Consider the following 60,948-nt stretch of genomic DNA (forward strand, 5'->3'; position numbering starts at 1 on the left):
TTACAGTCTTGTTCCATCGCTGCAACTCCTGTATGGACTCAGGAGAGGCGAAGGTCGAGAGCCATGTGTCCTCAAACACGACCCTGCCAAGTCACACTGCTTGTTTAACCCGGAAGCCAGCCGTACCAATGTGTGAGGAAACACCGTCCAGCTGGCGACCGAAGTCAGCTTGCAGGCGCCCGGCCCACCACAAGAATTCGCTAGAGCGCGATGGGACATGGAAATCCCGGTCGACCAAACCCTCCCCGAACCCGGACGACGGTCCAATTGTGCGCTGCCTCTTGTGGTCCCCCCGGTCACGGCCGGCTGTGACACAGCCTGGGATCAAACCTGGGGCTGTAGTGACACCTCAAGCACAGTGCTTTAGACCGCTGCGCCACTCGAGAGGCCCCTTTCAACCAACTTTTAACCTAAATCCATGGTGAATTTTTGTTGATTAAACGTCTAATTGCTGTTAGTTGACAACTCAACCAAATGTAAATCAAAAATAGACGTTGGACTGACGTCTGTGTCCAGTGGGCTGAGTGTGTACAGTCACTCAGTGAGTGCAGTGTCAGTCAGTCAGTGGGAAGGAAGCAGGGAGATTGCTCCGCTTATTTTCTTCCTCGTTAGCCATCCCTCCAACCATCACCCTCCATCAGGCTCACCCGCCCGCTCCATTACTCCATGAGGACACTTCCTCTCAGCCCTGCTGCTGGAACGAGTCCTCTGAGAGGTGCAGAGGGGACACAGGCCTCATCACTCTTCATAGAACACACACACACACACACACACACACACCACCCCCCGGGTGCGCCTGCACACAACCATTGGTCACACCAATGGTGACAGAGCTCATCAGAGTAAATGAAGAAATAGATAAATGACATTCATTTACCTTACCAGCCCCCGCTCTGCCCTTTCCATGCTCTAAGTGTGCACACAGGCGCACACACACACACAACCTGCAGTAACGTGACAGGGCAATATCTTTTCATTAAGTCCAACACCATTACTGTATTATCAAGCCCCGTCGAACTGCAACCCCTAAATACATTCTTCACTTGGCTCAGCAGGAAGAGGGAAACAATAAAAGGCTTGATTTGTCATTATTTATGGCTAGTCTTGAGTCCTTTCTGTAATAGTAATTAAAGTTGACGAGACAGGGGGAGGGTACAGAAAGCGAGAGCAAAGTAAAGAGAAAAAATAAAGAGAGAAACAAAGGGAAAGATAAAGAGACAGGGTACAGAGAGCGAGTGAGAGAAAGAGTGAGTGACAGAGAGATAAAAAGAGAGATGGAGCCCCCTCCTGTAAAAATCCTAACGTCCTCCAGTCTCACAGGACTACAGGGAATTAAATAAACACTTTCCAATTCAGTGTTTGTAAAGATAAAAGTGGAATTGAGAAAAGGGTAGAGGAGTCAGTCAACAAACCTCAGGTTTTTTGCATAAAAAACATACGCTAATACTATACAGAAGAGGCCAGACTGTATGGTCCATGGGAGATCCTATTGATGCTATCCATCATGGAACTTATTAACGTGCTTCTTTGATTTGAGCCATGTCTAGATATACTAGTGTTTGTCCTCTGCCATTCATCACAGCATGAAGGGGACTCTAACTCTGACAGAAAAGCGGGTATAGCACCAGGTCACCTTGGGCTCCCAACAACAAAACCAACCAAATTTCAACCGCATCCAGGCCTCACAGCGCCAGTAACCACCAGTCTATATATAAAACACTACACCCTCACCCACCTCTGTTCAAGGGGACTTTAAGAGACAACACAAGACAAAAATTGGCAAAGTGGCATTTCCATTTACACTTAGGATTCCTCTCAGGTCATGGCCCTGGTCTCTCACGGACGCTGTACTTAATGACGCAGGCCGCCATTCAAAACACTGCTGTAATTGAGATCAAGTTAAGCAGATAAACATACAGCTGTTCCATCTTGAAGTGCCTGTTAAGCCCTGCCATCACCTTCTAGTCAGCCTGCCACTTTAATGAGAAGAGTACCAAACTCTTTTTTTGCAGTGTGTATGTTGAGGTGGTGGTGCCGGGGCATAAACAAAACAAAAAAACATTGTAGCGACTAAAAACTAAAGCGAGATGAATTGTATATTCATACATTCTCCAGGCATGTCAATTTACATATATAAAAATGTACTTTTCTCCCTTTCGCCACTCATACGTTTGAAGTATAGGCCATTCAGACCTGATGAAACTGTGTCCTTTGGAGATTAGGAATTGTCCATGGCTTCCCTGAAACACATTTATCACCGTGATGCATGACAGGCAGAGGGAGGACAAATCTGCTCTAGACAGGAGCACAAAGGCTCAGCGTTTCCTTTTACAAAGCCCACTCTTATCCCACTGACGCATCATGCAGAATATTTGAAGCACTGACGTGATCAGTCAGTTCAAATTCCTATTAGTGTTTGAATCAGTTATGAGACAAATGTATTAGAACGTGAACATATGCCCTGCTGGGCTGGTGTTGTGCTAGACAAAGGCTCACCTGGTAAGAGAGGAAAGCTGCACACTTCAACCTAGGATCCTCCTCTAGTTTAGAACGGCTGCTTCCACTCCAGGATGTTAGTGTAATTTTCCTGATTGTCTGAGCCGTCAGTGTGTGTGTCGCACCGCAGGGAGGCTGTGGGCTTCTATAAAAGAGCCCATGCTGCTGATGAGTAATATCAGTCTTCAGTGTCCCTCAATACTGACAGAGAAAACAGCCTCCTCTCAGAGGGTGGGATGTAGGCAGTACCCATTTAGAAATCTCTCATTGGTACAAACACATAGCCTACAGTACACACACACACACACACACTTTCGTGGGGTCCTTTCTCTCACTTCATTCTCAGTTTATATTTATCTACATTTCCCGGTGAAAAAGCAGAACAGGACTGTCTCAAAGAACAACAACACCAAGAAAAGACCATCAATGCAACCCTGTGTCCCTACGAGACTGCCAAGGTGAAGGGCAGCCTTAGAACAGCCACTCCCCCCACCAGTCACAGAGAATATCACTCAGTCTGGTCAAACCCACCTGAAAACACATCTTTAATTTACATCCCAAATCACACCATGAAATATTCAGCGAGACGAGGGCCATCCGAAGTGGCAGTGAGTGAGGCAGCGTCCGACAGGGCTCGCTCTGGCGGGGCCCCCAGCCACTCATCCCAGACCCCCCACTGTCAGCCGAACTGCCAAACGTGTGTAAGGAACTGAGACCCCACTGAGAAAGAGGTGGACGGAGGCAGGGAGAGATAGGAAGAGCGGAATGCTAATCCCTGTGATTCATGTCTGTATTCATGGAGAAACGCGCACGATAGTCAGCCAGGCAGACGAACATCAATCAGAGGGATCTGGGAGGGAGCGGGTGGCAGGAATATGGAGATGTCAGCAGTCCCAAAGTCAGAGGACAGCACTTTCCTCTGTTCTGAGTATTCTGACTGTCCCCACAGCGGACCATCGGGGCCCGTGCCAGATCACGGAACATCAACGCATTACATTACACGCTCCAAAGAGCACCAAGGCAAAGAGTCAGCAAAGTCAAAACTTGACTGAAAATGTACAAAAGGTCAGAAAGGTTAGAGAAACTTTTTAGGATACAATACATTTCAGTCTGTGAAGACATACTGACAGATTGGGACCGGATAGTCCACGCCCTCTTTTCTGATCTCTGGCCACAATGTTAAGTCTGTCTTTTAGATTAAATGAAAGGGCAGTTGAGAACTAAAAACACAGATTCTCCAGTCAAGCTGATAGCTGGGCTCCACATATACAGGATATGCTGACTGTCCAGATCCCATTCACATTCGAAGGTATAAATTGAGCCCTGAAGAATGGATTAAGCAATAAAGAGTTTGTCCCCACAAAGACATGGATGCATGACGTTGGTAAAGTCAGAGTCAGTAAAACTGATCGCTGGGCTAGGGGGAAATCCTCAAGCCTCAGAATCATATCTATCAAAGAAAAGCAGACCTAACACATTTAGAGAAGAAAGGGAGAGCTTAACAGAAGAACCCTTAACAGTCAGCAGATTCTAGTCCAAGTAGGCAGTTGGCCACCACACAAAGACAGGTTTAATACTGGAGGTCTGGCTCGGTGTGGGAGGCTAAAGGGCTATCTTTAATAGTGCTCCACACTCTCAGATGAAGAGAGTAGATCATAAAACCCGGCCCAGTGTCAATTATCAAATGGCTCCAGAATATAGGGACGATGAATATTTGAAGAGAGATCTTCGGCAGGAAATCAAACCGAGGAGGATGGTAATACAATGCAACACAATTCAGAGGAGGCCCTTAGGTCTCTCACAAACAGCACAGATTTCCTAAGCTCAAATCGCTCTGACTCCAGGTGTCGAGGAGGCAATAGATGTCCGTTCTGTATGCACAGCGGTGATAGCCCATTGCTCTTCCCTGTGTGTGTGTGTGTGTGGCTGTCAGCCCTGCTGTAACATCGACTGGGCTGTAGTGGAGCGGGTCAAAAGTTTGAAGTTCTTTGGTGTCCACATCACCCACAAACTATCATGGTCCAAACATAACAAGACTGTCGTGAAGAGGGCACAACAAAACCTTTTCCCCCCTCAGGAGACTGAAAAGATTTGGCATGGGTCCTCAGATCCTCAAAAAGGTACTACAGCTGCACCATCGAGAGCATCCTGACCGGATGCATCACCTCCTGGTATGGCAACTGCTTGGCATCTGACAGTAATGACTCTACAGAGGGAAGTGCGTACGGCCCAGTACATCACTGGGGCCAAGCTTCCTGCCATCCAGGACCTATATAATAGGCGGTGTCAGAGGAAAGCCCATAAAATTGTCAGAGACTCCAGTCACCAAAGTTATAGACTGTTCCCTGCTACCGTACGGCAAGCGGTACCGGAGCACCTAGTCTAGGTCCAAAAGGCTCCTCACAGCTTCTACCTCCAAGCCATAAGACTGCCGAACAATTAATCAAATCGCCACTGGACTATTTACATTGACCCCCCCTCCTCCTGTACACTGCTGCTACTCAGTGTTTATTATCTATGCATAGTCACTTCACCCATACCTACAAGGAACAAACTACTTCAACTAACCTGTACCCCCGCACACTGACTCGGTACCGGTACCCCCTGTATATAGCCTCGTTATTGTGCTACTGTTTATTATTATTTTTTACTTTAGTCTATTTGGTAAATATTTTCTTAACTCTTCTTGAACTGCACTGTTGGTTAAGGGCCTGTAAGTAAGCATTTCACGCTAAGTTCTACACTTGTTGTAGTCGGCACATGTGACAAATAAAGTTTGATTTGAACCAATAACACACAAAAAAATCTAAATCAAATCAAATGTATTTGTCACATACACATGGTTAGCAGATGTTAATGCGAGTGTAGCGAAATGCTTGTGCTTCTAGTTCCGACAATGCAGTAATAACCAACAAGTAATCTAACTAACAATTCCAAAACTACTACCTTATAGACACAAGTGTAAGGGGATAAAGAATATGTACATAAAGATATATGAATGAGTGATGGTACAGAGCAGCATAGGCAAGATACAGTAGATGGTATCGAGTACAGTATATACATATGAGATGAGTATGTAAACAGAGTGGCATAGTTAAAGTGGCTAGTGATACATGTATTACATAAGGATACAGTCGATGATATAGAGTACAGTATATACGTATGCATATGAGATGAATAATGTAGGGTAAGTAACATTATATAAGGTAGCATTGTTTAAAGTGGCTAGTGATATATTTACATCATTTCTCATCAATTCCCATTATTAAAGTGGCTGGAGTTGAGTCAGTGTCAGTGTGTTGGCAGCAGCCACTCAATGTTGTGGTGGCTGTTTAACAGTCTGATGGCCTTGAGATAGAAGCTGTTTTTCAGTCTCTCGGTCCCAGCTTTGATGCACCTGTACTGACCTCGCCTTCTGGATGATAGCGGGGTGAACAGGCAGTGGCTCGGGTGGTTGATGTCCTTGATGATCTTTATGGCCTTCCTGTAACATCGGGTGGTGTAGGTGTCCTGGAGGGCAGGTAGTTTGCCCCCGGTGATGCGTTGTGCAGACCTCACTACCCTCTGGAGAGCCTTACGGTTGAGGGCGGAGCAGTTGCCGTACCAGGCGGTGATACAGCCCGCCAGGATGCTCTCGATTGTGCATCTGTAGAAGTTTGTGAGTGCTTTTGGTGACAAGCCGAATTTCTTCAGCCTCCTGAGGTTGAAGAGGCGCTGCTGTCTGTGATGTGTATGCCGAAGAACTTAAAACTTGCTACCCTCTCCACTACTGTTCCATCGATGTGGATAGGGGGGTGTTCCCTCTGCTGTTTCCTGAAGTCCACAATCATCTCCTTAGTTTTGTTGATGTCGAGTGTGAGGTTATTTTCCTGACACCACACTCCGAGGGCCCTCACCTCCTCCCTGTAGGCCGTCTCGTCGTTATTGGTAATCAAGCCTACCACTGTTGTGTCGTCCGCAAACTTGATGATTGAGTTGGAGGCGTGCGTGGCCACGCAGTCGTGGGTGAACAGGGAGTACAGGAGAGGGCTCAGAACGCACCCTTGTGGGGCCCGTGTTGAGGATCAGCGGGGAGGAGATGTTGTTGCCTACCCTCACCACCTGGGGGCGGCCCGTCAGGAAGTCCAGTACCCAGTTGCACAGGGCGGGGTCGAGACCCAGGGTCTCGAGCTTGATGACGAGCTTGGAGGGTACTATGGTGTTGAATGCCGAGCTGTAGTCGATGAACAGCATTCTCACATAGGTATTCCTCTTGTCCAGATGGGTTAGGGCAGTGTGCAGTGTGGTTGAGATTGCATCGTCTGTGGACCTATTTGGGCGGTAAGCAAATTGGAGTGGGTCTAGGGTGTCAGGTAGGGTGGAGGTGATATGGTCCTTGACTAGTCTCTCAAAGCACTTCATGATGACGGAAGTGAGTGCTACGGGGCGGTAGTCGTTTAGCTCAGTTACCTTAGCTTTCTTGGGAACAGGAACAATGGTGGCCCTCTTGAAGCATGTGGGAACAGCAGACTGGTATAGGGATTGATTGAATATGTCCGTAAACACACCGGCCAGCTGTACTGCGCATGCTCTGAGGGCGCGGCTGGGGATGCCGTCTGGGCCTGCAGCCTTGCGAGGGTTAACACGTTTAAATGTCTTACTCACCTCGGCTGCAGTGAAGGAGAGACCGCATGTTTTCGTTGCAGGCCGTGTCAGTGGCACTGTATTGTCCTCAAAGCGGGCAAAAAAGTTAGTTAGTCTGCCTGGGAGCAAGACATCCTGGTCCGTGACTGGGCTGGATTTCTTCCTGTAGTCCGTGATTGACTGTAGACCCTGCCACATGCCTCTTGTGTCTGAGCCGTTGAATTGAGATTCTACTTTGTCTCTGTACTGATGCTTAGCTTGTTTGATAGCCTTGCGGAGGGAATAGCTGCACTGTTTGTATTCGGTCATGTTACCAGACACCTTGCCCTGATTAAAAGCAGTGGTTCGCGCTTTCAGTTTCACACGAATGCTGCCATCAATCCACGGTTTCTGGTTAGGGAATGTTTTAATCGTTGCTATGGGAATGACATCTTCAACGCACGTTCTAATGAACTCGCACACCGAATCAGCGTATTCGTCAATATTGTTATCTGACGCAATACGAAACATATCCCAGTCCACGTGATGGAAGCAGTCTTGGAGTGTGGAGTCAGCTTGGTCGGACCAGCGTTGGACAGACCTCAGCGTGGGAGCCTCTTGTTTTAGTTTCTGTCTGTAGGCAGGGATCAACAAAATGGGGTCGTGGTCAGCTTTTCCGAAAGGGGGGCGGGGCAGGGCCTTATATGCGTCGCGGAAGTTAGAGTAACAATGATCCAAGGTCTTAGATGGAGGACAATATAAAAGATAAGCAGCTGCTCCTGGTGTTTCCTATTAACATCCGTTATGAACCAGGCAAAGAGCAGGACATAATGAGGATCAAATGAAACATGTAGTCCACACCGGTGGTCCGCAGACTGCAGGGGGTCCACGGAAATATACACACACACACTACCAGTCAAAAGTTTGGACACCCCTACTCATTCAAGGGTTTGTCTTTCTTTTTTACTATTTTCTACATTGTAGAATAGAGAAGACATCAAAACAATGAAATAACATAAGGGATCATGTAGTAACCCCCCAAAAGTTCAACAAATCAAAATATAAATGTTAGATTCTTTAAAGTAGCCATCCTTTGCCTTGATGATAGCTTTGCACACTCATGGCATTCTCTCAACCAGCTTTGCCTGGAATGCTTTTCCTTCGCGCTGCGGTCCAACTCATCCCAAACCACCTCAATTGGGTTGTGGTCGGGTAATTGTAGAGGCCAGGTCATATTTTGAGTGTATTTTTAATTTAACCGGCTAAACAAGTACTCTTAGTGAAAATGTGTTTAGACTTAGCCTAGAAATGTATTTCAGAGTTTACAAAATAATGAAAAACTATTGACCAAATCTATTCATTTTAAAATGTTGATTATGTCTCCTTGCCATTATCATTCACCTGATAAGACAAAACATGTAAAAAAAAGAGGAGGGGGTCCCTGGGTAAGAAAAGGTTGAAGATCACTGATTTATTCTGATTGGCAGTTTTACATTTTGGCGTTGACTGCGTCTAACCAAGCACACACACCTAATAGTTAAGGAGGTGGGTTATTTTTAATGCACCATTGGGGGTTAGAATAGAAATATCAAAAACAAATATGCAATTTTAAAAAAATTTTTTTATCCTGCTAATGTAGCCCTCGCTTGTTTGACTTCTTTACACTAATTGTATGGGTTGGGAGCAAGGCCCCAGGGTTCAAGAAGCACACTTTCCACTGTGCTCAGGACACTTTCGGTATTGCAGTTTAGCTGAAGTCGAGCCAGGCTAAAAAGACAATTTCATTTTCACCCTCGTGCCAAAAAAAATATCCATAGCATTATTCAAGTAATTGTCTTGAAGGCAATTTATTTTCCATCACAGCCAAAGATATTAACTCGCACTGCTCCAGAGCACTACTGCACAGGCATTATCGTCTCTGTAAAGCAGATGGCAACCACCACGAAACGGCGTACGATTACGTTGGATACGGTCTACAATTCATGTACTACCAAAGATAAGAACCAGAAGGGAAGTGGGACATATTTTACCTTTGACGTTTGTGAACAGAGAATCTTGACCGGTTTTGTACCCCCGGCAAGGCACCAGTGCCAACTGCCATCTTCTACAAACTACTTTGTGATCTACCGCTTTTACAATAATCATCGTCCTCTATAGAGGGACATTTGACTGGGAAATCGCGGTTGGAACTGAACTGAAGACAATTGAGTGCACTCACACCATTTGCATGTCTCAAAATCGGTTTACACGTTGTCAAGGAAGGCAGTCACATGTGTTGCAAAGCAGAGGATCACTGGAGGAAGCTAAGCTGTTAGCATCACACAGACACCTGTTACACTTCCAGTATTCTTCCTTCAGTAAATATTACAAATGTTTTCCCCTTGCTTATTCGATGACATTGCTTAGATACCAGTCTCCTTTCAAACCAAAATAGACTGTATGCACATCATACATAGGAACTGTTACACAAACACACTCACTGTCATACAATTTCATGGCACTTTGGTATTTGGTCCACCTCATATAGGAGGCTGCAGGTTATTCCATGGTTCACCTTGATTTGTTTGAAAAATGTATTTTCTGTGAGTGCACTCACTGTTCCCGATCAGTCAAGCTTCATTATATTCTTGTTAGATGATGTATGGCAGAAATATGGCCTCTGAGAGTAGCATGGCTGGACATTGGAATTCAGATGAAGTGTTTTCACTGTAGCTTCTGATGGGATTATACCCTGTGTTTAAAATCAAAAATAGATCCCTCTAACTACTATTATCTCATCAGGCTCATGACATGAGTGATATTAAATCATGTTTGATCACCTTGACACAAAACAATGATATATCGTTTTGTTATGGTCCAAGAAAGCATACAAATGCCTTTTCACATAATGAAAAAAAAAACTAAATAATCTTAAAAGCAATGTAAACAATTGCACAGTAGTATCATAAATCATAACTGACAGTAACATTTTTTTGCTGAATAATATTGTGCCAAAACAGTATTCCCAATATTCTGCTTCAGTCAGAGCATTCAACGGAAACATTTTATTGCTGCACTTTGGCAAAGGTACTATAATTAGCTAATTCCCAGCTAGCACATATCGTTCTGAGAACCATATGTTTCTTAGAGATTGGTGAGAATGTGGTCGTTCTATGATTATTTTAGCATACAACACCCTGTTAATTCAGGTCTATTAACCGCTGATCACGTCTCAGTCCGAGGCATGTAACACTTAGCATGCCATGTTTGTTTACATGTAACCGAAGTGAAATGGCTAGCGAGTTAGCGGTGGTGCGCGCTAATAGCGTTTCAATCGGTGACGTCACTCACTTTGAGACCTTGAAGTAGTGGTTCCACTTGCTCTGCAAGGGCCGCAGCTTTTGTGGAGCGATGTAACAATGCTTCGTGGGCGACTGTTGTCTGTGTGCAGAGGGTCCCTGGTTCGAGCCCGGGTATGGGCGATGGGACGTACTAAAGTTATATTGTTAAATTGATGCCGTTGACCCGGCCGCGCCCACTAATTGACCACTCCTGATATTAATGAGTGCTTGTTTCCTTTGAAATGGGGTCTGTTTGAATAGACTAAAATGAACAGCTTTGTATGTGTAAACAAACATGGCATGCCTCGGACTGAGGCGTGGTCAGCAGTTAATAGACCTGAGGCTGAATTAACAGCGTGGAATGATGAGACTGAGAAAAGTTAGTGTTCAGTATCAGTTCTCTTTTGTTTATTTTTTTGTCTAAATCAATCATCAAGTATACATTACAACTGCATTGTAGTGTTAAATTTTTTTCACATTCCATATTGGGTATCAAAATAAAGGTCTCAAATTCAAAAAGCCAACTCCATACATCTACACATTCACATTTTACCTTTCACTAATAGTCAAATGAATATAACCTGAGGCTATTCAATCAGTGTAGCATTCAGCATATACCAACAAAAGCTATTTGGAATGTCAAACCATGAAGTTGTACCAGAAAAGGCTACATCACATTATATAGAGCTCACTGTACTAGCAGTGTCAATTCCCATAATGCTACAAATCACTGGAGCCCTGTGCTAAACAATGTTAAAAACATTACATTCTAAACTATCAATATTCAAGCTCACAATTGCTGAAACCCAATAGCATAGAGCTAGCTAGTGCTTAGCAAAGCTACATTTGGTTAGAATAAAGTTAGCGAACTGTTAAATGCTATTTTGAATGCTAATACAAACACATTCTATCGACACACTGCATATGTACAAATATTACCTGAAGTAAACAGAGCCTTTGTTCATAGAAAAGAAAACAAATAGGAGCAAAAAACATTGTTGAAAAAGTCAAACATTTCAGACACCATCTTGTTGCCTTTGCTTGCATGTAAACCATTAGCAACCATTGCTTAACGAGGAAAATACAAACCAGTTAACCCAATTAAAACTCCCTTCAAACATCTCCAAAATCTTGGACTATGTAGTTAACCATGATGTCTCAATATTTCAGGACTCATATTGTACTTTACACATTTACATTCCTGAATGATGAGAGAAAGTTAGTGTTCAGTATCAGGCATTTTCCAAGACTGAAGAAACATCCAAGACCTCACGATCCCACTAACACTCCCCATTGACATCACAGCTCCCACTAGTGGTGGTAACCATATACATTACCTTCAATGCAAATACCTGGGAGACCTAGAAAATTAAAGGGATGGTGCCATAAAATAAATAAATAAAACGTCAAAACTGTGTGCGTAACACACTCCCTGACAAAAAGAAAATTGCTCCTGACATTTAACCCTTACTTACATGTCATTGGTATGTATAAGTGCTTCACTTTAAATTATTTCCTATTAATACGGTAAGGCACTAGTGTGGGGTAGGGTAGTGTTTGGTAAGACTGTGGAATGTCATACGTTGGAATTCCCCAGACTGTCATAGGTGGCACCCCAAAAACCTCTCGTGTTTGATTGCGGTGTGTGGCTGGAAGGATGGCTGACCTAGCGTGTGCTAAGAAGCATCTGTGCAGGCCTTCTCTCACGTGTGGGCCTCCTAGCCTGTCCAGCCTGCATCAACCTGGGGGGGTTTACTAGGAGTCTTTCCTCTTGCACAGGTATTCTTCGTCCATATCCATCTCTGTGTCTGACCGTGCTGGTTCAGTGGGTAAGTATTCCTCTTCTTGTTCTCCTCCTTCCGACTCTTCTGGTCTTTGGATTTCTCTTGCAGGTGCAATAACTCTGGTAGGTACAGCGTCGTGTGGGTCCTACACGTGCTGGGTTCCTCGGAGTATCATAGATTGTCTGTTCTTTGCCATTTTCTTACAGGTATTATCAGCCAGGCATGTGCTCCTGTGCTTTTGTCATCCGAGTCTTGTATCATTGTTTTGGGTCAGCTCTTCCTTTTCTCTCTAGGTGGGTTTGTCTGTGCAGGCGTCGGCGGTAAGTCTGCAGGTAAGTCGTTGACTAGGTGCAGGAGATTGCGGTGGAAGATACAGGTCTTGTTCCCACCCATCTTTGGACAGAGTTTGTACACTGGATTGTAACTCAATTGCTCTTTAACTACATATATTGTCTTTTCCCAGTATGACCTCAACTTTCCAGGTCCACCTCTCTCACTTAGGTTTCGTACAAGGACTGTAGCCGGTGTGCGTTCTCAGTATCTGAAGTAGGGCCCTATCGAATATTTCAGCCGAGTTGCCCTGAGGGTGATAGGGAGATGTCCTTGAGTGAACCACTCCAGTCATTTGCTGCAGTGTTTTGAAGAACTTGTTTTCAAACTCTCAACTTTGATCGTGGTGTAACTGGGAGTGGTATCCGAACCTTGGGATCAAGTCATTGAATATCATTTCAGCTACTGTTCTTCCGGATTTGTTCTTGGTCGGATACGCTTGTGCGAATCTTGTGAAATGATTGATGACTACCTGGATGTAATCAAATCCACCTTTGCTGGCCTTCAGATGCACGTAGTCGATAGAGACTAGCTCTAGTGGTGAAATGGTGGTTGATATTGCCAGTTGGTGCTCGTACATGTGTGACTGGCTTCTTTTGTCTGATACAGCGCCAATGTCTTCCAACATGAACCATGTCATCATTAACACGTGGTTTCAAGACCATTTGCTTGTACAGGCCTGGTAAGACTAGCTCATGACTTTGACTGGTTCTCCGGGACAGGAGACCATTGTCAATGCGTAGTTTTCCCCATTCATGCATCAGTTTCTTGGTAGCAAGCAAGCCCCTTGTCAGAGGCATCAGCGTGGTGCATGAAGGCAAGTCAAAGTTGAGGCAGGCTAAGACAGGCGGACTGGCTAACGTGTCGATCAGTCTCCCAAGGGTGCTTTAGTCCATTCCACTGGAGAACTTTGACTTCACCCACTTCAAGCTGGGCACTGTGGGTGGGTCGTCTTGTGACGAAAGGTTTGGCCCAACCTACCGTCTCTCACTTTCATTGCTTGTTATTTTGATTACATGCCTCAGTAATGCTTTATCTGATAGGGTAATAAGAGAGGAGGGGTCTTAATTCTGCCACGACCCCATTTTGATATCAGGCGGCTTCACCTAGTTTGGGAACGGCTGCTCTAGTGTCATGAGACTAACCAGGAACAGCACCTGTATTGACAGGTCTGGATCACCGTTGCCCGGCGGTCCATCCTTACATCGACGTGCTGCTCTTTTCTCCTAAGTGAGACCGAAACAAATGTTTCAGCTCAGCAACAATCCTTTCATTCTTATTTATTAGCATGTCTTTAAAGTTCTGGTTTGATGATGCAGAAGACGCCTGTGATGATTTCAGCTTTACTGTGTTTTAATGTTAACCCCTCTTATTTGTTTACATATGCTGTTGTAACTAATGTCAGAAGTGTTGTCACCTATTTGACCCCCCACCACCACATCTTGTGCTGCAGATATGGTAGGTCTCTGATGGCGACCATGCCATCAGCAGTGAGGTGTGCTGCATGGTCTGTGCTCAGGATTTTAGACAAGCTGCTAAGTTCCTTTACAGTAGGTGGTCTGTCTGGTGTGGGTGTGGCAGGTGTTACTTAACTCCTTCAGTGTATTCTGCCTAGCTCCTTATAACTGGTCAAAATCCACTGATACTCAGACTCTTGTATTTCAGTATCAGCAGTAGCTACATTAGCGGATATATCTGGTCACTGGACTACCTTCACATCATGGACTACCTTCACAACCTCATCAATAGCATCCTTTATAAAACAGTAACTGAGCCATACCCCTATCCTGTAGCTCAAGCAGGGTCTTGCAACACATGAATTCACACACTGTCAAAACAACCTTCCTCATTAGACTTGTTTAGCTTAGCTGGGTCTAGCTCTGCTACCACATCAAGACTTTCAACTGGAAAACTTAAATGAGATGCCAGTGTAGGCAACCTTTTCTTAATGGCCCAGACCCTTTTTGTCATTGGACATGATGCACGCTTCCAAACACTTAAGGTACATAGTGCTGCACTCCTCTCGGTCAGGATCCCCTTTCATGAGTCGCCCACTTGTAGCCCTCTCGCTCTGGTCAAGCGTCATGCTGTCTCTGGTTCATAAATCTATGGATCAGCTACCTCCAGCAGGTGGCGCCAATCCCAGACGAGCCTGAAAATCTGTTACACGACTCGGACAGACGTGGTCAGCAGAGACTTGAATCAACAGGGTGGAAAGATGAGAGGTTAGTAGTTTTCAGTAGCAGGCATTCTCCAAGATTTTTTAAATGTCGTTTTGTTTGTATCTTTCGGTTCGGTTTGTCAAGTACACATTACAACTGCATTGTAGTATTAAGTATTTTCACATTCCATATTGGGTATCAAAATAAGTCTCAAATTCAAAAAGCCAACTCCATACATCTACACATTCACATTTTACCTTTCACTTATAGTCAAATGAATCGTGCAGATAACCTGAGGCTAATAAATCAGTATAGTATTCAGCTATTTCATGTAAAACAATCCAATTGTACCATAAAAGGCTACATTACATTATATAGAGAGCACAGTACTAGCAGTGTCAAATCCCATAAAGCTACAAATGACTGGAGGCCTGTGCTAAACAATGCTAGAAACATTACATTCTAAATCATCAACACGTGAGCTAACAATAGCTGAAACCCAATAGCCTAGAGCTAGCTAGTGCTTAGCAAATCTAAATTCAGGTAACATAAAGTTAGCAAACTGTTAAATGCTATTTTCTTAACAATAAACACTTTCAACACATTCTATCGTCACATTGCATATGTACATATTACCTGAAGTAAACTGTGACTTTGTTCATAGAAAATAAATCAAATAGCAAGATTGTTTGCAAAAGTACAAACAGTTTGGATGCCATCTTGTTCCCTTTGCTTACATGTAAAACCATTACCAACCTAGCATACCTCCATTACCTATAATGGGGAAAATACCATTTTTTTCACTCGGTTGAAACTCCTTTCAATTACCTTCAAACATCAAACTCATGGACTATGTAGTTAAGCATGCCATCTTAATATTTTGTGAGTCATATTGTACTTATGCACATTACATACCTGAATTAACAGGGTTGAATGATGAGTCGGAAAAAAGTTAGCAGTGTTCACTATCAGGCATTCTCCAAGATAGAAGAAACATCCAAGACCTCACGATCCCACTAACGCTCCCCATTGTCACAGCTCCCCCTAGTGGTGGTAACCATATACATTACCTTCAACGCAAATGCCTGGGAGACCGAGAAAATTAAACAAGGGGTGGCTCCATAAAAATGAAATAAAGACAAAAATATGACCATAAATATTTGTGTGTGTCACACTAGCTTCATCCTGGTGGCACAGTGGACAGAAGATAATAGGTTTGAATCTCACTGATGCCATGTCACAATACAAAATAAGAGTTTGCATGATTAATGTCTAAGGAAATTAATTTCCATGTGTCCTATCTGTGCTTGGAGTTTTAAAAAATTTAACCAAAAATAAGCTAGCAGGATTATTAAAAGTCTCATTGAAACAATAAGTAAATTCCCTTTTCAGAGCGTTAATAAGATCTCCCAGGAAAACTTTCAAGGAACCAGAGTAAAACGTTCTCAGAACCTCCCTGCAACCTAAAAATACATGTTCCCAGAAAAGGACACATTTTCAAATCTGTTATCTGAAGTTTTTACCATTCAGGAAAAGTATGGCTTTGTTCCCACAACCAATGTGAAACCAAAAACATACATTCCCACAACTTCCAAGGAACCAAATGTACTAGCTGGGTTATGTCTTAGCATTTGTTGAATTTATATATTCTGTAGTCAACTATATACACTATTGAGAAAGACATTGAGGCAACTCAGCAGAACATACTTTATGTTTGCATTAGTTTGGTAGAGCTAAACAGCTGACTATATGGCTGCGAACTCTACACACCTGTAAAATACTGATCAAATATAGATTTTTTATCTGTAAAATGTTTTGTACTCTTTTACAATACAGGGACACTTATTGACAGGGGCCTCAATTGGGTATGGCAAGGTGTGGCGGTCGCCATAACCTAGCTCAACACCAACAATTTAAAATAGGCTACTAAAATGATTCAAATCCAGTTTAAAGGCAAATGCAGTTTAGCGGTATTGCTACTGACTTTAGGACCATGCGGACTCCTGAGAGCAGGAGGTTAGGCTCGTTCAATGGATGCAGCCGCAAGGAACAGCACTTTTTTTTTTCTCAAAACAGTGCAAAGGTAAAATTGGCTGTAATACAGATGTAGGATTAGTTTGCTACAGCAGGAAAATAATCATGCAGAAACAGGAAATGTGAATTATAATTAAACAATTTCGTTAGGGAAAATCAAGTTTGAAATTACAAACTTTACAAGCCTTTCTAAAACTCAATTACATTACAAGTTTGCATTTCCTGCTTTGCAGGAATATTCTCCAAAACAAAATTAAGATCCTACATCTGTAGATGGCTTTGGCTAGGTAACTACCGTTTGGTTTACAATGACATAAAACTAAACTCGAGTTTTAATCATGGTGCTGTGCTAGTGCGTAGCAGCTAATTCTTGTATGACATGTTTGTAGAATGGTAAATCCCCTATTTGACTGAGGCGAACGAAGCTACAGTAACAAGGTGATAATGGCTGGAGTCAATTTTGCTTGTTTTTTGCAGTTCTCCAAATTGCATTTTAATTTTTAAATTGTGAAAAAATGCAATAAATGAGCTTCAATTTGACAACACCAGACCGCAGGTTTAGCTGAAATGACGCCCATGCTTATTGACATGCAATGTATTTAAAAGCCCCTGTGCCTTACATATATTTTCCACATTACTACAGTATTTCCAAAGTCACTTCGAAAACGCAGATTGACATAACTACTTTCACATGCGCCTCAAAACCTATGACAGCCTATCAAAAACAGTCACGTCTAATGTTTTTCAAAACTGTAGGCTAATAGTGTTAACAAACCTGAGTTCTTGAGAGGTGACAAGTCTTTATCCTTTACAAGAGTCCGGTTTGGTCCAACTTCGTGCGCTGTGATGTTCGCTCGTCCCAAAAGCATGTGTGCTCTTGCGCTTTGCTGCCTGGGGACGACTATATGATATGAGGGCTGTTTTTGCGCGAGACTCTTAAAGCACCCCACCCACTTCCCTTTCTGGAGACAGTCATCCAATCAGGAAAAAATACAACATCACATAACACAGTAACACAAATGATAGTAGCCTACTGTAATATTATTTGTGTCATACCTTTTGTACATTATTAATGTATACAAGTGTGAGGACAATGCATGTTTTTCATTCCCATGGGGCACACAAATGCCATCATCCTCATTCCTTTGACACCTCATAAGGCTTCAAGATAGTGTGGTGAAATTCAGGGACTTAACCCTTACCCCTTTTAGGGTCTAAAATATGAATGTTAATCCAGCCCTCTATTTTTAGGGCTCCCCCATCAGTCATTGTGTAATTTCAACACTGCATGCATCATACTGCCCTATAAAACTGATGGGACTCCATACCTCCCACCTGTCTACTGTCTACTCACCTTTGACTCTGTTCATCTGCCCTCTGCCACATGGCAGCCCAAAGCTCATTCTGATATTAACCCCTAGTCCTCCAGACTATTCATTTTATTTTTGTCTAGCCCTTATCCCCAAATGTTCCTTATAAATCTCTAAATCTGATAATACTGAATGAGTAGCCTGCTAGTGTGCTGAGTTGAGTTTCTACTATGTTTGTTGGGCTCTGACTGGACCATAAGATGAGCGAGAGTATCAGTTATAGTGAAGTCAATACTCATCTACAGTCTCTGCTGTGTCTCTGCCAGATCTCACCACCACCCCTGTTCCTCTTTCACCTCCAAACATGCCTCCTCCAGCCTGACCATCCATCCTTTCCCCTCTCTGCTTCTCCATCCATCCATCCTCCCTCCATCCCCAGTCCCAGGACCTTTCTCCCAGGCTTCGGTCCATGGGAGGTGGCAGCTGGCCCAACTGTGCCACCTGCTGCCATCCTCTGGTCACTGCCAGGCTTCAGCAGTGCAAGCCAAAGTGCTTAGCCAATGCCCCCTCTGATGGATCAGATGAGCGAGGTGAGGGCAGAGCCACAGAGTCGTTACAGACGGGTCCTGTATTCCGGACGCCCACGATTAGATTTACTACAGCACTACTCCTGCTTGCAACCTTCCACCATTTGGCTGGCAAAAGGACCCAATCTGTTTTTTTTTGGTTTCGTTTCCATGATCAACTTTGTTCCCTAAATTACAAGCACAGTCAGTTTAACTTCAATGGATGCCAAATAATTTCAGAACAATGTCAAGTATTCCCTGTTTGTTCATTTCTGAGGAGAGCTATGTTAGCCAACACGCTATTCTGTTCAAACCTTTGACAAACCTAACTGGATACACACAAATGACCAGGTTGTTAATTCTGATCAAACCAATTTTCTTTTGGAGCCAAAGGTGGCTTCCCTACTGTGCTAAAAATGTCCCTGACAAACACACCTCATTAAACTTTAGAGCCGGCCAAAGACTTTGCGCCATTTGCTGAAGATGCGGTGCTTTGTTGTTTTTCCTCACAAGCAACATCACTTCTTTCTTTGTTTAAATGTAGAATGAAACATTGAAAAAACCAGATCAATTAAAGCCCAGTACTTATGAAAACTAGTGTGTGTTCACGTATTCTGAGGTTTAGGGCAAGTTTTCACTTATAAGCCACATATAAACTGCGTAATGGGGACATGCAGAGTCCAGGTATTTCAACTAACAGACAAAAGAAATGACTTCTTCTAAGTATCCTGTAAAAGCAAGGCGGTTTGCCCTGACAACTCAAACAAGGAGCTCATACAATTTACCCCTGTTCATATAGACTGGTTTAGGTGTCGTATTATGTACACATTTACAGGACGTGACAGAAGAGAGATACATTTAAAGGCTTTTTTCGTTGAGCTTGATAACTCTCCACTCCCCCAAATCCAACATCACATACAGCCTAATCTCTTCCTAGCCAAACACTTGGCTGTATGTGGATTACCACAACAATAAGCACCAACTGAACGGACGCCGTCTTCAAAGTGTTAAAACCACGTGTCAATGTCAGCATGACCATAAGGAATCATACAGTAATGCATCCACAGTCCTTCAGTGGACTACTGTAATGTGTCTTTCCTTGTGTATGTTCCTCAGTGCACCGTGTGTTTTTCAGTGTGTGTGTGTGTGGTTTGCCCAGCCGAGGTGACAGTGACCTCCCTCACTGACTGGATCGAGGCGCAGCTGCGCTTTACTCAGGATACCATTCAACCATCACTCGGTGGCAGTGGGACTCAACACAAAAGGACAAGAAAGGTTTGCGGGGAAAAATGGTCATACTTCTAGCAACATCATGAATCTAAAGAGATTGACATTACTCTGAACAATAGTGCAAACCCCAGACCCCCACCCAGTACTAGTAATGATGATAATGTACAGTCGTGGCCAAAAGTTGAGTATGACACATATTAATATCCACAAAGTTTGCTGCTTCAGTGTCTTTAGATATTTTTGTCAGATGTTACTATGGAATACTAAAGTATAATTACAAGCATTTCATAAATGTCAAAGGCTTTTATTGACTTACATGAAGTTGATGCAAAAAGTCAACATCTGTAGTGTTGACCCTTCTTTTTCAAGACCTCTGCAATCTGCCCTGGCATGCTGTCAATTAACTTCTGGGCCACTTCCTGACTGATGGCAGCCCATTCTTGCATAATCAATGCTTGGAGTTTGTCAGAATTTGTGGGGTTTTGTTTGTCCACCAGGGGAGTGACAGATATAGGGAAGATAATCAAGGAGGTGATGGAGTCCAGGTGAGTGTCATGAGGCGCTGGTGTGCAAGAGGATGGTGACAGGTGTGCGGGATAATCAGCAGCTTGATGACCTTGACATGATTGACCAGGCTTGATATGATTGACATTTCCCCTCTTCCTGGGGTCATGAAGCTAGAAGCTGTGAGAGAGGTGGCCCTAGTAAAGATTCAACATCTGCTTACAAATGTGCATATCCCACAGAAGGTTCTGGGGGAAATGAATTAACACAAGTGTTCAAGTGGTGAGAAAGTAGCTCTGCGTCAACACACACACCACACGTGACATTGTCTTCCTGAGCCAAAGAGAGGGGGGTTTAGGTGTCCTGAACATTGAGTGGATTTACACTGTTACCAGACTGAACATGCTCAACAGTGACGATGTGACAGTTTGGGAGTTAGCCAGATCATCCCTCCTCCTGGACCTACGGAGGAGGAAGGTTCCACTGGCCAGGGACACTGGACTTCAACTTCCTGGACTTCAGGAAGAAGGTCAATGGAAAATGTGACACTTGTGCTGCGGAAGTAGAGCTCAAGTGGACACAGACTGATATGCAAACTGAGCCAGAGACTGCCACTGATGCAGTTGCAGCAGATCACTGTGTTGTTGTGGAGGCTTCTGTCACCCATGATGGAACATCTCATCCAGGACAACACTCCTTGGTATCAGATGGATGTAGCTACTGCAACACTGGACTGGCCTGAGGCTGCAGGGGAAACTGCTGCTCTAGACTGTGCTGACCACTCTGTCTCTCATTCCATGTACCAGAAACCTTGAAGTAGGATGTGTACAAAGCCAGGGCAGTTTGTACAGCACAGCATGTAGGAGAATGATGACTCCCATTCACTATCCATTTCTAAAGAGCCAACAGGTACAGATCAATACAGTGAAGGCATTCTTCAGTCCTGATATTCCAATGGGACAGCTCTTATGATGCAAGAATGAGAGTGGGGTCTGTGATAGGTACATTACAGTCCCCCAGCCTGAGAGTACGCAAGGCATGTTTACCGATAGAATTAGGGCATAAATGGATTGTAGGCCACAGTGAGAATACTTTAACATGACATATAGGTCCATAACATGATAGGGTAGGTCCATAACATGACATATAGGTCCATAACATGACATATAGGTTCATGACATGACATATAGGTCCATAACATGAAAGGTTAGGTCCATAACATGATACGGTAGGTCCATAACATGATAGGTTAGGTCCATAACATGATATGTTAGGTCCATAACATGATAGGTTAGATCCATAACATGATAGGTTAGGTCCATAACATGATAGGGTAGGTCCATAACATGACATGTAGGTCCATAACATGATAGGGTAGATCCATAACATGATAGTTTAGGCCCATAACATGCTGCATGGTGAAGTCATTTGTACTACATAACGTAACTGACATAACTACATCTAAACATTTATCTTTCTGTGTGCATACTGCTCTGGCTATCCCTTAGTCAATGAGGAGGGCTGGAGAGATGCAGATGCTGTATCTTAACTGGGTTATCCTATTGTTGCAGGAATTGTCCTGCACAGCCGCAAATGCAAATTTGTAGTGTATTCGAGGTTTAACAAGGCTTTTAACGTATGTAATTTCCACTTTAAAAAGGTCTGACTTCATTTACACTAACAAAAAATGTATCAACCCCTACCAAAAATGTCCATGAATTATTATCCACTAATCCATTATATTTTTCCTGCTGTAGCAAACTGGCTCAAATTAAGAAACTCAATTTTAAAATCCTCCCTGGTTAGCATCACCAGAGAATGAATTCTGGCTCCATTTAAAATGATTGATATTTTTCATGAATTAATGACAAAAAAATATAAATAGATTAATAAGGAATAAGGGCTGAGTCGCGCCAGAGATGCAGCCAGCCGCGCCGATGCCTTGGATCACGTTCACATTGGTTTCTTCCCCCTCACATCTTTTACTGAGAGTTGCCAGTGAAGAGAAACTCGCCCAGACCCTCATGCACCTGCACGTGCACATGCGAGCACACACACATACACACACACACACACGCAGGGCCTGGCTAGTGGTAAGAGAAAGCACCTCTAACCAGGGTATGTCTCCAGTGGTTTAACTGGATGTACTCTGGATTTAACCCTTGAGATCACCCCCCCATCTCTAGTTTAATGGCTCAATCTTTTCTAGTACACTAAACATTAGGAACACCTTCCTGATATTGAGTTGCAAATCAAATCAAATCAAATTTATTTATATAGCCCTTCGTACATCAGCTGATATCTCAAAGTGCTGTACAGAAACCCAGCCTAAAACCCCAAACAGCAAGCAATGCAGGTGTAGAAGCACGGTGGCTAGGAAAAACTCCCTAGAAAGGCCAAAACCTAGGAAGAAACCTAGAGAGGAACCAGGCTATGTGGGGTGGCCAGTCCTCTTCTGGCTGTGCCGGGTGGAGATTATAACAGAACATGGCCAAGATGTTCAAATGTTCATAAATGACCAGTATGGTTGAATAATAATAAGGTAGAACAGTTGAAACTGGAGCAGCAGCACGGTCAGGTGGACTGGGGACAGCAAGGAGTCATCATGTCAGGTAGTCCTGGGGCATGGTCCTAGGGCTCAGGTCCTCCGAGAGAGAGAAAGAAAGAGAGAATTAGAGAGAGCATATGTGGGGTGGCCAGTCCTCTTCTGGCTGTGCCGGGTGGAGATTATAACAGAACATGGCCAAGAGTTGCACCCCCTGTTGCCCTCAGAACAGCCTCAATTTGTTGAGCATGGACTCTACAAGGTGTCGAAAGCATTCCACAGGGATGCTGGCCCATGTTGACTCCAATGCTTCACACAGTTGTGTCAAATTGCCTGGATGTCATTTGGGTGGTGGACCATTTTTGATACACACGGAAAACGGTTGAGCGTGAAAAACCCAGCAGCGTTGCAGTTCTTGTCTCACTCAAACCGGTGCGCCTGGCACCTACTATCATACCCCGTTCAAAGGCACGTAAATATTTTGTCCTGCCAATTCACCCTCTGAATGGCATAGATACACAATCCATGTCTCAATTGCCTCAAGGTTTAAAAATCCTTCTTTTCTTTAATCCTCCCCTTCATCTACACTGATTGAAGTGGATTTAACAAGTGACATCAATAAGGGATCACAGCTCTGACCTGGATTCACCTGGTCAGTCTGTGTCTTAGAAAGATGTTTTCTACACAGGGTAGTTGTCTATGTAACATGATTTACAGCAGACTGGGTTCAATTTTGTTTAATCACAGGCTTATCTGGAGTCATCAGAAAGGACTGACAGGGAGTGTCCCTCAGATATCAGCAGAGTGATTGAGGTCTCCAGTCCAATCAGTCTGGATCTCCAGTGGCCCAGGGAGGAAGGAGTTCAGGCTTCCCTAGCCGAGGAGTGACCAACCAGGCAGGAAATTGTATGTTCAGGCCCCTGAACCAACTGCCACCAGGTCCATCCAACCACGGATTAAACAAATCCTCATCTAAAATTGAAGCCCATCAAAAAGCAATTATTTGACAGAGTTTAAGATGACAGTTGACTAGAAAAATTGCATTTTTTGTGTATTTACTGCAACTTTAAAATAAAGCATTAGGGGTGTCATGAGGTCATCAGCAATGGAAAGCATTACTTATGAGTGAAGGAGTTCTGGAGGTAATTATGTTGGGCCAAATGGATTTCTGCAGCAAACTAAAGTATGATTTGTATTGATAGGGACTCTCCTGATTGCATGGGGGAAATCACTGAATCAAGCAGTCCATAGACTAGTGATGTGTCTCTCAAAATTCACAGTTTTTAGGATAAAGTCTGAGGAAAGCCCATAAAAGTTATTCAAGGGGAAGTTCAGATTTTGAATGACCATTTGATCACACTTGACCTGACCATGAACACCTGCCTGTGAACACCTGACTGAATACAATGAATTAAGTTTAGTCGCGCTGAGGTTGGCAGGTCAACGGAAAATTGCTTGTTAATCTGGGAACCGACCTGACCTACGTGGTGTTAGCTGAAGCAAATGCACAAGAAGCTTCAACGGAGCCTTGAAGGCATTCACTAGACTAGACAGAGGGAGAGAGAGAGAGAGAGAGAGAGAGAGAGAGAGAGAGAGAGAGAGAGAGAGAGAGAGAGAGAGAGAGAGAGAGAGAGAGAGAGAGAGAGAGAGAGAGAGGAGTGGGGACATTAACATTTCTAATTGGCTCTGCTGTCTTCATCAGTCAACCAGCACAGGGAGGTGGTGTGGACATCGGGTTGATTTTGATATTTTTATCTGGGATTTAATTTCCTCCCTTTTCATATTTTATCAAAAGCTTTCCCTGCTTCCTAAATCTCCTCCCTCCTCCTCCCCTCCTATCTCCCTGCTCCCCTGCGCCTGCTATCCATCATGCGATCTGACTTTAATATGCTTTAGCGAGGAATATAAGCCATTCATCACGCTGGCGAGGCCCAGGCACTGCCATGCAGCACATTTCATAGGCCAGTAAGAGGCGGCGGAGGCCAGCTGTAGCGCCGCTAATACTGCCATTTATTCCGTCAGGCAGAGCCGGATACATCCGTCACTCCCAGCTGTCTCACCAGACACCCCCGGCCACGCCTTTTATGGAGCCATGAGCCGCTCCTTAGTAAACATCATTTTGTCTCTTGATTGGCCTTTTGTATGGAAGAAAGGGGAGAGGATAGGGCGAGGGGTAGAGGGAGAGAGTAGAGAGAGAGAGAGAGAGAAAAAAACACAGACAGACGGACCGACACAGACAGAGAGTATGTCTGTAAGTCAAGGTGCACTTTGTGAATAGATACAGAGATACAGTAGTTACTTACAAAGTACAGGAAGTACTACAGATTTAAAAATGAAACCCCTCAAGGTTTTACCATCTTTACTCCTTAAGGGAAATCAGGGCTGGACTCACCTATAGGGTTTTTTAGCAGTATGACACTAAGGGACCTCAATATTCCAGGAATAATAAGTCACTATTACCTAAAAGTGCTAAATCATAGATTTCAACATCTGGAATTAGCATGCATAGTTATGTAAGTCACAGTGCTAATTAGCCATTTTTAATAAATGAAAGACACTATTATGACTGATAAATACTATACCATATGATTACAGTACACTGAATACAATAAATACAACCATGGGTTCAGTTCATTAAACTCATTCTATACTTCCCTATAATGAATGAATTGTGTGTAGTTCACTATAACCCCAACACTCTCTCAATCTCTCAACGGATCCTTAATGAAATACAAGTAAATCGTGCTGAGCAAAGCCAGCTGTAGCTAACTGTGGTGACATGGTTGCCTTGCTAGTTCTTGTAATGTCACTCAACTGGTCTTTAAGTCTGACTAAAGACCTGACCGTCAGCAGTTAAACTTTCTTCAACGCTTTCCCCCTCCTCATACTCATTCTCACGCACATCCTTCAGCTGTCAAATGGATCTCACTCGCTGCTCACTATATAACCCTGACCTCCATTACTATTGATGATGGGAGCGCCATGTTTTATCCCTCTTGTCAATTCACAGTCATGCTAATAGTAAAGTACAGCAAACCAACCAGACTAAGGGGAAACCACTGTACTTTTTGAATGCATATCTGCACTTAACCTAGTCCATTTCTCCTGTCAGAACATCTGGCTAGCATACAGCCTCTTAACTACCTTCTCAGTCTCATTTGAACTCCTGGTCTATATTTCATCCTATCTTTCCTCTTATCCTCCCATCTCAGAGTAGAAAAAAGTATCGCAACATTTCTAGTTACTTGTGTCTTTAAAACAGTGGTCACCAACCCCTTGCACTGGCGAGCTGCAGGTTTTGTTCTAGCCCAGCTCAATAGCCCACTGCTTCAAGTAATTGCTCTTTGGGCTGTCTCTCCATCTGGTTCTCCCCATGGTTTCTCTATGGAAGGGATCCTCCTGACTTGAGTTACCTCCCAGCTGCTTCTACACGTTAATGAATGCCTGGTGGTGTTGAGGGTCTGCTCTGTCGTGATTTAGTGGGTCTCTGTAATAACTGATAATAGTGCCTGGGGCTGAGCGGAGTGGAAACTTAATCCAATAGCACCTCCATCACTATTAGGGTTATTGATAGAGCACTGAGAGCAGGGACGGGGCTGCCCTGTGGCCCACCCCACTGCTCCACACACTGATTTACTCTTACTGTCGTTGAACCAGAGCAAACAATAGCTTGAGGGAAGGGGAGCCCCCACACATACTCACAAAGATACAGATGGCTGGTGTATGGCAACCCCCCAACACAGACAAGGCTTCTCTTCTCTCCTTCTCTTCTCTCTCCTTTCACTCAACCTCAAAGCCATCTATTCCATTATTTCCATCATGATGGAATGATGCCTGGTCACTGAATGTTCATACTGAAAGAGAAATACAGTCTAACATGTTGGCACAACATCCTCTCACCTGGGTAAATGATTTCAGTTACGAACCCACCCCTTTGATATTCATGCACCAGCTTATACAGACAGTAAGCGGTGTGCAATACTGCATCCCAGGTACTGGGGCCTCTGCCAAAAGATAATGCCTGTGGCTGACTCTCCCAGACAACTTATGAAGCCATTTGTGTCTGGTTAAGACAGGAAGTTGTATTTACAGCCCGGCTCCTTTTGTACTTTAACAGAAATCTTCTCTGTCTCCCTCCTGACAAAGGCAGATATGACTGGCCACTAAATCTTCTGACAAATGGCCGCCCTAAACAGCCCCAACAGAGGCTCAAGGGGAAGGAGACACTCAGATGGATGAAAACAGGATCTGTTCTCCTTTCTCACAGCAGAATCATGGATTCTCGTAAAGAATCCACCCTCACAATTGAAGAACTGTGTGTGTGTGTGTGTGTGTGTGTGTGTGTGTGTGTGTGTGTGTGTGTGTGTGTGTGTGTGTGTGTGTGTGTGTGTGTGTGTGTGTGTGTGTGTGTGTGTGTGTGTGTGTGTGTGTGTGTGTGTGTGTGTGTGTGTGTGTGTGTGTGTGTGTGTGTGTGCGCACAGGCGAGAGAGAGATTGTGTCCAAGCTTGGCTGTTCTCCTCTGCGCCTGATGCTAATGTGCGGGCTGTGAGTTACGGCACGTCCACCCACCCCCCGGTCCTCCTCGTCTCTCCGCCGAGATGACAGGGACAGAGAGGAGACTGGTCAGTGCACAGTCCTAACATATTAGTACTGAGCAGGCGTGCCGATGTCACACACTATCCTAGACCCTGATCTCCAATGCAAAACAAAGAATCAGAATCTAAAATAGCCTCTCTATTCGATTAGTGATAGATATATTCATGACAGATGGTTTTCCCACCCATCTGATATCGCTGGCTTATCTTATAGGAGAGGAGAGGTATGAAAATTAGATGTTATTATTGGACAGGGAATTTGATGAGGACAAAAAGTAGCTAAGCTGGAAAGTCCTGGAGAGCATCACTCAAGCAATAACAAGATTGTCTTTATGAAAAGATGAGAATGAGGAGATGAGGAAGATAACTTTTAAGAACAAGTCATTGTAATAAAAAGCAATATCCCCTCAAAAAACTGAGGAAGTTGCAGAGGAACATCCATTATCAGCATTTTTAGACCAAGATAATGCCACTACTGTCCTGCACGTTGAAGTATTAAAAGATGAATGTGATTTAACCTTGAAAGTGTATTACAGAACACCAATAAGACCATGGGCTTAATGAGACTGAATCTGGAGACTCGGAATAATGAGAAACCCAGTGAGAGGGATGAAGAATGACTGTGTAAATCTCACCAGCCCAGACAGACAAATCAACTACCAGTCCCACTGTGCCTACTCTCTGGTGTACAGCACACTGCCTTGTTACTGTGCTCCGACCATACACAGTCACGGACACAGCCACCACCTCACACAGCAGCTCTCTCTCTTTCTCTCTCTCCCTGGCCTCTAGACCATTCAGAGAAGTATGGTCCACTCGAGACAAATAGACGGATCTTTAGTTGTGTGGTCTCCAAAAGCTTAATGATTCGGAGGCTCTTTTCCAGAGCGAACATTTCAACAGCATGATGACAACTGAGAAACATACTCCTGGTTTTTACCTGAGGGATTGAGGTTTCTCCTCACTGGCTTGCTCACCTCTGGCACTTTGTCTATTACAAACAGAGGGATAAAGGAGAGGGTGTTGCTGGTTAGGGAGAAGGGTGCTGGGGGAACTCAATTACAGCCAACTTAATAGAGAATCAGAAAAGGAGGAAGAGAGGGAGATTAAATTGATAGAATAATTGTATTTTTATTTAAAAAATATATTTAACCTTTATTTAAGAATGACAGGCAAGAAAAACTTAAGTGTCAGAGATGGCCATTTGCCTGACTATAACCATGAATACTGAATATATCACATCAAATAATATAGCTTTGCTGACAAGTGGTAGTGAATTGAATACTATAGTCAACTGACTTGAGGAATTACTTTCTAGTCATCTTCCATGAAATGCATTCCAATTGGTTTGGTGTCCCTCAACTAAGGAAGATAACTGATGAAAAGTGGATATCGAAAGACATTAAGGACTCCTGCTCTTTCCATGACATAGACTGACCAGGTGAATCCAGGTGAAAGCTATGATCCCTTATTGATGTCACTTGATAAATCCACTTCAATCAGGGAAAATGAATAATGATTTTTTTAAGCCTTGAGACAATTGAGACATGGATTGTTTTTGTGTTATTCAGAAGGTGAATGGGCAAGAAAACAAAAATGTAAGTACCTTTGAACGGGGAATGGTAGTACGTGCCAGGCGCACCGGTTTGTGTCAAGAACTGCAACGCTGCTGGGTTTCACGCTCAACAGTTTCCCTTGTGTATCAACAATGTTCCACCACCCGTAGGACATCCAGCCAACTTGCAGGCCAGTCAAGTTCTTCCTCACCGACCTCAACAAACCATTTCTGTATGGGCCTCGATTTGTGCACAGGGGCATTGTCATGCTGAAACAGAAAAGGGTCTTCCCCAAACTGTTGCCACAAAGTTGGAAGCACAGAATTATCTAGAATGTAATTGTATGCTGTAGCATTAAGATTTCCCTTCACTGGAACTAAGGGACCTAGCCCGAACCATGAAAAACAGCCCCAGACCATTATTCCTTCTCTACCGAACTTAACAGTTGGCACTATTCATTGGGGCAGGTAGCATTCTCCTGGCATCCGCCAAACCCAGATTCGTCCGTCACTCCAGAGAATGCATTTCCACTGCTCCAAAGTCCAATGGCGGTGAGCTTTACTCCACTGCAGACGACGCCTGGCATTGGGCATGGTGATCTTAGACTTGTGTGCGACTGCTCAGCCATGGAAACCCATTTTATGAAGCTCCCGACAAACAGTTATTGTGCTGACGTTGCTTCCAGAGTCAGTTTGGAAGTCGGTTGAGAGTGTTGCAACCGAGGACAGACTAATTTTACGCGCAACAGCACACGGCGGTCCCATTCTGTGAGCTTGTGTGGCCTACCACTTTTCTGGTGAGCTGTTGTTGCTCCTAGATGTTTCCACTTCACATTAACAGCACTTACAGCTGACCGGGGCAGCTCTAGCAGGGCAGAAAATTTACAAACTGACTTGTTGGAAAAGTGGCAACCTATGATGGTCATTCTACTGCCGATGTTTGTATATGGAGTTTGCATGGCTGTGTGCTCGATTTTATACACCTATCAGCAATGTGTGTGACTGAAATATCCGAATCCACTAGTTTGAAGGCGTGTCCACATACTTTTGTATACAGTGCATCCGGAAAGTATTCAGACCCCTTGGCTTTTTCCACATGTTGTTACCTTACAGCCTTATTCTAAATTGGATTAAATAAATGTTCCTCATCAATCTACACACAATACCCCATTATTACAAAGCAAAACCAGGTTTTTAGAATTTTTTGAAAATGTATTAAAAATGTTAAAAAACAGAAATACCTTACATAAGTATTCAGTCCCTTTACTCAGTACTTTGTTGAAGCATCTTTGGAAGCAATTACAGCCTCGAGTCTTCTTGGGTATGATGCTAAAAGCTTGGCACACCTGTATTTTGGGAGTTTTTCCTCTCAAGCTCTGTCAGGTTTGATGGGGAGCGTTTCTGCACAGCTAATTTCAGGTCTCTCCAGAGATGTTCGACTGGGTACAAGTCCGGGCTCTGGCTGGGCCAATCAATTTCATTAAGAGACTTGTCCCGAAGCCACTCCTGTGTTGTCCTGTTGGACGTTGAACCTTCGCCCCAGTCTGAGGTACTGAGTAGGTTTTCATCAAGGAGTTCTCTGTACTTTGCTCCATTCATCTTTCCCTCGATCCTGACTAGTCTCCCAGTCCCTGCCATGTGTCCAATTCAAAAGTTTGGACACACCTAGACATTCAAGAGTTTTATTTTGTACTTTTTTCTACAATGTAGAATAATAGTGAAGACATCAAAACTATGAAATAACATTTGGAATCATGTAGTAACTCAAAAATATATACATATGAGATTCTTCAAACTAGCCACCCTTTGTCATGACAGCTTTGCACACTCTTGACATTCTCTCAACCAGTTTCATGAGGAATGCTTCTCTAAGTCTTGAAGGAGTTCCCACATATGCTGAGCACTTGTTGGCTGCTTTTCCTTCACTCTGCAGTCCAACTCATCCCAAACCATCTCAATTGAGTAGCACACCAGCTAGGGGGATCCATCATCACAGACAACCCTGAAATAGGTTGGCTACTTACTACCATGTATGAATCAATAGGCAGGAGGTGAGCTTGTTCATCAATTTTCCCAAGGCCCAGGTAATCAATCCTGGTGCATCAGATCTGGTAGCATCCACATCCACCCACTGTCGTCAGCAAGCCCCGCACCTCTGCATTCTAGCTGTGCTGGACGCCTCACAGGGGTAATGGGTGACATCAGTCATGATAAGGCCCACTTTCCATGTATTGTAGCATACTCTACAGTCAGACTTTCACATGCAGGAAAGGACAAGTAAGGACACTGGTTTACAGGGAGTCTATAGAGCGTATTGTCTCTCTGTTTTGAAATATATTTTGTTCTTCAGTCAGAGAATAAAAAGCGTTCACATCCTCAGTTGGGAAACTTTACAAGTGTGCTCATTCTCAGGTTTCAAAATGGCAGCCATCTGTCATATGCATAGTATTTTACGAGACCCCCACCCCCCTGTAAAAATGGTTAGAATGCCACAAACTCCCTGAAAGCATGATCTTGTTTCTCTCACTGCTAAACTAGTTTGGGTTCTTGTGAAGTTTTATGTTACCTGTTATGACACTAATGGGCTGAAGTTCAACAAGTTACATAAACCAAAACAAGTTTGGCATTAAAAACAAATCATAAACAAATAACACGGTTGGAATTCAGAAAAGTTTATTAAGTTGACTCATTTTGGCCATGACGTAATGAGAAACTACCATCATAAAAATCACCAGTATGTGGAGCCTTCGGTCTATGCCAAGTGGGCTTGATATAAAAACAAACACTCAAGTATGACATACACTGACATACCAGCAAATCACAATACAATGAGTTGTCAGAAGAGTGGTGGATCCATGTGTACATAAACATCTGTCTCTATTAATAATGAGGTCTGACTAGCCCCTTGTGTGGCACCATTGTGTTAGGACCGTTTAATAGCATGGCGTTGTTTGGAGGCCTTAATAAAAACAATGGAATTCCAAATAAACTGTGTGCCATACCACCAAGTTCACAGATGCTAAATGGCTGAATGCTAATTAGTGACACTAAAACAATAGTGTTAATATTTGGTGCAACAGAAAACCTTTTAGGATTTGTGTCCTCAAAAAAAAAAAAAGCTCATGCCATACATTGAAGTCCCAATTCATTGAGTTTTTAATAATAAACACCTTGCCGTCAAAAATATCAGCAGATTTTTCCAAGTTTATTTAAGGCAAGCCTAAACATTTTACAGCCAATGGGTACAAAAGAACTCCTCAAACAAAATGTCTGAAGGTGAAGTAGGGGCTTTTTAAAATTTGATATAATAAATATAGATTTTCTCAATTCAATATTTAGACTGGGCTATCATACAAATGTGTGTATAGGGCACTGGTGGACCACATGGCATCCAAAATGTCCTCCCCAAACTAGGAAGGGATCGACAGAGAAGCATTAAAGACACCCTTCACTTTATCCTCAATCCTCCAGTTAACACAATTATGTCTGGGAGAGGAGGAGGACAGTATCAACTTATCTGACCATGGTGTGACAGACAGAAGGACAGAGCGACTGCTCTGAGTGGACTACTGCCCCTAAAGTCACCCAGTGGGAACACAGGTCTATCCAGTCTGGGTCTCCTCTATCCTGGTCTGTGAACACTGCCAGTCTGGTACATGAGGGGCAGCCATAAGAAGCAGTCCACAGTGGGCCACCCAAAACCATGCTGGAGAAGGAGTTAGCTGGGTTGCTGAAATGGTTAGCACTGCTTGTTCATGTCCCTGTGGTAATTCCATGCTCTCCCGTCCAGCCCGCCTCCTATTCTCCTCAGTCTTCCAGCCCTGGGTGTATGTGTGTGTTGGTCTCAGAGGATCTGTTCAGTGCTGGAGGCAGAGATATCCAGGAGTCTCCAGGCTGCGTAGGGGTTCAGCTCCTCTTGGTCTCGACACAGGGCCCACACGTACATCATCCTCAGCACCTTGTCCTGTGGGTCAAACAGACAAAGGTATTGGCAAGATGAAAATTAAGTCACTTTTCAATACTTTTGAGCAGGTGTCCAAAGTGTACAACTCTCCCTGCTAGCCTGTCCAGCTTATCCTCTCAGTGAGAGACAAGGGGGGAAAAAAGTTGTGTCATCAACAATAAAACAAATAAAACAGCCTCCCTAAATCCCCTGGTAGTGCCTTGCGGTAGACTGAGGGAGTGCCAGTTTCCTGCGGCTGAGTGGATGCCCTCCCATTATGCCCAGCCCCCCCCTCCTCCTCCAATCCAAAGACTCCCCGAGGTGCCCTCACTGGCCTATCAGACAGATTTACAGCTCAGGAGGCCTTCATGTGGAGTCTGGCTGACAGTCGGCAGGGCCTCAATAGACTAGTCTGGCTCCCTCTCTTTCGCTCCTTCGAAAGACAAAGGGAGGAAGCCACTTTAGACTATAAGAGATGCACCCCCAGGTCTGAAACATTGCCATGTCTGATTAGCCAAGCTCAGAGACAAACAGAGCCCTGTTTGAATACTTTTACAATTGATCCTCATTTCCAGAGTAGAGATGGAGGGTGTATTCTACTCACAGGGTCTCCCTCTATGACGTCTCCTTTAGTGTTGCGGATCACCATGACCAGCTGGGCCTGGAAGGTGATGATCAGCACCGGACCCTGCTCCATCATCTTCCCCATGGCCAGCTGAACACACACAATTAAAAACACACTATTAGAAAAGCAAATCCCGCAAACAAATATTACGATGAGACTGTCGTAAAAGGCCTCGGGTAACTCACATCAATGTTGTCTATGTCTAGGATCTTAGAGTGGAACTGCAGGCCCATAGCCTTGGCCTGTTGAATGGGGTGGGCCAGCTGGCTGTAAGTCTACACATAAGACAGAGAGGTGTGGGTTAAGAACAGCAAGGGCAGGGGGGGAAAAATGACTGAAAATCTCAACATCACTATTGCAGGTCTACATTTACAGTACTTCAAAAAGAATCAATTCATCTTCAGCCGGTGTCCAAATGAATAGTCGATAAACTGGTCAATAAAAAAGTGCTTACCGCTTCATAACACCAGTCCTTCAGAACCTCCAGCTCCCCTCGGATCATGGCCTGCAGACAGAAAGACAGAGAGGTAATGCAGACAGAGAGGTCAGAGTAGGGTGATACCCACAACTCAAGAGGCACTGCAGACATAGACAAAAAAACAAAACAATAAAATGTAACTGCACAGAAAGAAGTGCTCCATTGATTTTACAATTTGTCTGGATATTCATCAGATTTAACTGAGACTGAGACTAATGTTTCAAGTAATGTTCAAGATCGCAGATAGAAAAATGTGTACAGTGTCTCTATTAACTGCAGTGACATACAACTGTTACATGGAAGGTTTTCGCCCCCCAATTATCTTCAGCTCAAAACGAGAAACCCGTTTTCCTATTGTATGCCTTCGACACAATCTGTATCGCACCAATGTCAAGGGAGGAAAGATATTTCTTTACCTCCAGGACGTTGGGTATGATGTCAAATTCACACTGCTTGAGGAAGACATCTTTGTCGAATGACGGATCCACCTTCAGAATCTCTGTCAGCACCTCAGACATCTCGGTCTTGGAGAAGAGCCCACCTGACCAGACATACACACAACTTTAAAACAAGAACAAAGACCGAGCCCAACTACCAAATACGTGATTGGGGTTAGTGTTGGTGGCATGGAGAAGTTAGTAGGTTACCTAGGATGTCGGTCATTTTATCTATGACGGCACGAGACGCTCTGACGAGGGCATTCTCGCTCTCGTCATACTTCATCTTCATTTCGAAGAACCCTGGGAAGAGAGCGCAAAAGGTGAGTCGTCTCATTTAATTGCAGTGCATCAAAGTCAAACAAAGAGTAACAGGCTTGGGGGAAGACGTCGTTTGGACTCAGCACCAGTAGTGTTACCCCAAGGTCAGGGCATTGAGTTGTATCGTATGGATCAAACACAGGGACTGAGCTGTGGGTCGTTGTACAGTATCGCTCTGCTGTGTGATTGGTTGCTTACTGTACCTCGCTGGCACATTCTCTGATAACACACACAGTACCAACATACCCAGATTGGATTCCATTATGTATTTACAGTGTCAGGCAAGTTGTGATGTGACAATAAGAAAGAAACTTGATACAATTTATTTCTATTGATTTTGCACAATGTCCTTACTGTAAATCATAGCTCCTTTTCACAAGTCCGAAACATGATTTCCTTAGGTAATGCTTAATTGCTCACTCCCTGTATACAGCTATGGTGAAAACCCACAACAGGAACAGTCATTTTCAAGGCGCCTAGTAAAAAAGAAGACACTGCTCCCCAGTCTCTCATACCCGACACCTAGGAAGTCCCTGGGCTCCCATTACCTGCTGCTCGTTAGCGAGGGCCCATTAGCACCAAGATTTTAATAGGAGCAGGACACTGTTCACCAGTCTGATACAGCAGTCAATCAGCTAGCAGAGGGATCCCCATCTACACTAGGTTTGGATCCCTTCACATTGTGCACCCTCATGACTAGGATTTTGGAGAGCGGAACGTTTCTGACCTCCAACCATGACGACAGTTCGAATTTGGAAATGTTCAAGGTAAAGTCAAAAGTTAAGGACAAAGGGCACTTGGTAAAGAAACGCACCACGCCCAGCAGAGTAACAAGCACTAAGCCACTGATGGGTAGTTTATACACTTAGCCCCATCTACTGGACAAACGTTTTACAGCGGCAGACATTCATACCATTCTTTGATGTAGCAATAATGTCATATTTTAGAGGAATTACTCGGTCTTCATCATATAAATAACATATCATCTTCCTACATTATGATTCGGAAAGGGTGATACTACGACGGCAATGACTACGGCAGACATCAGAAAGATTAACAAACTGGTAGTGAGACAGGCTGTCCTTACTGTTAAAAACCATGTTGTTATCCTTGAAGTCCTTCCACTGTGCGTACCATTTGGAGTCCTTGTGCAGCACCACCCCCATGGCATCCCTAGAAAACAGATCACTGCTCAGTGCTCACGGCCATGCCACTACACACACACTTATCTAGACTAGAACTGATTTTCACCCTTACTGTGTATCCAAATTACACTTGCAAGTGCAATTTGGGCACTGATAAATATGGTGTGATATTGAGCTTGTCAGAGACACTGTTAGGTGAGAATGATCTGTTATTTGAATGATTAGAATATTCCGCCCTGAAACAAATAATTGTATGGAAGTGATTAGAATGTATAAAATCATAATCAATCATAATCAATAAGTCACAATTAGGGTAAAGACAATATGTCTTTATGGTATTATAAACAGACTGTCTGAGCATGGTGCCGACCTGACTAGAGATTGGGAGAGAACAGGGAGTACGTGTCAAGAACCAGGTCACTAATCCCTGTCGGCTGGGTAGCAGGACATGTTTATTTATTTTATTTTACCTTTATTTAACTAGGCAAGTCAGTTAAGAACAAATTCTTATTTTCAATGACGGCCTAGGAACAGTGGGTTAACTGCCTGTTCAGGGGCAGAACGACAGATTTGTACCTTGTCAGCTCTGGGATTTGAACTTGCAACCTTCCGCTCTAACCACTAGGCTACCCTGCCGCCCCATGTGTGTGCGTCTGTTTGTGTGTGTGTGTGTGTGTGTGTGTGTGTGCGTATGGTTGTGTGAATGTGTGGGCGTGAGAAGTCAGTATAAAATGAATTGTTTTGTATTCTTGACTTTGGAACGTTCCCGTGAATAAACCTTTTTGACTATTTTAGCTGGGCCTCCGTCTGTTTCACCGGGATCTTACAAATTCTGGTTTGCAGACTGAGTAATATAATTAAATTGGGTTATGAACCTGGAGAACAAAATTCTCTTATCAGACACACATTTTGAGTTCTAAAGATAATTCTGCTCAAATAAAAAATCTAGAGCTCTACCGAAACAGAATGAGGGTGGGAGACTGGCAGCACGTACTCATTGGCCTCGAAGACCTTGTTCTCATTTTCTGCAGCCTTAGATGAAAAGTCACTCCTCTTCCGTAGTCTCTTGGGGGCCCGGTAGGGCCCACTCTGATTAAGATCATCAATCTCCTTCTTCACACTCTTTATACCCTGTATGTGCACATACAGCAGGCTTTAGGGAAATGCATGGGCTGTTGTGATGAGCTCCCTAAGCAATGGGTTGTTTCTGTACATTCCCTCCTGATCATTTGACTTGCTTAGTTTATGCAGTGACAACACAAAAAAATGGAGCAAGTGATTGCTATAATGCAGTGAACATGACCAAACCCGGTATTTGACTTTGAAGTGCTAAATTGGTCCGTTTGGACCTTGGAGAACCTATCCAGTTCTCACCTGAGATATTGCCCTGAAGGCACCGGACTTTCCCAGTTTCTCTCCACTCTTGGACACAGACTCCGCAGACGTCTTGGCTGTCTTCGCTGCTTCCTCCACGCCCTCCTTGATCTTCCTCCCTATATCTGTACGACTGACCTCTTCCAGACCCTAAAAACAAACAGATACTAACTTCTTGTCTGAGACACTCACACACCATTTCTGTTGATATGCCGAAGGCCTAGACCTACATACAGTGCATTCTGAAAGTATTCAGACCCCTTAACTTTTTCCACATTACAGCCTTATTCTAAAATGGATTAAATAGTTTCCCCCTCAATCAATCTACACATACTACCCCATAATGACAAAGCAAAACCAGGTTTTTAGACATTTTTGCAAATGTATAAAAAACTACAAACTGCAATATCACATTTACATAAGTATTCAGACCCTTTACTCAGTACTTTGAAGCACCTTTGGCAGCAAAATCAGCCTCGAGTCTCCTTGGGTATGACGATACAAGCTTGGCACACTTGTATTTGGGGAGTTTCTCCCATTATTCTCTGTAGATCCTCTCAAGCGCTGTCAGGTTGGATGGGGAGTGTCGCTGCGCAGGTATTTCAGGTCTTTCCAGAGGCGTTCAATCGGGTTCAAGTCCGGGCTCTGGCTGGGCCACTCAAGGACATTCAGAGACTTTTTCCGAAGACTCTTCTGCATTGTCTTGGCTGTGTGCTTAGGGTCATTGTCCTGTTGGAAGATGAATCTTCACCCCAGTCTGAGGTCCTGAGCGCTCTGTACTTTACTCGGTTCATCTTTCCCTTGATCCTGACTAGTCTCGCAGTCCCTGCCACTGAAAAACAAACCCCACAGCATGATGCTGCCACCCCCATAGTTCATGTGACGCTTGGCATTCAGGCCAAAGAGTTGAATCTTGGTTTCATCAGACCAGATAACTTTGTTTCTCATGGTCAGTCTTTAAGTACCTTTTGGCAAAACTCCAAGTGGGCTGTCATGTGCGTTTTACTGACAGCTCTAGGAAGAGTCTTGGTGGTTCCAAAATTCTTCCACGTAAGAATGATGGAGGCCACTGTTTTCTTGGGGACCTTCAATGATGCAGACATTTTTTGGTAATTTTCCCCAGATCTGTGCCTTCGACACAATCCTGTCTCGGAGCTCTACGGACAATTCCTTCAACCTCATGGCTTGGTTTTTGCTCTGACATGCACTGTCAACTGTGGGACCTTTTATATAGACAGGTGGTTGCCTTTTCAAATCAATCAATTTAGTTTACCACAGGTGGACTCCAATTAAGTTGTAGAAACATCTCAAGGATGATCAATGGAAACAAATGCACCTGAGCTCAATTTTGAGTCTCATAGCAAAGGGTCTGAATACTTGTGTAAATAAGGTATGTTTTTATTTTTAATAAATTTGCAAACATTTCTAGAAACCTATATTCGCTTTGTCATTATTGGGTAAAACAAGAGGAAAAAAATAATTTAATCAATTTTAAAATAAGGCTGTAACATAACAAAATGTGGAAAAAGTTAAGGGATCTGAATACTTTCCAATGGCACTATGTAATTCATGTCAATGTTTCCATTTAATTGACAACATACAGCTCTACATTTACCATGCTCAAGTTTAGTCATCAAGGCTGATGAGTAACTAAACAGCAATCCATGTACCTCTTTCACAGTCTCTGAGAAGGTCCCTAACTTCTTCTTCAGAACTTCAGACGTCTTCACAGTTTCAGACTCTATTGTTTGCTAAGGAAGAAAGTAAAATAGTGAAGGAAAGAAATCAATTAATTATTGAATCCAACCTGCCTAACAACATCCTTTGTCCAATGTGACAATGAAACAACGTGTGACATGCGCTTCAAATTATTTGCTGGGCCACAAATGTCCACCTGAAGATAAAGGAATAAAGCTGTTCAATGGATGGGAGCACTCACATATTTCCTCCGAGCTTGCTTCAGAGCTTCTGATTCCTCCAACTTTTTGGCCTCCTCGCGAAACTTCTTGATGTTCTCCTTCATTTCCTTGTTCTTGCTGAGCTCCTGTTTGAGGTTGTCCAAGAACCCCCCAAAGAAGCCTTTTCGGCTACCTCCCCTGTCTGATGCATACCGTACCTAGAGAGAGATATGGGCATTGTATGAGTTGGAGAAAGGGGAACATACACTATATATACAAAAGTATGTGGAGACTAGAGGTCGACAGATTATGATTTTTCAACACTGATACCGATTCCGATTATTGGAGGATCAAAAAAAGCTGATACCGATTAATCGGCCGATTTTTGAAGTGTATTTGTAATAATAAAAATTACAACAATACTGAATGAACTGAATACTGAATAACTTAATGTAATACATAAATACAATCAATTTAGCCTCAAATAAATAATGAAACATGTTCAATTTGGTTTAAATAATGCAAAAACAAAGTGTTGGAGAAGAAAGTAAAAGTGCAATATGTGCCATGTAAGAAAACTAATGTTTCAGTTCCTTGCTCAGAACATGAGAACATATGAAAGCTGGTGGTTCCTTTTAACATGAGTCTTCAATATTCCCTGGTAAGAAGTTTTAGGTTGTAGTTATTATAGGAATTATAGGACTATTTCTCTCTATACCCATTTGTATTTCATTAACCTTTGATTATTGGATGTTCTTATAGGCACTTTAGTATTGCCAGTGTAACAGTATAGCTTCGGTCCCTCTCCTCGCTCCTCCCTGGGCTCGAACCAGGAACACAACGACAACAGCCACCCGCGAAGCAGCGTTACCTATGCAGAGCAAAGGGAACAACTACATCAAGTCTCAGAGCGAGTGACGTTTGAAACGCTATTAGCGCGCACCCCGCTAACTAGCTAGCCATTTCACATTGGTTACACAAGCCTAATCTCGGGAGTTGATAGGCTTGAAGTCTTAAACAGCTCAATGCTTGACGCACAACGAAGAGCCGCTGGCAAAACGCATGAAAGTGCTGTTTGAATGAATGCTTACGAGCCTGCTCCTGCCTACCATCGCTCAGTCAGACTGCTCTATCAAATCATAGACTTAGTTATAACATAACACACAGAAATACGATCCTTAGGTCATTAATATGGTCGAATCCGGAAACTCTCGAAAACAAGATGTTTATTCTTTCAGTGAAATACGGAATCGTTCCGTATTTTATCTAAGGGGTGGCATCCATTAGTCTAAATATTCCTGTGCACAACCTTCAATGTTATGTCATAATTACGTAAAATTCTGGCAAATTAGGCGGCCCAAACTGTTGCATATACACCGACTCTCCGTGCAATGAACGCAATAGAAGTGACACAATTTCACCTGGTTAATATTGCCTGCTAACCTGGATTTCTTTTAGCTAAATATGCAGGTTTAGAAATATATACTTCTGTGTATTGATTTTAAGAAAGGCATTGATGTTTATGGTTAGGTACACATTGGAGCAACGATACGCACCGCATCAATTATATGCAACGCAGGACACGGTAGATAAACTAGTAATATCATCAACCATGTGTAGTTAACTAGTGATTATGATTGATTGATTTTTATAAGATAAGTTTAATGCTAGCTAGCAACTTACCTTGGCTTACTGCACTCGCGTAACAGGCAGTCTCCTCGTGGAGTGCAATGAGAGGCAGGTGGTTAGAGCGTTAGACTAGTTAACTCTAAGGTTGCAAGATTGAATCCCCCAAGCTGACAAGGTGAAAATCTGTCGTTCTGCCCCTGAACGAGGCAGTTAACCCACCGTTCCTAGGCTGTCATTGGAAATAAGAATGTGTTCTTAACTGACTTGCCAAGTTAAATAAAGATGAAATAAAGGTGAAATTGAAATATATATATATTTTTTAATCGGCAAAAATCGGTGTCCAAAAATAACGATTTCTGACCGTTATGAAAACTTGAAATCGGCCCTAATTAATCGGCTATTCCGATTAATCGGTCAACCTCCACTGGAGACCCCATTTAAATTTGTGGATTCAGCTATTTCAGCCACACCTGTTGCTGACAGGTGTATACAATCAAGCACACAGCCATGCAATCTCCATAGAAAAAAACATTGCCAGTAGAAGGTCCTTACTGAAGATCTCAGTGACTTTCAATGTGGCACCGTCATATGATGCCACTTCTCCAACAAGTCTGTTTGTCATATTCCTGGCCTGGTCAACGATAAGTGCTGTTATTGTGAAGTGGAAATGTCTAGGAGCAACAACGGCTCAGCCGCGAAGTGGTAGCCCACACAAGCGCACAGAACGGGACAATTGAGTGCTGAAGCGGTCCATACTGAAATGGTTTGTTGAGATCGGTGTGGAAGAAATTGACTGGCCTGTACACAGCCCTGACCTCAACCCTATCGAACACCTTTGGGATGAATTGGAACACCGACTGCAAACCAGGCCTAATCGCCCGACCACACTAATGCTCTTGTGGCTGAATGGAAGCAAGTCCCCGCAGCAATGTTCCAACATCTAGTGGAAAGCCTTCCCAGAAGAGTGGAGGCTGTTATAGCAGCAAAGGGGGGACCAACTCCATATTAATGACCATGATTTTGGAATGTGATGTATGACGAGCAGGTGTACATGTAACACTATAACTTTAGACCGTCCCCTCACCCATACCCGGGCGCGAACCAGGGACCCTCTGCACACATCAACAACAGTCATCCTCGAAGCATCGTTACCCATCGCTCCACAAAAGCAACGGCCCTTGCAGAGCAAGGGGAACTACTACTTCAAGGTCTCAGAGCAAGTGACGTCACCGATTGAAACGCTATTTAGCGCAAACACCGCTAACTAAGCTAGCCGTTTCACATCCGTTACATACACATACTTTTGGTTGTGTATTTCTGCATAAGAATCAAAGAATTTTGGTTATCTGACTACTTCTGCATTCAACAACAGTACATTGTTGGCTAAAGCAGAAATGGGTTGGCTAAAGCAGAAATGGGATTTACACATAGGCTGCAAAAAGAACTCTGAAATATAAAACTGAAGGGAAGTAGGGTACAATTCAAATTGTCTACTAGTACGAAATTAATGATTATCACAAGCGGAACAGTCACTGTTACCTGTGAAGAACTTGTGAGAGACCCACATATCCTGTATACATGAGGTCTGTTGTGTAGGAGCAAATATGAAGGACTGGAGACAAGCAAACTTCTTCTGACACACAGCTGGAGAGAGAAATACACAATTAGAAATAATCATTATAAAATTATGTTCTGGCCACATTATGATTGACAGAGAAGCTTTGTTAAACCTACAATTTAAGTGCCCAAGAGAATTGATATTGCCACCTCAGAGATTATGATTGCACAAATGTTGAAGACAACATTTAAAAAAAAAACTTTATTTAACTAGGCAAGTCAGTTAAGAAAAAATTCTTATTTTCAATGACGGCCTAGGAACAGTGGCAGAACGACAGATTTGTACCTTGTCGACTGGGGGGTTTGAACTTGCAACCTTCTGCTTACTAGTCCAACGCTCTAAACACTAGGCTAACCAGACTACATTACTTTACTGCTTATGAAATGAACAGATTCCAACCTACTAGCTACAATTGTTATATTTGGCCTATGCATTGTTTTATTTGATTTTCAAAAATTACTTTCAAGACTATTAAAAAAACCTTCATAGCCTTGTCACATTCAATTGTTGCACATGTAAACGATGTCCATGTCATCTGTCTATGCTATTGAAATAAGTGTGCAAAAGTGTAAATGATGCATATTCGAAATGTGCATACAGAGAGCAACAAACTACTGCTTGGTACACATTTTATACGGTTATGAATCAAGGGCCAAACACCGACATGACACAAGATTCCATTCAGAGAAGTCTTGTTACTAAGTTAGTCTGATTCGGCGTTAAAACGTATTGCAGTGGAGAAGACGGTTCGAGTATATAGGCATTCCATCGCTATTTTCAATAATAGATTACGTTAATTATTTATGGGTAAAAGACAACGTGGAAAAATCTGTTTTAATGACAACTAACCTGGTAACACTGACACAAGGAGGCCGCCATCTTGGTTGCATTGCCTGTGACCTTTTCCGCTGATGACCTTCTGACGTGTTAGTGGAGGAGCCTGAAGGTTGGACAAGGCGAAAAATAACTAGTTCGGTTCGGATGAAAGCGCCAACTTTGTCAAATAGGCAGATGCATGCATCATGATTAAAAAGATATTGATATTTAACAGCAAAGATCCAGATCAGGAGAGGTGTTAGCAGTAGCGCCAACTGGCTCGGACAAGGATAGAACAATGTGTTAGTTATAAGAATCTTAGGCTTTGTATAAAAGTAAACCGACGCCGACAGCAACACATACAAATAAGTAATGCCTGATAATACTGTATCACTGCCGCTTTAGGCTCTGGTCCATATGCTGAATGAGAATGAAAATAAGCAGTTAATAAAACTCGAAACCATACAAGATGGGTGAAAATGTGGACACTGCAGCGACAGGCTCGAGGTCAAGTTAAATATATATCCAACATTAGCAAGCAAACATTTCCGCAATACCATTGCTTTTACTTTCAGGGAAAGAAAATATGGGATTCCCCCAAACTCACAAAGCTTCTGTCTTCGAGAAGCTATTGTACAAAAAGGACCGGCAGACTACATTTAGAGCCTCTCATGAAGGATACCATGTCTAATCTCCTGACCCCAAAGGCATTTGAACTGACATTCATTGAGGAAAGTAGAGTTAGCTGCCATCACATGTTGCTATGATAAACAAATGGCTTCTCCATTCTATAGTTTACACTCACACAAGTTAAGTAACTTCTTGCTTAGCTAAACGTTCTTCAGATAGCTAGCCAGTTATTAATGGCTGTTTATGTGTTGAATGATATGGATGCATCAGATGACATCCCCTCACCTATTGCAGAGAACTATCTCAGGCCTAGTGTAACAGCGGGGTCAACCGTAATGAGCTTGACGTGCAGATTTAACGTTCTGCAGTTCATGCCACATTTCGCCTAGAAGAGAAGCTTGGAGAAATTGTCAGACCTTCCAGTGTGAACAGTTGTTTCGTGTTACTGGGCTTCTAATTGATATAGTTTGTATTTCTTTATACCCAGTGACAAGTTGATCGGCTGGCACCTGCTTTTTGTTTTCCCCCGGTTACCCTGAGGTCCCCAAATGTTTCAACTACCTTACTAATACCACTGGCAAAAACCTCTATGGTGACATGCTTGTTTATCACCCAGTGGCAGGGTCTTGAAATAGGTTTAAATACCAGCGTTTCATTTCATACATAGAGTACACATGTTGACTAACTAGAATAGTGAAACAAATCTCTAATCCAGTGAGATTCCAAGCTATGATAGTACATTTGAGTTGCAAGGAAGAGACGGAAAACAAAATTCCAATGTTATTTATTATCAAAACACCTCAGAACAAAAAGGCAATGAAGTGAAGCAATACAATTTGGTTACTAAAAAGAAAAATGCACAGATGAGCAATAACTAAAAGTACACATTTGCACTGTTACAAATGTCCAACAAACCAAGAAATATGCAAATATCAGGGTCAAAATGACAATCTGGGACAATTATGCATTTCTGTCAATTCTGACGTCAATCTCTCTTCCATTCAGCCTGTAGCCATTCATGGTGTGACAGGCTCTCTCGGCAGTCTCCGGGTTGTCGAAGCGAACCACACCACAGCCCTTGGACTTGCCATTCTCGGTCTTGATGTCAGCATATTGGACGATACCTGGAGAAGAAATCACATATCGGTTAAAATCATTTGGCTGAAGTTCCAATTGAATCTTGGGTCAGACTCACCATGGTGTAATTGTGAAATGTTGTGGGGTTATTAACTTAAAACATTCCATTTACATGTTTTTCAATTCTGTTAAATTACATTTAAGATAATTACTTCAACATCGCAAGAGACTTGACTCCCTAGAACTTAACCAGAGGGGAATGCGTCAGAAAATCTCTTGGTTGCATATTTAACATACTAACTACAACACAAATGTTGCAAGAGCTGTAATATCTAGTTACCCTTAAAGTAACCATTCAGATTTTTAAAAAAATGGTTGGACCACAGCTTTTAGGGACTTCTGACTCTAGTTTAAAGGACTAACACTAGGGACTAAAGATGTTTAGTGATTTGACTACAGCACTGGTCTCTTGGGTGCAAGAAAGTCCTTACGTACAGTACCAGTCAAAAATTGACACCAACTCATTCAAGGTCTTAATTTTTTAAAACTATTTTCTACATTGTAGAATAGAAGACATCAAATCTATGAAAACAAGTAGTAACCTAAAAAGTGGCAAAGATTCTTCAAAGTAGCCACCCTTTGCCTTGACAGCAGTCTTGAAGGAGTTCCCACATATGCTGAGCACTTGTTGGCAGCTTTTCCTTCACCTCGGCAGTCCAACTTAAACTTGACCATTTTATCTCAGTCATGGACACTGTTACTGACAGTTGTGGCTGCTTTGATTGATGTATGGTTGTCTCTACTTTGTCCTTTGTGTCAATAATGTTTTGTAATGCTACCATGTGCTACTGCCACGTGTTGCTACCGTGTTGTCATTCCAGGTGAAGGTGGTTGAGACAATGCCAAGAGTGTACAAAGCTGTCATCAAGGCAAAGGGTGGCTACTTTGAAGATTCTAAAATATATTTTGACTTAACACTTGGTTACTACATAACTTCACTATTATTGTACAATGTAGAAAATAGTAAAAAGGCCTCCTGAGTGGCGCAGTGGTCTAAGTAGCTGTGCCACAAGAGATTCTGGGTTAGAGTCCAGGATCGGTCAAAGCCAGCCATGACCGGGAGACACACAATTGGTGTGGTTGGCTTCCGGGTTAAGTGGGCATTGTCTCAAGAACCAGTGCGGCTTGTTTGGGTTTCGGAGGACGCACGGTTCTCGACCTTAGCCTCGCTGAGTCCATACAGGAGTTGCAGCGATGAGACAATTGGATACCACAAATTGAGGAGAAAAGTTTAGATTATGTTCTTACCGCATGTATTGAAAGTATCCTTCAGCACCTTCCAGGTGAAGTCATATGGCAGCTACAAGAGAAGAGTCAAATCGATCAGTTGAAGTTTACAATGGTGACTGTTGAATACTAATTCAATATGCTGAATACGCTTTAACCACAACAACGGGGACACTTATTTCTCTAGAGATACTTACATTCCGGACAAAGATCTGACAGCCCTTCCTGGCATTGGCCCCAGGACCTCCAAAGCCATTTCCTCCAAAGCCCCCACGTTCCATCTCAGCAGGCCGGTCATACTGGCCTCCAACACTGGCAGCGCCCATGTGGTCCATGGTGGAGCCCATGCGGTCCAGCCCGGTGGTCGGAAAGCGGTCCATGCCAGCAGACCCCATGCGGTCAAAGTTGGTTCCCATCCTCTCCATGCCGGTGTTCATGCGGTCCGCCATGCCCATGGGGGAGGTGTAGTCCAGGCCGGCGGACATGCGGTCTAAACTGGATGGGCCTAGGCAGTCAAACCCAGCTGGGCCCAGGCGGTCCATGCTGGAGCTCATACGATCCAGGCCAGAACCAAGTCTGTCCATACTGGGACCCAGCCGGTCCAGCCCAGAGCCCATACGGTCAAAGCCAGAGCCCCCCAGCCTGTCCAGATCAGACACGCGGTCCATCCTCTCCATCCCACCCAGACGGTCCATTCCACCACCCAGGCGATCCATGCCAGAGCTCATGCGGTCCATGCCCAATGAGCTACCTGTAAGCCAAGGGAAAACATAGAAAAGAAAAGACAACGACTAGTGAGGCAGAGTTTAGGTCCTGTGAGAAATCAGGTTCAGGCGTGTTCAACACATCAGCAAGAAATTGAGCAAATCCTTAAAAGTACTAACCCATTCCTCTATCAAAGGACTCTCCAAAATTATTGCGAGACATGCCCATTTCATTTCGACCACACTCCCGGTCAAAAGCACCACCAATCCCACGGTCCATCTCTGACAACACAAGAGATGAAACTATTAGAAGACCAGCCAAACGAGAATGTTCCACGTCAGAGTGAAATTAATTTCCTTACCATTCATACGTCCCATTCCTGATGGTCCAAAGCGCTCCATGTTATTCATTCCTCCACCAAAGTTATCCATGCCTTGAAAAAAACAAAAACAGAACAAAATGTCATCTTTAACACTCAAATGTATTAGAAAAAACACGATGCAAATGATTTGATGAATTTCACTCATTCAACGCAGCACAAAACATACATACCTCCCATTCTACCCATGCCACCACCGAAGCCCATGCCATCCATGCCTATAAACCAAACAATTAGTGAGTGACTGAATGAAGTCAAATGAAAGTTCAATGTGAAGGAGGATCGCAAAGACAGCCCCTTACCCCCAGGTCCCATGTTGCCCATTCCTCCACCACCACCTCTGTTCAGTGCGGTGGCGTCAATGGGTTGGCCACCAGGCCCCAGTCCCTGCCCAATGCCACTCAGGCCACCTGAGGGAAAAGCAATGGATGACAGAGAAACAATTATTACGAGTCCTTCTATTGAAGATCCTATGGAAGCTAGCCTTGAAGATACTCAACATTTGGGACAGATTAGTTCTGTTTATCATTGACTTCGGTTTACTTTGGGGGGAGGGGTAACACATTGTACTTACGGGGTAGTGCTGGGGGTCTCTCCTGTGGTGCAAAGTCTCCTTTTGGCAAGGACTTCTCGTCCTGAAATATCCAATACAAGCATTGCTTAAAATGTGTACAGTTTGACAGTTACTAAAATTAACAAATGTTAGTCTCCAGAATGTTGCTTACCAGTTTGACATGCATGACCCGGTTGAACAGTAGTTGACCGTTGAACATGCTGACGGCTTGGACAGCTTCAATAGGCATGTCAAAGGTGACAGTGCCCATGCCCCTGCTATTCCCATCCTTGTCCTCCAAGATGTCAGTACGCACCACCACTCCTGCCATGCCAAACACCTCCTTCAGCTTCTTCCAGCCAACCTTGTAGTCCAGCTGGAAACATTAAATTGACAATAGGGATGCACAATATATCGGTAAGCATATCGGAATCAGACGATATTAGCTAAAAATGCCAACATCAGCCCAATGTCTAGTTTAACGCAGATGTCAAAGCTGACGTGCATACATATAACGTAGGTAGATTACGTAATGGCGCCACGAAAAATACAGCGCTACACAGAAAAAAAAGCAGAAAGACTAAGCGCACACTTCCAACAACTAAACAATTTCAAGTCGAGCAGTCATTTGAAAGAGTAAGAACATTTCTGCAAGACAACTCCATGGTGAAATCAATTAACGGCAAGATAATGGAATTCATTGCCCTTGACAATCAACCGTTCTCTGTCGTAAATGATGTTGGCTTTTTCCGACTGGTCGAACACCTCGAGCCCCGGCTGTACCAAGTAGGCGCTATTTTTCAGATGTTTCCCTACCGGAGTTACAGTATTGTTGAAACGCACATCCCTGAGCTACTTGTTATGGGCGTCACTGCTATTAGCGTCACGACTGACATTTGGACCAGCGATGTCAGCCCCATGAGCATGTGGAATTTGACAAGGACTTTGTACTGAGGAAAGCCGTATTGCATGCTCAAGAATGCCACTTCTGCCATTTGAGAACATGTTTTAAACATGAACACACTCCTAGTGCCATTCGAACAACTGACTGGAGAAATAAGCTAATCAACTGCGTCTGCTGCAGACGCGTTACCCTCTGTCATGGCATTGAAACACCTGCTTAACAAAAATGCCAACAGACCGTCGGGTTAACTTGGAAAAGTACTCTACTATAGGATGTGAACAAGCGATGCTAGGTACAAGGACCGCTACTTCTATGCAGACAAGAAACAGGGTATACGCGAGACTGTTAAACAGCTGGACAATATGGATATCGGTATCGGCCAAAATTGTAATATCGGTGCTTCCCTAATTGACAAGGTTAAAATACTTGCAATAACATATACTGCAATATATGACTTCCATCTGATATTTTAAACGATGTATATTGGCATACTTGGACTACAATCTGCGACTTACGTTAGCCACGAAGACCGTGCTTCCGATCTTGCCAGCCTGCAGCCCGTGAATAATCTCATTGGGGATGTTAGAGTTGTTCATGAGGCTGGGGGGGATGTTGACCATGGGTGGGCCGCCCGGTCCTGGGCCCATGCAGTCCATGTTCATCCGCTCCATATTCATGTGATCCATCCCCATCCCCATGTTCATACCACCATGGCCGCCTGGGGGGCCACCACCACCACCACCCTGGGCCCTGTGTGAATCCCTCTGGGCAATCACACCATCTGGGTCCTGGGGAAATAGGATTAGAGAAACATTAGCAACATTACCAAACAGGAAATACAAGCCTATTGATAGATTTATTTTATTCTGGTGTTAAGTGTCAGTAGCTTAAAAACAAATATTGCTTACCTCTTTAACCTTGAGGGGCCGACCATTCAGGTTGTGCTTGTTGACCTTCTCCACAGCCTTCTTCATCAGCTCCTCAGTCCTGAACTCAACAATCCTGTTGCGACAAAAACCATGATGAATATCAGGAACTTAAAACTTTGAGACATCTATAAGAATAAAGACTGAATGAAGAAAATACTTACGCACAACCCTTTGTTGAGTGAAGACCACACAACAGCATCATTGAAATAGAAAAAACATTTGAGTTAGTAATCAGTTGTGGCAATGTAGAGAACAATGACTTCATGCATATTCAATGACAAGGTTATACACATTCTACTCATTTGTATGGCCTTAGCCTACAACAGTCATCTACTCTTTCAAATTGAGTTGACAGCTTAAAAGCTGGTCACCAGACAATATAACAAATGCAGAAGTCTGGTGAATCTAAACCCTTAAAACATTGTCCACATCAAAAGCAGAAGTCCCACAGACAAAATGGACTCTTGAAGGAAATATCTGTTCCACAAAAACAATTCAATGGACTCAAATCTGTTGCATGTTACAACCTCTTGGGGACTGGGCCCCACTTTAGTCCCAGATGAACAAATCTGCAGCAAAATGGACTTTCCAAACTACTGGAACCTGAATTCCCAATACGACGCCAACCCATGAGATGACATTCAGTGCCAGACTGCAACATGTTCTGTTCAGCGTCACCCACTTGACACGCTTTCATCAAAACTCCATGTCTGAAAATCCCCACAATTAAAGAAAAGGTAACTCAAGCTGACAAACACAGGTTTGTCTATTGCACTTACCCTTGATTTGCCTTCTCCGTCCATTAAGTGTTCCACGTACGTTACCTCACCCACTACAAATCAGATTCCAGACGACACACACCAAGGGAGAGAAGCCGAGAGAACAATGGGGGTTTAGAGCAGACACACAAGCGGTTGGTGACCATGAGCTCGGCCTGCTACTCCAGAGCCTCCCCCCAAGCACCTCAGTAGCACAATTCTGGTACAGATCTACAAAAAGCTCTTACTGGATCTCTAAAATGGCTTCTTAGCCTGTCCTTGCCGAGTCCAGAAACACAAAGACCAATAGAATGAAAATAACAATAGTCAAATAGCTACCAGCCCTGTTATCGGATGGATTGTCATCATGGAGGAACCCTTTTCTAAATATAAACTTGACAGAATTAAAGTTTGCGAAGCCTTTTGAAACCACGAGTCCACCCTGTCAAAATCCATGTTCCTTGTTAAATGTATTTAGAACCACTGACTGATACAACGGTTCTACCGCACCTTTGAATGAATACACACAAAAAACTAAATTGTACCAACTCGGCTATGGAATGACATTTTTGGAAAGTTGTACATACATTGGACCTGGAGGCACAACATTAGACCTGGAGGCACAACAGTGTCCAACTTTGTAACTAACAGAGGGACAACCATTGCTAATTCCAGCAAATGTGTCAGCACCATAAATGGACATGAACCAATCCTCAGCTGAAACAAGAACAGGCGTAAGAAGATGCTTCATTTTGTAGACCTGTACCCCAAGAAATCGCAAACACACATCCGTGATCGGTACAACATGGAGATCTGCGGAAACAACAAACCTAAAAAAAGAGAATGCAATTTAACGCCACATTCAATTATATCCAAACACTAAATTCTGTTTCTGAAAAGCATTGGTAACCTCTCAGAACACCTATGCTTTCGTGATTAAAAGCAGGTGCTACTTACTACATTCGTTCTAACATATCTATAGCTTTGCCAAAAACATGTAAACGTCTGTTTAAACTGTTAGATAAACAGTACACAGTTGCTTTTGTTGCAGGATTCAAATTGAAGATAAGTTGAGGACAACTGATCCATGCTGCAAATTAAGATAATTACAGACCCATTTATCAAACATTATAATATTCTTACATTTGACAATCTCCAAGAAAAGGATCACGCAGAACATAAGCAGCAAGAACCGCTTTAACAATTGTTGCGTAAGCACCAGAGAGCAATTCATTATGTCTCAAGGTAATAAGTACGTTTATCTATTTTTCGGCATTTGTGAGAAACGCAATTTGCTATACCATTCAAGACCCAACACAGGAATTGATTGCCCATATACTATAAGCTCTGTACTTCATTTGAAGAAGAGCCCCCTTTAGTTGGTAGATTCCCACTGTTCAATCAAGTGTAGCTGAAGAGATCAAGCACTCCAAAGTTGAGCACAAATTTATAATGCTATTCGCAGCACTATAAAAATGACTAGCCAAAGGCAGAAATCACAGAACGGTTCTGAAATCTGAAACATCCCGGAGAGTTAGCAGAACACAGGCCAATCCAAGAAAAGCCGCTCCCATTTGACGTTTTGCCACCTAGTCCACATACCAAGAACCTCATAGCTAATAATTGCAACTTGGGTCCTTTACAGGCCAGAGGCCTTCCAGTCAACATGGTGAAGTGGTTCAACACAAATGACCAGTTATGGAAGGCTTCATTAGCCTTACTGGTCTTCATAGCTACAGCGGATCCAACACTACTCTTAACACCTTACCTTTTTCTTTCATTAGATCTTTGAGTGCCTGCCATTTCACATCGTATGGGATGTTACTGACAAACACACGGTATCTCTTTGATGGGTTTCCATAGGGCTCAAAGCGACCACCTCCACGCTTCTGGGGCCTCTCCTTCCTGGTATTGGGTTCATGCTTGGCCTTGCCGTTCATTTCCCTTTGTAAAGAAAAAACACATTAGCTAGATAGTTACCTAATACATACATAAGAATAGATGAACTCATTAAGACTTTAGTTAGCTGACTAGCTAACTTAGCTGCAACAAAATCAGACCACTTTTGTTAGCTACCCGAACAATAAAGCCTAGCTACCTGAAGTGGAGCCTGATATCACACGCAATTAATGGGCTGCTGCAGTCATTATGGGGAGCTCCCGGTTAATTTTTTACATTTGTTATTTTACCAGGTAAGTTGACAGAACAAGTTCTCATTTGCAGCAACGACCTGGGGAATAGTTACAGGGGAGAGGGGGATGAATGAGCCAATTGTAAACTGAGGATTATTAGGTGACTGATGGTTTGAGGGCCAGATTGGGAATTTAGCCAGGACACCAGGGTTAACACCCCTGCTCTTACGATCAGTGCCATGGAATCACCCCTACTCAGAGTCTGGACACCCGTTTAACGTCCCATCCGAAAGACAGCACCCTACACAGGGCAGTGTCCCCAATCACTGCCCTGGGGCATTGGGATGTTTTTTTTAGACCAGAGGAAAGAGTGCCCCCTACTGGCCCTCCAACACCACTTCCAGCAGCATCTGGTCTCCTATCCAGGAACTGAACAGGACCAACCCTGCTTAGCTTCAGAAGCAAGCCAGCAGTGGAATGCAGGGGGGTATGCTGCTGGCTAAATTGTGCATAAGAGCATTTTTTACATTTCTAAATGGCTAAACTTATGAGAAAAGTATTGATGAAATCTGAGTTTGCATCATTTACTATCCATGATTCGGACAGTATGCGTTAGTACATTACACAAGCTGACGTTTTGACCACATCCAAATTGGGGGGAATTGCACATCCTTTTTACCTCAGATTAGTGATGTTAGTATAAAAGTTCTCTAAACACAATGAAAAGATCAATTGCTTAAAAAGAGATCCATATCTTTTTTACACACACACACTGGGGTTGCAAGACTTAGAAAGCTATCATTTTCCCCCTTCAAATGGCACGGATAATTCGGGGCGGTCTCTTAGGCTTGGGGCGGTGTCCAGATTGTCATACCGACCATGTGCCATCACAGGATATTTGGTAATACTGAGCCTCTAATACCAAAGATTAACAATGCTGACAAGTATATGTAAAAGCCCATCGAGAAAGCTAACTAAATGCTAACGAGTGCATTGGAAACATTTTATACAGTCTCTGACCTAAACTATTTGCAGGACAGACACCCCATTTTTACAATTAATAAAAATTTAAAAAAATGCTACCTCACAGTTTGCCGCACGCACAAAACAAATATTAGACGGCAAGTCTAGATCCAGGAGGGGATTCTCTGCTGTTTCAAAGCAAAGCTTGATTTTGGAAGAAGCTAACCATTTAGCTACTAAATTAGCAAACCAAATGCACAACTACAGCGCATTCAGCACACTTTAGACAGTTAACTTAATAGTTATAAGATATCTAGCTGGCAAACGTTTAATTGTGAATACCTTACCGTAACTAGATCACTGAGTGCGTGCTGCACAACACAGTGACCCACAAGGTTCCGCTCTCATCATTTTGTGCTTGTAAACTAACACCCCATGACCGGTCAGCTTCAATGAAAAATGTGACTGATGAAATTAGGTACGCAATCTTCTTTATCGCATAAAGTATTGCACAAGTTCACTGCAGATATTTACTTAAAATGTAGCTACAAAGACTCAAATGTATTAAAAAATAAAATACTCCGATTTGCAGTATAAACGGTATACCGCCCAAGCCTCTAAAAGTCGCTGGCCACACACCAACACACTGATTTGACAGTCAATCACTTAAATAGCAGCCAACCAGTCACTGTCGATAACCTATGGCAGGTCGTGATTCATTGAAGTTGACAGTAAGTGTTTGTCCGCCCCCCCCCCCGATATGGCCTAAAAAGCATATTGATTTTGTGTAACTTATGAGCGATTCACGATATACATAAAAAAATATGACCAACTAATAATTTAAATGCAATATGCAGGAAATCACACCGCCATTTCCTGCTTTCTAAAATTCAAATATTTTGTCTAATTTCGGTTTGCAACAAAACTAGTGTAGAGAATCATTGTACCATCGAAACAGCTGTGAAATGTCTTTTCCATAACCAAAATACAAAATACAAAACTTCTCTTTTTTTTCTCTCCCCAATTTCGTTGTATCCAATTGTTAATAGCTACTAATCTTGTCTCATCGCTACAACTCCCGTACGGGCTCGGGAGAGACGAAGGTAGAAAGTCATGCGTCCTCCGATACACAACCCAACCAAGCCGCACTGCTTCTTAACACAGTGCACATCCAACCTGGAGGTGTAACCTCGTCTCCCCCCTTTGTGCAATTGATTTCAACGTGATAAATCGAGGAATGACTGACAAGCAATGTCCCCTCTAAGCTACGCAAGTGCACAGCCTTGCACCTCCTGCAGGACTGCTGTGCAGAAGAAATGCCAAGCCGCGCAGAGATGAGATTGAACTTCACAGAGTTTGCACTATATAGATAAAAGTTTGATCAAATTAACATCACAATCAGAACCTTTTCAATGCAAACCAAAACAAATCTAACTTTGCAATATTGAGTCTGACTTTGTTGTAGGCAGAGCCAGAGTGCAAAGGAGAAGAATTCTATTCGCAGGGATCTCTTTCATTTACCCACAAGTGAATGCACTTTTCAGATCAGAGCCTCACGTGTGCACATTTGTTGATATTCTTTGCGAGTTATAACCCAGTTACAGATAAGTATAGGTCAGCAATGGGTAGTTACTGCTTCCTAGAAGAGCACCAAACATGTAGGCTACATTTCTTTGAAAATTCTGGTAAAAAGCTTGTCTTAATTTAAGGGGCCGTGTTGTATTTTGAGACAGTCTTGAATATGCAAATAAGCCAATAGGCAGAGGGATAGCCTATATTGTCCAGTTCTCTGCATGGTAATGACATTTTTGTCGTTTCTGTCACCATACAATGCAATTTACAGTCAAGTAAAAATATTTAATGGCAAGCCCTTCATAACGTAAATATAAAAAATAATAATGTCATGCAATGTAGGCCTGCATTGAATGCCACATACAGGCTACTGCAGGCTCAGAAATCAAAAACTATTTCCAAGTGGAAATGTTACGGGATTTGCTCCATTGGTTTTGTTGGTAGACCTACATTATGGTCAAATAGACAGTAGCCAATAGGCCAATGTGGCTACAACTGTACTGGTACAGCCTCACAGTAAACGTGCACCGGAAGTTGCATCAAGTTCTCACAGCGTTCTGGTTTCCTCTCACAAGACCTAAAATGTCCTCAGTGTCCCAGAAAATTTGAGGGAACATTGATGACAAGTGTTGCTTCTCTCTTTGTTTTGGTGACCCAGTACCAAAACGCAACATTCCAAAATGTAGCCCGACTGTCCTCTAACCAGTGATGTAAAAGTCTCCAATTTCCATGTATTTATCTAATCTCTCGATCAATGAGAGAAGACTTGAAATAGACAAGATGGCGGAGTAGACATTTTTGGATTACTTAAATTACCAAAAAAATGTATTTTAATAGCGCAGCATTTTCTAAACAGACCCCCTGCAACTGGACATTTTATGAAACCCGTCTCCACGAATCGATGAAGATAGTATCATCCATACCAGGTTAGTTAAATCTCTGGTGACATTTTGTTTAGCCACACCTGTAGCCACCAGTATAATGGTCCAAATATTTTTGATTTAAATCACATCTGGTGTTACAATCTGTAGCTATTGATCGATGGAGTCGGTCTGATGGTGAACAAGAGTCGAAACGTCCAATTACCAAAAAAAATGGCTAGCTACACTTTGTATTGATGTCTAGAGATGTAGCTATAATTTATTAGCTAGCTAAATGCAAACTCTTCATTCATGTTGTATTGGTTATTCTTAGGCCAACTTCAAGAGCCTGTCTGAGTATTCCTGGCCTGGTCTAACTAGTTGCTCTAGCTAGCTAAGGAGTCACGACTTGGCTACAACTCCCATACAAGCTGGCTAAGTAAAGGCGCTGACAGACAGCGAACGGGGTGGCTCAATCATTTACAATGAAGCCTAGACGGAGGGCGAAATTCTATCCAGGTGGAGCAGCCGGCGGTGCTCGTGGAAGCCGCTCAGCAGAGGCGGAGAAAATAGGATTCTACAATTTTTTTCCAAGCGATGCAGTTGTTGACCAGTCACAGTAGAAAAACAGTCTGCGTGGTTAAACGTCAGTGTATATGTCCAACAGCTTACCCACTCGAGCTAGCTATTTTTAAATTAATTTTAAATGCATGCTTATGGTGTCAAAGCGCACATTTTTCACACGTTAATATGTATTTAGCTGTTATGGTCACTGGCAGCTGTCACCCTTGTCTCTGAAGGCACTAGCCGCTTTGACTAGAGGGGTAAGTAACGTACTCGGCGGGGAACTCTGCAATATTCCGCTGGCTGTCTGAAAAGAGGTTAGCTTCCCTTTTGCCCTACCCAATTAAATTCAACTCCAAGATTTACGATGGAGTGGAGCAGGGACTAGTGTGGATGTACTGAAGCTCCAATGTCACCAATTGTAGTTATCAAAAACTACTAATTTCAGCAACCAAAGAATAGCCCGAAATTACACGTTGTAGTTGCGGGCTTTTCTTTGGGTGCTAATCAGAAGATTGATAAAACCTTCCATTGTATGTGATGTCGAAGCTCCAGTCTGCCCACACTAGTCACCGCTCAGCTCCATCCTAAATTCTGGAGGAGTTTAGTCTGCTACTCTCACCCCGTCACCAGATATGCAATATAATCCATAGATAGTTTGTCAGCTAACCCATGTGCATGAAGCAGAAGTCTGTGTGTTGTGATTCTGAATGGCCAGATCACTAGAAAGAAAAAATAAGATGAAACAAGCTAGTTTCTTGTCATTGATAGCATGTCTTATTTTGAGGTGACTGATTTCATGTCAATAATGTATTTGAGAGGTGCTGAATGTGCAAATATATATATATATATATATATATATATATTTTTTTTTGTAAATATTGAAGATGAAATTTAGCTTACATGTTGTGAACAACCTAAACCAACCCTGTCTGTTTTGCCCCATAGTTGCGCACGGCTCAGTTGTTGCTAAACAACCAACCCATCTCGTGTTTGAATAACTAGCTAGTTGGCTACTCCGCAAGACCAAATACACGGAACAAAAATATTAAACGAAACATACCATTTTTACTGAGTTACACTTCATAAGGAAATGAGTCAATTGAAATAAATTAGGCCCTAATCTATGGAATTCATATAACTGAATAGAGATATGCATATGTTGATCACAGATACCCTAAAAAATAATGGTAGGGGCATGATCAGAAAACCAGTCAGTATCTGGTGTGAACACCATTTACCTCAGTGCGACATCAGAGTTGATCAGACTGTTGATTGTGGCCTGTGGAATGTTGTCCCCCTCTTCAATGGCTGTGCAAACTTGCTGGATATTGGAGGTAACTGGAACTCGTCACGGTATCTCTGTGCATTCAAATTGCCATCGATAAAATGCAATTGTGTTTGTTGTCCGTAGCTTATGCCTGCCCATACCATAGCGCCACCATGGGGCACTGTTCACAACTTTGAGATTAGCAAACTGCTCTCCCACACAACACCATACACGCGGTCTGCCATCTTCCCAGTACAGTTGATACCGGGATTCATCTGTGAAGAGCACACTTCTCCAGCAAGGCCGAACTGCAATCAGGTCAAGACCCTGGTGAGGGCGACAAGCACGCAGATGAGCTTCCCTGAGAAGTTGAGTTTGTACAGAAATTCTTCAGTTGTGCAAATCCACTGTTTCATCAGCTGTCAGGGCGGCTGGTCTCAGAAGATTCAGCAGGTTAAGAAGCTGGATGTGGAAGTCCTGGGCTGGCGTGGTTACACGTGGTCTGCGTTTGTGAGGCCGGTTGGACATACAGCCAAATTCTCTAAAATGACTTGAGGCAGCTTATGGTAGAGAATGTAATATTAAATTATCTGGCAACAGCTCTGGTGGAGAACTGGCAGTAAGCATGCCAATTGCATGGTCCCAAAACTTGAGACATCTGTGGCATTGTGTTGTGACAAAACTGCACATTTAAGAATGGCATTGTATTGTCCCCCAGCACAAGGTTCTGTTTAATCAGCTTCTTGATATACCACACCTGTCAGATGGATGGATTATCTTGGCAAATGAGAAATGCTCACTAACAGGGTTACATTTGTGCGCAACATTTGAGAGAAATAAGCTTTTTGTGCGTATGCGCAATTTCTGGGATATTTTATTTCAGCTCATGAAACACAAGACCAACACTACAAGTTGCGTTAATAACCCCCCCCCCACCGCAAAAAAAAAGAAGTGTCGCAATGGATGGCGTACTTCACTAAAAAAATAGGACAAGTTGGTCAGTTAGCTAGTTATTTTGTGCAAGCACGCACATTTGTGGCTAACGTTAGCAGAATCAATTGATTAGCTAACGTTAGTTAGTGGTGATTAGCCAGTTAGATAACCATTAAGCTAGCTGCTACTAGGCAGTTTGAGACAATGTACACGTAGCCTAACCTTAGCGAACAGGAAGGTACGTTAATTAACAAGTTTAGTTAGCCAACTAGAGAACAAAAGAATAAATTAATGAAACGTTACCCCTGGCCTGGTTTCTCCGTAGCAGCGGCCTCGGTCGACATCTTCGCAGCTTATCCTGTTTCCGCTGTTTTGTTGCTGAATGAATTTGCGGTCAGTAGAGTACTTCAACAAAGTTATTAAAATATTGCCTAAGTTTGGCAGTGGACCTTCACTTACGCAGTATTGAATAAATATAGGGTTTAATGTATGACTTTGGAGAGACTGGCCGGCTGCAAGCTAGTGAAATGGCGGATGAATTCTTCTTTGGGTTTTATGGCTAACTACACTCAAAAGGTAACGTTAAATTGTTGCCGCCACCAACTGGCCGGAGAAATGCATCCCGTTTGGGAGAGGCTATAGACGGATTAGCTGAGAACTTCACGAAAACGATGCCCATGCAAATGACAACACGAAGAAAAACACATCTTTCAAAAATACATGTAAAAAAATAAATACATAAACAAAAATTTAAAAAACAACAGGGTCAGTTCAGGGACTACAGAAACATGGGAGATGGAGTTTCACAGTCCCGTCACTGACAGCGCGCCACTTTTAAGTCATAGTCTGAAATAAATACATCGCTAAAAAGTATTTCCATGTGCTTACACAACTTGTATTATTGTCTTTTTTTTAACATAAATTATAAAAGCTATTCGATTTTTAAACAGATAGCTAAAAGGCCAGCTAACGTTAACCTTAGCATACAACACTGTTTGCCAGAGCGAATACAGATTACTTCCTGTCTACAAGATGATAAAGCAATTACGTAACTGTTTAAAATAAAATTGTTTAGAATTATGCGGGAAGAAATACAGAAAATACTAGATAATTTACCTCGCTTTTTCACTGTCAAATAGCTAGCTACGTCCAAATAAGCAGTTGTGTTTATTTGTACTACAGCACAAACTCCGAGTGGATGTGATTAAGAAGGCGTGGCATCGATCGACTTCGATGTTCCATGAATAAGCAAGGTTGCACCGAGGTAAATATCGTTTTATATTCACACATTCGGACATTTAACAGACAATCATCAGACATTCGCCAAATGCCATTTAAAAATGTAAAATTCAATAACTAATTCACCGTTTGTCACAGAATCTTAAAATTAGATATGATTTATTCTATAAATGTATGGCATACTTTTACAACCTGTGTTTTGAGGAAAAATTACAGTTTTGATTTTATAGAAATACATTCAACAGACATTCGCCAAAAAACATTACGTTTCGACTTGATATAAATACATAACATCTCAAATATTGCATTTAAAGATGAAGAAATCTAATTCAGTGATTGTCTCAGAAAAAATGAAAATGTGCATTTATTTGCAATAACTTTAAAGAAATGTTCATTTCAAGTGCAATTTGTTCTATATGAAGTTAGAAACTGTTTGCATAAAGTTGTACAATGTTTGCAATCTTAAATTGTATGCCAAATCAATGTTCGCATTTTTAGTGCAACACCTCCACATTTTAAAGTAGTTACAAGGCACAACAGTCATGTATTAATAGGTCTCTAATTTAACAGCAAAGAGGCCCCTTCCAATCATTTTCTATTTTGGCTTTGTTGAAGTCCTTCTTTGTCATCCCCAGACAAGCTGAATGGTACCATCTCTGGCATACAGAGCATTCTATCTGCAGTATTAAAAACATAAAACAGGGTTATGTTTATTTACATGTAAATTACAGTTATGGAATACCCTAATTCTTTTACATGCTTTTGCAAATAGGAACATTTTCAAATGTAATTGAATTTCTGACTTTAAATTACATGCATTTATTTGACTTTTACACAAACTTTTGATTACAATACTGGGTGGGGTGAATATATTGT

General features: G+C 42.9%; 3 protein-coding genes across 8 annotated transcripts in view; all 3 read right to left on the reverse strand.

Annotated features, from left to right (window-relative positions):
* LOC112250815 (cortexin-1-like) overlaps nt 1–17,645 on the reverse strand; it is a 24,992-nt gene extending 7,347 nt beyond the window's left edge. The window contains 1 exon segment of the mRNA XM_024421270.2: nt 17,504–17,645. The gene's annotated coding sequence lies outside the window, so the exon portion shown is untranslated.
* Nucleotides 17,646–31,684: 14,039 nt separating this feature from the next.
* On the reverse strand, nt 31,685–43,507 carry LOC112250816 (translocase of inner mitochondrial membrane 44 homolog (yeast)). Its single transcript, XM_024421271.2, has 13 exons — nt 43,351–43,507; nt 42,423–42,527; nt 39,296–39,472; nt 39,027–39,107; nt 37,357–37,506; nt 36,977–37,113; nt 35,925–36,010; nt 34,727–34,819; nt 34,496–34,620; nt 34,056–34,106; nt 33,787–33,876; nt 33,581–33,691; nt 31,685–32,997 (listed from the first exon to the last, which is right to left on the reverse strand). The coding sequence occupies exons 1-13, from the start codon at nt 43,378–43,380 to the stop codon at nt 32,878–32,880; spliced, it is 1,356 nt and encodes a 451-aa protein (XP_024277039.1). The 5' UTR covers nt 43,381–43,507; the 3' UTR covers nt 31,685–32,877.
* A 1,207-nt stretch (nt 43,508–44,714) lies between these two features.
* Nucleotides 44,715–60,058, reverse strand: LOC112250817 (heterogeneous nuclear ribonucleoprotein M). Of its 6 annotated transcripts, none has more exons than XM_024421274.2 (16): nt 59,950–60,058; nt 59,137–59,211; nt 52,308–52,483; nt 50,561–50,613; nt 49,943–49,950; nt 49,761–49,854; nt 49,368–49,640; nt 48,121–48,324; nt 47,970–48,030; nt 47,698–47,805; nt 47,569–47,613; nt 47,378–47,449; nt 47,196–47,297; nt 46,509–47,062; nt 46,333–46,384; nt 44,715–45,071 (listed from the first exon to the last, which is right to left on the reverse strand). In XM_024421274.2, exons 2-16 carry the CDS (start codon nt 59,175–59,177, stop codon nt 44,908–44,910), a joined length of 2,007 nt encoding a protein of 668 aa, XP_024277042.1. In that variant the 5' UTR covers nt 59,178–59,211; nt 59,950–60,058; the 3' UTR covers nt 44,715–44,907. The 6 variants fall into 6 exon arrangements, with proteins under 6 accessions (XP_024277042.1, XP_024277041.1, XP_042177999.1 ...); XM_024421273.2 differs by lacking the exon at nt 59,950–60,058 and adding an exon at nt 59,293–59,459; XM_042322065.1 differs by lacking the exon at nt 59,137–59,211 and having other exon boundaries at nt 59,950–60,053.
* Between the last annotated feature and the right edge of the window lie 890 nt (nt 60,059–60,948).

The sequence above is a fragment of the Oncorhynchus tshawytscha genome, linkage group LG05 (genome assembly GCF_018296145.1).
Source record: "Oncorhynchus tshawytscha isolate Ot180627B linkage group LG05, Otsh_v2.0, whole genome shotgun sequence".
In the NCBI taxonomy this organism is placed as follows: Eukaryota; Metazoa; Chordata; class Actinopteri; order Salmoniformes; family Salmonidae; genus Oncorhynchus; species Oncorhynchus tshawytscha.

Excerpts from the sequence above, each read along its gene's own strand:
- LOC112250816 (XM_024421271.2), bottom strand. The coding sequence starts at position 43,380 with ATGGCGGCCTCCTTGTGTCAGTGTTACCAG. Across the intron at positions 37,114-37,356 it reads CCTTCAGGGCAATATCTCAG|GGTATAAAGAGTGTGAAGAA; the intron begins GTGAGAACTGGA and ends GTGCACATACAG. Across the intron at positions 36,011-36,976 it reads AAGGTCTTCGAGGCCAATGA|GGATGCCATGGGGGTGGTGC; the intron begins GTACGTGCTGCC and ends TCTGTTTTCTAG.
- LOC112250817 (XM_024421274.2), bottom strand. The coding sequence starts at position 59,177 with ATGTCGACCGAGGCCGCTGCTACGGAGAAACCAGGCCAGGG. Across the intron at positions 47,450-47,568 it reads TGGCATGGGTAGAATGGGAG|GCATGGATAACTTTGGTGGA; the intron begins GTATGTATGTTT and ends GTTTTTTTCAAG. Across the intron at positions 47,298-47,377 it reads AGGAATGGGACGTATGAATG|AGATGGACCGTGGGATTGGT; the intron begins GTAAGGAAATTA and ends TTGTGTTGTCAG.